This window comes from Cannabis sativa, chromosome 2, assembly GCF_029168945.1.
Source record: "Cannabis sativa cultivar Pink pepper isolate KNU-18-1 chromosome 2, ASM2916894v1, whole genome shotgun sequence".
NCBI lineage: Eukaryota > Viridiplantae > Streptophyta > Magnoliopsida > Rosales > Cannabaceae > Cannabis > Cannabis sativa.
The window spans coordinates 724,941-797,029 of record NC_083602.1 but is presented as its reverse complement, the minus strand read 5'-3'; the positions used below and the strand labels follow the sequence as shown (position 1 = coordinate 797,029).

General features: G+C 31.2%; 7 protein-coding genes across 9 annotated transcripts in view; 3 read left to right on the top strand and 4 right to left on the bottom strand.

Annotated features, from left to right (window-relative positions):
* Nucleotides 1-8,053: 8,053 nt before the first annotated feature.
* On the bottom strand, nucleotides 8,054-10,302 carry LOC115718970 (protein neprosin-like). 2 transcript variants are annotated; one of them, XM_061109744.1, is made up of 8 exons: nucleotides 10,199-10,302; nucleotides 9,884-10,057; nucleotides 9,717-9,809; nucleotides 9,381-9,590; nucleotides 9,131-9,286; nucleotides 8,940-8,993; nucleotides 8,717-8,854; nucleotides 8,054-8,561 (listed from the first exon to the last, which is right to left on the bottom strand). In XM_061109744.1, the coding sequence occupies exons 2-8, from the start codon at nucleotides 10,040-10,042 to the stop codon at nucleotides 8,196-8,198; spliced, it is 1,176 nt and encodes a 391-aa protein (XP_060965727.1). In that variant the 5' UTR covers nucleotides 10,043-10,057; nucleotides 10,199-10,302; the 3' UTR covers nucleotides 8,054-8,195. The 2 variants fall into 2 exon arrangements, with proteins under 2 accessions (XP_060965727.1, XP_060965728.1); XM_061109745.1 differs by lacking the exon at nucleotides 10,199-10,302 and having other exon boundaries at nucleotides 9,884-10,181.
* An 11,058-nt stretch (nucleotides 10,303-21,360) lies between these two features.
* On the top strand, nucleotides 21,361-25,033 carry LOC133033947 (uncharacterized). The gene is made up of 2 exons (XM_061108996.1): nucleotides 21,361-21,920; nucleotides 22,012-25,033. Exons 1-2 carry the CDS (start codon nucleotides 21,361-21,363, stop codon nucleotides 25,031-25,033), a joined length of 3,582 nt encoding a protein of 1,193 aa, XP_060964979.1.
* A 3,780-nt stretch (nucleotides 25,034-28,813) lies between these two features.
* LOC115719106 (protein neprosin-like) lies at nucleotides 28,814-31,213 on the bottom strand. Its single transcript, XM_061108958.1, has 7 exons — nucleotides 31,170-31,213; nucleotides 30,806-30,979; nucleotides 30,639-30,731; nucleotides 30,305-30,514; nucleotides 29,860-29,913; nucleotides 29,637-29,774; nucleotides 28,814-29,481 (listed from the first exon to the last, which is right to left on the bottom strand). Exons 2-7 carry the CDS (start codon nucleotides 30,962-30,964, stop codon nucleotides 29,116-29,118), a joined length of 1,020 nt encoding a protein of 339 aa, XP_060964941.1. The 5' UTR covers nucleotides 30,965-30,979; nucleotides 31,170-31,213; the 3' UTR covers nucleotides 28,814-29,115.
* Nucleotides 31,214-39,758: 8,545 nt separating this feature from the next.
* On the top strand, nucleotides 39,759-40,310 carry LOC133033944 (uncharacterized). Its single transcript, XM_061108994.1, has one exon. The coding sequence runs from the start codon at nucleotides 39,759-39,761 to the stop codon at nucleotides 40,308-40,310; it is 552 nt and encodes a 183-aa protein (XP_060964977.1).
* Nucleotides 40,311-44,408: 4,098 nt separating this feature from the next.
* On the bottom strand, nucleotides 44,409-46,821 carry LOC133034613 (protein neprosin-like). 2 transcript variants are annotated; one of them, XM_061109741.1, is made up of 8 exons: nucleotides 46,762-46,821; nucleotides 46,398-46,571; nucleotides 46,231-46,323; nucleotides 45,897-46,106; nucleotides 45,647-45,802; nucleotides 45,454-45,507; nucleotides 45,231-45,368; nucleotides 44,409-45,075 (listed from the first exon to the last, which is right to left on the bottom strand). In XM_061109741.1, the coding sequence occupies exons 2-8, from the start codon at nucleotides 46,554-46,556 to the stop codon at nucleotides 44,710-44,712; spliced, it is 1,176 nt and encodes a 391-aa protein (XP_060965724.1). In that variant the 5' UTR covers nucleotides 46,557-46,571; nucleotides 46,762-46,821; the 3' UTR covers nucleotides 44,409-44,709. The 2 variants fall into 2 exon arrangements, with proteins under 2 accessions (XP_060965724.1, XP_060965725.1); XM_061109742.1 differs by having other exon boundaries at nucleotides 46,398-46,773.
* A 13,312-nt stretch (nucleotides 46,822-60,133) lies between these two features.
* LOC115719100 (protein neprosin-like) lies at nucleotides 60,134-62,269 on the bottom strand. Its single transcript, XM_061109743.1, has 8 exons — nucleotides 62,223-62,269; nucleotides 61,934-62,113; nucleotides 61,765-61,857; nucleotides 61,456-61,665; nucleotides 61,207-61,362; nucleotides 61,015-61,068; nucleotides 60,785-60,922; nucleotides 60,134-60,633 (listed from the first exon to the last, which is right to left on the bottom strand). Exons 2-8 carry the CDS (start codon nucleotides 62,090-62,092, stop codon nucleotides 60,268-60,270), a joined length of 1,176 nt encoding a protein of 391 aa, XP_060965726.1. The 5' UTR covers nucleotides 62,093-62,113; nucleotides 62,223-62,269; the 3' UTR covers nucleotides 60,134-60,267.
* An 8,624-nt stretch (nucleotides 62,270-70,893) lies between these two features.
* Nucleotides 70,894-72,089, top strand: part of LOC115719099 (uncharacterized mitochondrial protein AtMg00810-like) — a 1,719-nt gene continuing 523 nt past the window's right edge. Inside the window, exon 1 of the mRNA XM_030648012.2 lies at nucleotides 70,894-71,068. Within this exon, the coding sequence (XP_030503872.1) occupies nucleotides 70,894-71,068 (175 nt within the window). The remainder of the gene's footprint in view (nucleotides 71,069-72,089) is intronic.

The window sequence follows — 72,089 nt, the reverse complement described above, 5'->3', positions numbered from 1 at the left end:
GATAGCTTCTCCACTTCGTACACAAATAACGAGATAAATGTTATGCGTGATCGGTGGATTCTTTACGTGAAAGCAAAAGCAGAGTGAAAACTATTATACTCGAAATTCGGTGAGCACATAAGAAGAAAACACGTGTCGAGTTGGAAAGAATGGAGAGCTCAAACACGCAATCATAATTATACTTGACGTGGAATAACTTGTTAACAACATAATTAACAGAGTATGTTTATAACTCGGTTAACTGAACAGTCTAATGCGAGATAAAAATATACTAACTGTTGACTTGTGTCTCGATAATAAACCATGTAACTGCAAGTGTGCAAGACGAGGCATTAACCTCGTCGCGTGGGGAGATATAATGACAATAGAAATACTTAGCGTATAGTACAAGGTATACCAACTAAGTATAAGCAGAAGGGTGAATCAAGGAGATAGATAGCGAGGCGTTCATCTCGTTGTAAGAGGGCATGCACGCGAGAAAGATCATATCAATACCAGAAATTGTAGTTGTCAGAATTAAAGTAAAAGAAATATACACCTCGGGAAGACGTATGACGAGCTCCAGCTCGCCATCAAAGATATAACTCAGCTCCATTCTCAGTGAGGCATCTCAATGGGATAAGGCTTGCCATATATCTTTAATACGCGTTCATTAATAAAAGCGGGATATTCACAGCTGTGTAAAAATTTAAATAAAAACCGCATTTACTTAGCGTGATTTGTAATAAAATCCCATGATTCTAGGAGATGATCGTCGTAAAAAGATTACAGTCAATTTTGTAATTAACTGCTCACTATATGATTATAAATACTGGCAAGTAAGATCAAAAAAGGGGGGACGAAAAAACTCATACAAAAGAGGCCCTGAGAAAACAATCAGAAATCCGAATAAGATTGACTCGTGGACTATGCAGAATTTTAACTGCAAAAACCATGTAAAAACCCTGTGTGTCCATATTTTTTATTTTATATATTTCATTTTTTCTGTGTGAGATTGTCACGGTTAGGCTCAAATTTGGTTAACGAAAATCTGCGTTAACAGTTAGTGCTTTCATTGAGAGCCTCTGTGAAAAAGCTCAGAAAAAACCTCCTGCCATAAAAGTAATGGATGACGCCGAAGAAAATAATCCTCGTGAAGGAATCAATCATTGCCCTAGAAAAGAGCCATTGAGTCCTTAGGGATCTATTGATTCATCACATGAACAGGCTACTAGCTCCAGGAAAACACAGTATTGGGGTCCCAGGCTTGAAGGACCTAGGATAAACAACAGTTGGTCCCTTCCCAACCAGGTTGATGAGGATGGCGCCTACGACCCGACCAGCTACATACCAATCGTTGAGTTAGAAAATCACCATCTAAGGCGTCCATTGGAGGAAGCAAACCAGCGTAATGCTGAGTTAGAACGTGAAATAGCCGCAGTAAGGGCAGCGCAGGAGAATAGTTCCCAAAATCAACCTGACCTTGGAAGCAGAGATTCACGAGGAAAACCGCACAACTCGCATACCAAGGGGTAGGAGACAATCCAGAGGTATTCCCAGAACTCTCAGGAGAGGCAACCTGAGGAAATTGAGGAAAGTCTGGGGACGCAGCCTGGGATATGCGGAACATCAGACGGAGATCGCCAACCCTCTCTCCAAGTTCATAAGAAAGGAGCTCATGCTAACCCCCATAGGGGGAACGAGGTGATTCAAACCTTAAGAGGAAGAGAAGAACGAGAAGAGGCGAGGGGTACCACAAGGCGTACAACATCTCATAATCGATCCATGCGAGGAGGAGAGAACACTCATCGCAGCGATAATTAAAAAGGTATAATGCAACATATAGGAAGATACATCTTACTCTCAGAGTTCTATTCATCCTTTCTGCTAAGCCATTATGTTGTGGATTCTTCACAACAGTGTTACGTATTCTAATTCACTCTTTTATATATTAGACTTTAAACTCATCATAATAGAATACAAGGCCATTGTTTATTCTTAACACTTTGATGCAGTATCCAGTTTGCTTCTCTAGCATTGTTCTCTAATTAATAAAGTTTTGAAATGCATGATACTTGTTCTTGAGAAGAAACACCCAGACTTTTATGGAGTAATCATCTATTATGCCCAGGAAATAATTTGCACCACTTATTGTCTGAATTTTGGAGGGCCCCCATAGATCACAATGAATGTACCCTAACTTTTTTGTTGTGGTGTGTACACCCTTTGGAAATTTTACCTTGCAACATTTTCCATATACACATGATTCACAAAATTCGATTTTTTCTTTAAGACCACCTTTGAACACAACTTGTTTATCAAGTTTTGCTAGTCCTCTTTCACTCACATGACCTAGTCTCAGATGCTAAATCTTTATACTATTTCCAAGTGTTTTGTCTATAACAGGTGTAGCAAATCCAGTTACAATATTTCTATCAAGATAGTAAATACCATTTCTAAGCTCCTCTTTTTTAATGACAAGAGAACTTCTAGCAACTTTGAGAGCACCATCATCTATCTTAACAGTGTAACATTCTTTATCGACCGTCAAGTGCTCGCTGCTGCTGTTGTGTATTCAAAAGCCCCGAGTTGGAAGTTGGCTTCTCTTCTTTCAAAGTTATTTTCTTCTCTGAATTTGCTTTGAGTTTTGGAATGTTGTTTGGATTCCTTGTTCCCGTAATCAGGTGGCTCATTGGATTACCTCTTGGGTGGTTGATGGCCATGTTTCTTACTTTCTTTCTTTCGGGGAGGTTGCACCCCTGTTGCAACTTTGACCTTGTAGTCTTATTTGTGTTTAATGAAGTTTTTAGTTTAGCGAAAAAATAATTATTCGCCATCCTGTGAGTATAATATTAAAACGTACTCATTTTTGGGCTCAACACTATATTTATAATCAAGTCTATCAAAACCACAATTAACAACACATTTATTTTTTTCTCATTAAAAAGGTAGTTTTGGTGGTAATACAATGTAAATAAATCATCTAGGACCAGGGCCACCATATGTCATGAGATGTCCAAAGTCACGACGAAATCCCCAATCTTTAACAAAATAAAAGTCAATATCAATGGAAGAAATTTTTGTGTTTTTAGCATCTTCTCGTATGTGCGCCTCATTTATAATTGTTAATGCTCTACAATATGCATCATAACAAGTATCTTGTTTAAAAGTAAGCCAAACCCCGTTGGAGGACCAATTTGACCAAGTGGACTGTAAGTTTCTCCTCCCCAGTCAATATATGTAGCCAAGTCTTTCAATCCACCACTAAATATGCTTGAGGGCCAATATCCAATATGATCATAATTCTCTCCAAGTTGAAACCACCAATTTCTAGTAGTTGGATCCTATTATATCATGTCAAACAAGTAGAAAATAAATACAACCCAAACTATTGAATATAAGCCATTTTTTTTTTAATTTATTTATTAAAAAAATATTCAACAAACTTGGTAGGAAAAAATATTTAAATGAAATATTTAATTTTATTTACCCGATACATATTAATTGGAAGTTCCCATGTAGGTAAATTACCAGGGTGAGTTTCTCTTAGAGTCATTTCGATCATAGGTTGAGGGTCAACCAAAACAATTAACCCTGGGCACACTGTAATGAAACAAGATAATTCACCAGCCTACCAAAATATTGATACATGAGTTACACATAACTACACAACAAATATGAAAAAAACCTTAAATAATAACATAAAATTAGGGTAACCTGAAAATATATGAAGATCCGAGTTTTATTATCCCCGTATACACTAGGATTTACCTAATGGATAATAGCACAACAAATTAATAAGTAAAAATATATTCTAAAAAATTATAGCTTACCTAAAAAACTTTATTATATATTTTTAACACTAATGAATATTCATGAGAAAAAAAAAACTTACTCCCCACCAGCTTGAATGGTATCAAGTCCATTTTGTAATTTTATTTGACCGAAAGTATATTGTGAGCCAGTAAAAACTTACAAATATACCTCCATTGCATTTCTTGGTTGGATGAGATGTGTAAACAAGTGCATGCTATTATATTCCAATTCAAAATATAATTATATTTCAATTATAGAGTACACCATTTAATTTGTCAAAACAATATGTAAATCTAAAATATGCATACATGAAAAGCAGGAGGAGAATTAATTCTTGAAGCATATGACTTTGTAAATAATTTGGCTCTAATAAGATCTTCCTTCGTACTTCTTCTTATTGGAATAAATCCAATTGGACATTTTTCACCTTTTAACCCACTATTTATCGATACTTGTTTCACATTTTTTGGAGGCTTGTCTTCCCTAACCATCGGGTTGGGATGAGAAGAAGGTCCCATCTATACCACAAAAACTCATGCTTATTTACTATGGTTTTAGAAAACTAAAATATAATGAGCTATTAGATAAGTAATTATTTGAGAAAAACATACCCGAAAATCATATTTGTGATTCTTCAATAAAGGATGATCAAATGCTGGTTGTTCGTAAAAATTAATACAATCACAAATATCTCCATGTTGTGTCTGTACATAACACAGAACAAGTTAGATAAGTAGGAGATAAAGATGAAGATGAAATTATTAATAATAATAAAAGAATAAAAATACTTTTATAGTCTTTATTGATGATTTGTTCAATCGATCGCTCAAGTTGATTCTCTATTTTCAGAAGTTCATCTCTTAATAATTTTGTTGGTTCTTCTTGAGATTCACAATAATATAAAAATAGGAAATTTACAAAAATACTGAAATTTGGGTTAATTTTTACAAAAATACTATCACACGGAAATTTTTTCAAAAATACTGTGTTTTTATAAAACACCAGTAAAACACAAAGCAGAACAACTCAAAACAACAGTAGAACACTAATAAAACACCAGTAGAACATCAGTGAAAACTTAACACAGTATACTGCAGCGTGAAACTTATAAAGAAACACAGTAAAAAAATAAAAAATACCGCCTGACAGTATTTTTGTAAAAAAATAACGAAAGTTAGTATACTATCTAAATTTCCCTATAAAAATTTACACAATACAATAGCAACGATGAAAAATCCTTTTATACTCATATCTATGTTGAAAGATTTTATCTGCAATACAAATATATACATTCAAATTAGCCAAAGAATAAGTAAATCTACCATCAATAAAATAAACAATATTTGCATCTCATATACAAAACAATACATAATAGCTTCTCCAATGTTAAATCTTGTATGAATAACAATATATTTTAATTCTCTCTCTCTCTCTCTCACAAAGTATTCTAAACACTTTTACACAAAAATCCACAAATATATATCTTTTTTTTTTTTTTTTAAAGCTATATATTAATATATCTAATAAGATACTAAAAAGAAATCCTATACCAGCTAAGAGCTCGCTTAATATATTATGAGAGACTTTTCAATACATGAATTGGAGAATGAATTATTATGTAGATGAAATGAAAATTAATTAAAAAGAATAAATATTTAATTAATACTAATAATTTACTTATTTAGTCTTTGGTATACAAATATTTCCTTTTTTTGCTTTTGATAAATCACAAATTTATTTACATTAAAAATGGTGAAATGGAAAAGGTAAAACAATGCATAAAATGGTATGTTGTGAGAGAGTTTCAATATTTGCAATGTTGACTATGATTTTGATATTTTCAATCAAGAATAAAAAAATTTAAATAAATAAAAAAAATATTATTAGCTGTATAATTAAATACAATTTTAAGTTACAAAACTAGAGAATGAAATTTCAATATTTGCAATGTTGAGCTTAATTGATTTTGATATTTTTATTGTGAGATAGAGTGAGTTTATGTGTATAGAAATGAATATTAATTATATACTATTTTCTAAGAATATTATTATAGCTTTACAATTAAATACTATTTAAGTTATAAAGTAATCTTCAGCAATTAGCATGTGCATGTATGACACTTGTTTTTCATTCATTGAAGTAACATTGAAATATTAAAAATTCACTATTAAAATATTCACTAAAATAACACATTTGGAGAAATTTATAGTACAATAAACTTAATAGTATTTTTCAAAAAAAAAAAAAAAAAAAACTTATAGTATTTTGGTATACTTTCTATTTTTTCTAAACTTAAAAACTAACTTTTTAGTGCATTTTTTTGTTTTCATTATTCTGTACGCTATAAATATTTAAAACTACATGTAAATAGGGTCGGCCTTAACAATATATGTTTCTAATGCGAATAAAATTTTAGAACCCTCACATTCGAAGTACTCATGACATTGTATAATATATTATACATCCTAACTAACTAATTAAGCTATGAATATTTATTGTTTACAATACAATAACTTAATTTTACTTAAATAAAAGTCTAATGAAACTTTTTATTTTTTATTTTGGACCCCAACAATTATAGATCCTAAGCACGGATCTAGCCCGTCTATATCGAGAGTCGGTCCTGCTTTTAAAGTTTTAAAAATATTCTGAAATCGTTTAGTACCAAAAATAAGATTCAAATAGGTACTTTTATTGCATGTGTAACTGTTTTTTCATATACGAATAACATGCAACTTTTTATTTACTTATTTTAAAGACGATTATACTTTTTGAGAGATAAAAATGACACTTATTATTACTTTCATCATTTTCATGTATCCTATTAGTGTAATTGGCTAATGATATATGCTTCTCCCCAAGATAGTTTAGACATATAGTTTGACTTAGCTTCTATAAACTATTTTTTAGCTTTTAGAATTAGAAAAGTCCTTCTAAGAGTGCTTGGATAAAAAATATATTTATTTTTTTAAATTAAAAGTTTTTTTGGGAAGAAACTATTGTAACTTCTTCTATAAAGATTTTTGAGAAACTATTTTTTGAGAAACTATTTTTAAAATTAAAATAATTTACATAATTTTTAATTTACTCACAAAGATCTTTTTTTTTTAATGATATCAAACTAATTTGAAAACTACTTTTCATTAAAAAAAATCTTTATATAATAGTTATCAAAACAATAAAAATAAGTCAAAACTTAAACTTATCTTATACAATTTTATTACTTTGATTAAAATATTTTTTTTATGTTACTCAACTAGTCTCCTTCGGTTTGATCTCTTACTTATATGTAACATCCCCGCTTCAAGCCTCCATTGGGTCCTTACACCCACGGAAATAATGGCTCTTATACACGAGTATGTCACTCTGGCTGCATCATGGACTGATGACTGACCCTACAGACCAACACTAGTGTTTCCAGCGTGCTTTGTCCTCACTCGCACGCTTCCTAGGAAAACTTCCCAGGAGGTCACCCATCCTAAAATTACTCCGGGTCAAGCACGCTTAACTGTGGAGTTCTTTCGTGATGGGCTACCGAAAAACAAGATGCACCTTGTTGACATAGGTAGTACCAATCAATCCATTTAAGCCCTCTTCAACTGTGTAGTCCCATACCTACACAGTCTCAGAATCATCCCACTTGACCTTCCCCAGGCGATGTGGGATTGCACAGCTTACCCGGTATTTCCCCTTACGGATCACGGGACTACTGACTGTCACAATCACCCCCACGGGTCCGACGTCCTCGTCGACCACACTTCCGGCTGGGTCAAGGCTCTGATACCATTTGTAACATCCCCGCTTCAAGCCTCCATTGGGTCCTTACACCCACGGAAATAATGGCTCTTATACACGAGTATGTCACTCTGGCTGCATCATGGACTGATGACTGACCCTACAGACCAACACTAGTGTTTCCAGCGTGCTTTGTCCTCACTCGCACGCTTCCTAGGAAAACTTCCCAGGAGGTCACCCATCCTAAAATTACTCCGGGTCAAGCACGCTTAACTGTGGAGTTCTTTCGTGATGGGCTACCGAAAAACAAGATGCACCTTGTTGACATAGGTAGTACCAATCAATCCATTTAAGCCCTCTTCAACTGTGTAGTCCCATACCTACACAGTCTCAGAATCATCCCACTTGACCTTCCCCAGGCGATGTGGGATTGCACAGCTTACCCGGTATTTCCCCTTACGGATCACGGGACTACTGACTGTCACATTATATGAACACATTATTTTCGAGTATCATTCATGCCCTTGAGAGTATAATATTTAAAATGTCCCTATTTTCGGGTTCAACTATATTTATATTCTAGTCTATCAAAAGCACAAATAAAAACACATTTATTTTTTTTCTCATGAAAAAAGATAGTTTGGTGGTAATACAATGTAAATAAGTTATCTAGGACCAGGGCCACCATATGTCATAACATGTCCAAAGTCACGATGAAATCCCCAATCTTTTACTAAATAAAAGTCAATATCAATTGAAGAAATTTTTGTGTTTTTAGCATCTTCTTGTATGTGCCCCTCGTTTATAGTTGTCAATTCCCTACAATATGCATCATAACGAGTATCTTGTTTTAGAAGTAAACCAGACCCCATTGGAGGACCAATTTGACCAAGAGGACTGTAAGTTTCTCCTCCCCAGTCAATATATGTAGCCAAGTCTTTTAATCCACCACTAAATATGCTTGATGGCCAATATCCAATTTGATCATGATCTTTTGTAAGTTGAAGCCACCAATTTCCAGTAACTTGATCCTATTATATCATATCAAATTAACAAGTACAATATTAATACAACCCACAATTTTAAATATATAACACAATTTTGTTCATTTAAAGCAAAAATATTCAACAAAAACTTGGTAGGGAAAAAAGATTAAAATTTAAATAAAATATTTAATTTTATTTACCCGATAAATATAGATTCCAATTTCCCATGTAGGAAAAGTACCAGGGTGAGTTTCTCTTAGAATCCTGTCGATCATAGGTTGAGGGTCAACCAAAACAAATCCTGGACACACTGTATTGAAACATGATAATTCACCAGCCTACAAAAATATTGATACATGAGTTACACATAACTACACAACGAATATGAAGAAATCTTAAATAATAACATAAAATTATGATAACCTGAAAATATATGAAGATCCGAGTTTTATTGTCTCCATATACACTTGGATTTACCTAAGAAATGATAGTATAACAAAATAACAAGTGAACAAAATATTCTAAAAAATTATAATTTATCTAAATATTTAGTTTAATTGTTTTTAACAACAAAGAATATAGTAGAAAGATTATTCAAGAGAAATAAAACTTACTCCCCAGCCAGCTTGAATGATATCAAGTCCATTTTGTAATTTTATTCGACCGAAAGTGTATTGTGAGTCAGTGACATTATATAGTGTGTAAAAACTTGCAATTGTGCCACCTCCATTGTATTTCTTGGTTGAATCAGATGTGTAAACAAGTGCATGCTATGATATTCAAATTCAAATTGTAATTATATTTCAATAATGGAATACGATATTTACTTTATCAAAACAAAATGAAAATGTAAAATATGCTTACATGAGAAGTAGGAGGAGAATTAATTCTTGAGGTATAAGACTTTGTAAATAGTTTGGCTCTGATAAGATCTTCTTTAGTAGTTCTTCTTATGGGAACAAACCCAGTTGGGCATTTTTCACCCTTTAACCCACTATTTATCGATACTTGTCTCACATTCTTTGGAGGCTTATCTTCCCTAACCATCGGGGCCATATGAGAAGAAGGTTTCATCTACACAATAAATATTTATACTCCATATAGATATAAGTGTATTATATTACATATTGGCTATTGTTTTGGAAAAATAAAAAAAAACTAATGAGCTATTAGAGAAATAATTATTCAGGAAGAACGTACTTGAAAATCATATTTGCGATTCTTCAATAAAGGATGATCAAATGCTGGTTGCTCGTAAAAATCAATACAATCATAAATATCTCCATAGTATGTCTGTGCATGACATAAATAAGTTAGATAAATGATTAGATGAAAATAAATTAATAATAATAAAAGAAAAATATTACTTTTATAGTCTTGATTGATGACTTATTCAATCGTTCAAGTTGATCTTCTATTTCCAGAAGTTCATCTCTTGATAATTCTATTAGTTGTTCTTCAGATTCGCAATAACATAAAAGTGTAGACAACATAATTGCAACCATAAAAAATCCCCTCATACCCATATTGAAAGATTTTATCTGCAATAAAAATATACATTCACATTAGCCAAAGAAACAAAGTAAATCTACCAACAGAAAAAAAAAAAAAAATCTTATATGAATTATATCAACAATAACTATTCTAATCTTCTCTCACAATGAAAAACTAAAATCACATACCAGCTAATAGGTAGCTTAATATATTAAGAGAGACTTTTCAATATGGATGAATTTGATAATAGAGTTAATTATATAGAGAATGAATTATTATGTAGGTCCATTGAAAATTAATTAATTAAAAAGAATAAAAATTGAATACTAATAATTTACGTTATTTAGTCTTTGGTAAAATAAATATTTTATTGTCTTTCTTTTCAGTGTAACGTAGATAACTACAAATTTATTTACATTAAAAATTGAGATATAAAAAAAGGTAAAACTATACTTAATTAAAATGGCATATGACTGTAATTTTCATATTTTCAATCAAGAATAAAATGTGATAAAAAATTGAATATTATTAGCTGTATAATTAAATACAATTTTACGTTACAAAACTAGAAAACAATATTTATATAAGTAAAAAGTACAGTTACAAAAATGTTAATATATATTTTTTGAACAGATACATTTTTTTTTTCCATTTTTTATTTTTATTTTTGAAATTTGAACAAATACATTGTTGTAAGAATATTAGTTACAATTGGCACCTTAATTTATTGAAGTAATTAGGCACGACAAAAAAATTTTAAGAACTTTTTTAATTATTTTAAATGACAAAAATTAGTAGAGTAATGACAATACTTTGTTCACAAACCTTTGCTCCTAGTCCTAACACTTGCTGAGGAGGTACAACAAGAGGACGCTGTTGCCTTACTCTCTGGATCTCTTCATCTTGTTAGATAATTCGACCTTGCATCTCCGCAAACCTTTGCTCCTAGTCCCGAGGAACCTATAGCAGATTTTCATAACCACCTCTGTGCAATCTACCACGGCCTTTGCCGCGTCCACAGAGGTGAAGATGATTTTGACCTCCCCGACCGCCTCCTATCTCAACCATATTACCATAGCTTCTCGTATTTCGCCAGGCGTCCATATTATACGACTAGCCTACAAACCCATAATTCACGTAGGTCAGATATCGATCAAATACAATCCAACTACCGCATACATGGAATTTTGAGCAATGCACTATTCATCTAACATATTACTAACATGCTTCTTATCTTGTTTTTCTAATCAAATAAATTACTAAACAAGTAAAGACTTACTAAACTATGAGTCGAGCTTATCTCTGAGTATGATTGTATATATCTTGACAGTCTTCGGTAAACAACCTGGCAGCTCTGATGCCAAATTATAGCGCCCTACTTGCTTAGGCACTCTACAATAATTTCTAATTATTGTGCACGCCTTTGCTAATCAAATTTCTTGAAAAACGTAATAATTAAAACTTTGAAATTAAACTTCAACTTTAATAGATACATAACTTTACATAATTTTTGGGATCCCATTTAAAAGTTTAAAACAATATACAAAATACATTTTTCACATAAGTGTGGCCAAGTAAAAACAAAATAAAAGTTCATGTCGTCCCAAAATTGAACGCTCTAGGCCTAACAATTCCGATATGTACAATCACCTGCAAGCTCTAGACTCGCTACTGCTCAGCCTTCGTCTTTCTCTTACCTACACATGTAACATATCTATCAGTTAACAAACTCAGTAAGAAAAGCATAAAATATAAATATATTACCGACTTGTGTATAGGCTCCCATACACCTATCTACAAGGCTTAACAGATAAATCAAGAAAGTTCTTGCCTTTGGTAAGATTGATCATAATATTAGCCACTACTAGCTCTATGGTCGCGCTGCGAACGCAGCACGATAATTGTACTGCTATGATAGCATCATTCTATACCCAAAAGTACCATTGACCATAATATCACTCTTAACCAGTACTATATACTCGTACTGCTGACCAGGTACTATAGTTTGTACAGCTATGATAACATCAATTAGTACTTTATGGAATTAAATATCAGTCAAAACTAGCAATATACTCGCACTGTCGACCTGGCACTATAGTTTGCATCGCTATGATACCAATTCATATATTCTAGCAACATAAACATGTATATCACGTGCACACATATACATATATACATCTAAATCTATTCTTATCTTTTAAATTCAAGTGTTCCGGTCAACCTGAATAGAAATATGGCTCGCTAAACAAAGACCTTCTGTCACATTTACGTAAAAACGGGTAAATAACTTGCTAAAAACCTTACCGGGGACTTAAATTCAGAACTAAAAATTTTTCTATTAAAAATAGCGTGGTAATACCCTAAATATTAAGAAAATATGAAAAAAAAATAAGACTTTGAAAATTGCCTAAAAAAATAGCAGGTCGTTTCTGTAAAAATAGTAGATTGTTTTTCTGGATTACTGCCAGCAAAAACGGTAGACCGTTTCTAAGATAACAGTCTGCCATTTTTTGCTGCAGTTTTCGAAAACATGTCAAATCTATCCCAAATCTCAAACCAAGATCCGAAACACTTAATTAAGGTCCAACAAACATATTCCAAGTGATAACAACACTTATAACATAAAATTATGAAAACCACCATTGTTGACCTCAAACAAGCTTTAAAAAACTTCATTTCATTTTATTCCAGATATTAACCCAAGACAACCCTAGGTTTGGACATAACTTATTCTTAAAAATTTGCATGTTCTAACTAAACTAAAGCTTTCAAAACTCAAAAAGAAAAGTGTTTAGGATCTTACTTTTTGTTTGCTCTTCCAATACACTTGAATTCTAGCTGAAATCCCTAAAAAATTTGATGAAGAAAACCTTGATTCTTGTTGGTTCTCTTAGGGGCGAACTAGAGAGAGAGAGAAAAGGATAGACGTGATCTTTTTACTTATGTTTATCTAATAAAATACTGTTAATTTCTTTTGTTAATTCTTAGGTAATAAACTCAATTAAAACATTAGAAAGTTCTACCACTTCCACTAAAACCAAAGCCAACCTTGTAGGCAAAATGATTAATTTGTCCCTTGCTTCTCACTTAAGTAAGCTTAAGGCCTAAGGGTAAAATAGTCTATTACCATAACTCCACCTAGTCCTTCTAATATCAAATAAATATATCCAGCAAAAAGAAAGGTTCTAAACCATATCTGTGTGACTCTAATGATTTAACTGTCGCATTTCCATTGTTATTAAACAAAAATTATAAAAATATTAAATTACACATATATCAGATATAATACACTTAGAGTTTAATAAAATCTTCAAAATTAAAAAATTATAACCCTAATACCTATTTCTTAAAAATAGAGCCCACCATATATAATATATAAAATTGTCACATTTAGTCATATAATATAGCTATTTAGTGCTAATTACCTTACTAATCCTTATTCGAAGTATGCGGTTATTACAATCATCAATCTATTTTATCGAGACAAGTGACCTCTGGGGTCTGTCTTGCCTTTGTATAAGTCCATTTAGGGCATGCAGAAGCGTGCAGGCAGCAGCGCTTCTAAAATCCTTTTGATGCATGGCTCCAGGTCCTCATCATCAGAGTCAGACACAGTGCTACTTTCCTTACGGACCAGTTGGTCCATGATCTTTGTTAAGACAAAAATTTGATCCTTCAACCTTCTGGTGTTATCATCGAGGATTTCACGTCCCCGTATTCTGTCATTGATATTATTTTTGAGATCTCCTTCATGAGACCTGACTTTTTCACATCTTACTTTTTCCCTTTTTGCATACAAACGGTCCCTGAGGTCCATTTTTGACATGCTATCTTCGAGATTTAAGTCTTCTACTTCGATGGTTTGGTTAGAAAAATTATTGGGGAAATTTTTCCTTCCACAAATGTTAGGCTTCAGTACTTGAGCACGATGCCTATCGTTCTGATCAACTCTACTCAACAGATAAATAGGATGGTCTAGCCCTGGGGCTTGAGCGGTCCTCTCTTTCCGCAAGAGGGGGTCGACCATATTTATGTTGTTCCTAGGAGCATTTTACGTGGGTCTTGATGGATAGCTCTTCTTCAGGGGTTTAGCCGATTTGGCCTTCCTCTTGTCATTTGCTGGATTAAAGGGTCCAACTCCAAGATAGTTAAACTTTCCCACTAGTGGGTTTTCAGCATCAAGGTTCCCTTTTGCTACCATGTTTTACGGCTGTAGGAAGGTTTCTTATATCTAGCATGTAGCTTCTTCTTGCTCCGCCGATTTCCTTTGTCAGTTCGTTAATTACCACTTGTCTTAACCTCACCACCTCGGGGTCTTCCTCATAATATTACCCCTACTAGTAGTCGTCCTTCTCATTCTCGTCAAGGCCCTCTCGGTCATCCTTGGTAGGGGAAGTTTTGTCAAAGTTTTTTTCTAGTTGAGGACCTTCGCGAGGCGGGTGACTACGCAATTCTAATGCTTCGTTGTATCCCACAACGTCCGCCTAAACGTCTGCTAGGGGACGTCAGTTCACGTCATCAGCAACAACATCTTCATGTTGGTTGCGAGCGAGTGGCTTCCCGATCACCTCATCACGTTGGGCCCATGCATGTCTAGGTGCTCAGTCACCGCACGACCATGAGCCACATCATCTCGAGACGTCATCACCTCGTCCACTCCACCACGACACCACTCTACTTTGTTTGTGGCCTACCTGCTCCATCACACTAAGACGCTTTATCTCATTCATGGTTGAGGGGCTTCGTCATGGCGTCAACCACATCACCTCAACACCACATGACATGAGCTAAGCCACTTTACGCAAACCACCTCATCCAATCACCTTGACCGCTGTCTGGTCGCATCCCGTCAGTCCCCCATCCATGTCGAGGTGCGTCGTCATCGTGTTAAAAATAAATAATAAATATGAAAATAAATTCAATTCACTTGATAATTTTTTTAGGCTAAATTAATTAAATTAAATTGAATAAAAACTAATTTAATTGCATATATTAGATAAAAACTATATTTGATTAAATCAAATTGGAAAAATCTAATTTTATTAAATTAAATTAGGAAAAATCTAATTTGATTAACTAGCTAAATTAATTTTATTGAAGAGAATATTTTATATTTTATTATTTAAAGGATTTATTTTCAAGAAAAAGGAATATCAAAGTTTTCTTATTAAGAATGTTGAGAATTTCTAATTATTTATGGAAAAGGGGTAAGTTTCAAAGGTTTTTTAAGAAAGATATTATATATTGGTAAAATAGAAAGAGCATATGTGACTAAGTGTCACATGGTCCATGAGTATGTTGAGTTTGAGAAAGACCAAGGTAACTAGGGATCAAAGTGCCTCAAATTCCATCAGTTTCCAAGCCTATATGCACGAGGCTTGAGGAGCTCTAAGAGGCCCGAGCCTCATGCTCATGGAGGCCCCAACAACTGCTTGTATGCACTTAGTCTTTAAGAGAGACTAAGGCGCCCAACTCCTAAACCTCGCCAGCTACCAAGGCCTTATGGTCTCCCATATCGCCTGACCTGCTCAGGCGCTTGCTCCTCTCTAGCTACTGAGCCACTATGGTGCTGGAGCCTCACATGCTCCCCGATCGAGCTTCATGAGCATGCCGGCCTGCTCCACGCGTCAACCTCCAGAGGGCCCAAGGCCCCTTGACCTCCAACACCAACCGATCTGCTCAGCTCCATGCCCACAACCAAGCGTCAAGACCCGATCGGGTTCACCCAAAAAAAGAGGAAGAAAAAGGCATGGTTTGATTTAAAGATTCAGAAATTGAAGATTAAAGTGAGAAATTTCAAGAATTTCTCATCATATTTTCTCCAAATTTATGATGTCAAAATTGAAGAAAGTATTCTAAGTCTCTAAGTCCATTTTGCAAATCTCAAAAGAAGATTAAAAGTAATACTTGTTTACTTGCAAGCATACTTTTGAGGGACAGATCGATGCTATACTTTGATTTCGCAAAAAGAATATTCAATCATATTTTTAAAGAAGAGGATGTGAGGCACACTTCCGACAAGTAGCCATCAATACACGGATAGTTATATATGCATGCAGGGCCAACCCTAGCTATGTTAATTTGGGCTCAGTAAAAAAGTGGGGTTGTTGGGATTTGAACTTTGAATCTCTTAGTTGTTAAGCTAATCAAATTACCACTAGGCTCCAATACATATTTAGTATTAAGAGTATTGTTATTTATTTTATTGCTAATTATATATATATATTTTTCAAAATGGAGGCTCTGAGCGGTGAGAGGGCTAAGGCGCCTGCCTCCTTCGTCTCACCTCAGGGTCGGCCATGTATATGCATGGATGATTAATATATATTGAAAGTTAAAATGTTACTTTCATTAAAATGGATCACTCAAGTCATGTACTATATGGTTAAATATGTTTATGTGACTATTTGTCTCTAAGTCAAACAAAGTGCATGCATGTAATGCTAAAAGTGTTAGAGCACATGGATCATGTACATGAACCACCTTGGCACCGCACCACACCACACCACCTTGGCACCACCTTGGCACCACCACGTCGGTCCCTGACCAAAGCTACTTTGTCACTGCTTCAACGTGACCAATATGACCAACCTAACATGACCAATATGATCAAAACGTAATTAACATGATCCACCAATATGACCAACGTGACCAATACGATCAACTTGTAGGGGCTATCCCTGAAGACCTAGTGACTCATACTACGTAAAGAAGTACTTTTGTGCTAGTCACGTGCCCTCAAAGCTATCCAAGAATATCTACAACAACTATCATTTTTTTTAAGATATATTTTTTAAAATATTATTTTATATTTTAAAACTAATAACTCAATTATAGTTAGGAAAGGAAGTATATCGAGTTAATAAATTTTAAACCCTACAATGTAAATCTACATAAAAGTGGTGAAAAGTCACTTGTAAATAGATTCTTCTCGGACTCTCACTTTCTCACATTCTAAAATCTCACTTGAGGATTGAACTCTTAGAGAATATAACTTTAGAGAAGTCTCATCAAGCATTGAGATTAATAATACTTTAAGTGGACTAGTCTATTATAGCACAAAGAGAGTGAACCACTATAAAAATTCGTTGTTCATCTTGCTCGTTTACAATTTTTTTAGATCTGTTGATAAAAAACCGCGTCAACAATTTAAACGAAACTATCATTATTTTTAGATATTTGGTTTGAAATATTATTTTATTATTATTTTGTATTTTAAAATTATTTGTATGTATATATTTTTATACACAAAAACAACATAAATAGACTATAGCTACATTTAAACAACACACGTAATATTCACTCAATTAACATATTTGAGATTATTATATATATATCTATTCTATATAAAGTGTGCTTATATAACCGAATTCTTGTTTTATGAGAAATTCATAGGTGACTTCTTATTTATATTAAAAATAAAATGGTTTATGAAAAATTCATGGATCACTTTTTATTTATATATAATAAAATAAATCTCATTAAATCAAAAAAAAAAAAATAAACATCATTAATAAAAATAAAAAAATGACTCAACATCAAATCTTCAATTACACGATACATGTAATTACTCAAACATCACATCTTTCAATTATAAAAAAAAAATGACTTTTTACGGGGGAAAATATATATGATTGTCTAATAGAGCTAAAACAATATGTTTTCAGTGTGATGAAAAATTAAAGCAACAATTTTGTTAATATCAAAAACTTTAATTCAATTAATCTTATAATCTTAATTTTACTCTTTCTAGAATCAATATATGAACAATAATTTAAATTAATCTTATAATCTTAATTTTTTAATTCAATTAATAATTATTTATCACGTAAATATTAAGTCTTTTCCCTTTAATTTTCCTTTTGTTGATGATGCTAATTTATTCATATTTTGATTTCTACAATTTTTGTGTTCAGACCATTAAGGTAGTGTTCTACTAGGGGACCTAACGAGTTTTCCCTCTTCGCTAATGGCATCTAAGAGTTCAAATTCCAGTATTGTATAAATCTTCAATTTGTTCTATTTCTTATATTAACTGAAATTTTGCTACTTTTTTTTTTAATTTACAACTTTATTGTTTATATCTTATTAGGGACATTCATGGAAATTGGAGTTTCTTTGAAATATACAATTAATGAGCATTACTTTTTGATCATAGTGTGTTTTCCATGGCTGAAAACCTCAATAATCTCTATCATTTGATATCAAATAAAATAAAATTATCATGATGTATACATTAGTGTGTTAAAATTGTCAAGCTGATATTTAGAATTGTTTATAATTAAATTGTTTCTTTGTCAAAATTAATATTAAGTATATTTATATGTTTATAGGTTTATCTATTTTCTCTTAGATCAATCATGCTCATATAGCAAAAAAATCATACTCATATAGACATGTTATTTTCATTTTGTAATTTAGATCTTTTTAGTCATTATTTAGTTCACTTAAACCTTTTCCGATTATGGTAACTGAAGTTTTGTTTCTTTTAGGTACTCCATTACAAAGATCTGTATTACATGTATTATTTATTTTTGACTATGAGGAGGCAGATTTTTTTATTGGGAAACATATAGCGTGACAAATTATTGTTCATATATTGAATAATTATTTTTGAATAATGGGATTCATATATATAACTGTGTATATTGAATTCTTTATTCAAATAATTATTTTTGATTTTTACGTGATTATTTATTGTTCATATATCTAGAACCTTATTTGATTAAAGTTAAGATTATAAGATTAATTAATTTGTGATTTCTTCCTATACACATAATAATAATCTCACCTAATAACTAATAATAGTTTTTTCTTTAATTTTTAATTATATAACTTTCAAATAACATAGAAAAAAACTAGCATAAAATTTAGTATACGTGCCTCGCACGTAGTTTTTTGCTAGTATATATATATATATATTTTCGTTGAGATCAGATTATTATTATTTTATATCAATTAATATCATTTTCAGCTGCTTATTATCTATGTAATATATATTTTTTTATTTATCAATATAACAATGTTCTACTTTATATATAGTTTATAATTTTAACTAATAATAACAATAAAAAAAATATCACTATAAAAAATCTTACTTTTAGTCACAATAAAATTTGTGACTAAAAGTAAAAAAATTATGAGTAATTATAAAATATCATTTTTTTATGTTGTGACTAAAAAGTCTGTGGCTAAAGGTATTAGTCACAAAAATTATAATTTGTTGTAATTAAATGTGTTTTTAGTTACAATATTTGTTGTGACTAAAATTAAATTAGTAACAATTTGTAACTAAATGCTATATTTTAATTACAAGTTACATTTTGTTGTGACTAAAAGTCACATTTAGTCACAATTTTTTTTTTTATTGTGACTAAAAAATTGTCACTAAAAATAACTGTTTTTTGTAGTGTATATTAAAAAGCATTTGGTACTCTTCTTCTTCCTATTATCATCCACTAATTATTTTTCTTTTACTTTTGTTTTTTGTTGGTTAATGTGACAGTCAGTAGTCTCGTGATCCGTAAGGGGATACGGGTGAGCTGTACAATCGCACACTGCCTGGGGAAGGTTAAGTGGGATGATTCTGAGACTGTGTAGGTATGTGACTACACAGTTGCAGAGAGCTTAAATGGATTGATTGATACTACCTATATCAACAAGGTGCATCTTGTTTTTCGGTAGCCCATCATGAAAGAACTCCACAGTTAAGCGTGCTTGACTTGGGACAATTTCAGGATGGGTGACCTCCTGGAAAGTTTTCCTAGGAAGCGTGTGAGTGAGGACAAAGTATGCTGGAAACACTCGTGTTGGTATGTAGGGTCAGTCATCAATCCAGGAAGCAGCCAGAGTGGCGTACTCGTGTATAATAGCCATTATTCCGTGGGTGTAAGGGCCCAATAGAAGCTTGAAGCGGGAACGTTACAGTTAATTTGAGAATTAGCAACAAATTAATGAAGTTACTTTTTTTTTACTTAATATTAACAAAAACACCTACAAAGTATAAATTTTTCTTAAGAATAAACAATAAAAATTTATATGTTTGCTATGATACAAATAATATATATTTATCACCCACTAAATAAAATTTGTTAGTCGTGACTATATATAATTAATGAACATAGCTAGGTCTAAGCTTGTGGGAATGATACTCTTTCGTTTATTATATAAAATAAGCTTATATAATTTCCTTTTATAAAGCTATATTATATAGATAGCTATATGAAATTGAGTATTTTTAGATAAATGAATGTATAATTTTGTAATCAATTCTAAATGTGAATGTTTTAGTGGGTTGTGTTGAGTTCTCCATTAATTCAAAAATGGTAATTGATTAATTAATGTGATAATAAAAACAAAGGAATTGATGGCGTCAAATATAAGAATGAACACATTTTTGGATAAATATTAATTAATCATGTTTACTGGTCTATCAATTAAATTAATTAATATGCGCAAATGAGTAAGTAATTAGGTGTCTATACATTCATTTTGTAACCAATTCTAAATCCATTTGTTGAATTATCTAGGTTTTAATAAAATCTTAATATTTATATATATATCTTCATTTGCATCAATTAACAAATAAATTACACTCTGAACTCCTAAAGGCTCCTAATAATAATATTCTAACACCATTTCTTGCCTATATACCTCTTCACCAAATTACCACCTGGTACGTACCCATTGAATAATATATATATATACACACATATACACAATTACAAAGGATATTTAAGCTACTGCATGCATGTGCTTCTGTGCTTTAATTTGGGTTTGTAATTTGTTTCTGATTTTTCTCATAATATTATGAAATTTAATTATAACTACTGCATGCATGCCTTATATAAATATATATATATATATATATATTTATATGTACATGCACAAACAACATAAATAAATTATATATATTATATATACATTTAATAAGCACACATAATATTCACGTATATAATATATTGGGTTAATTCACATCAGATTATTATTATTATTACTTGATATCAATTAATACCATTTTCAGCTAAGCAAGCTGCTTAATATATATCTATTTAATTATTTATTTTTTTTGTGATCATCAAGGAATAAGTGAGGTTTTTTGTAAAACTCTTCTGAAAATAATAATCTAACAAATACTTCAAGAACCCAATTCTTTGTTATATATATTTATATCTTAGCTAGAGAAATATTAATGGAGTTAGAAACTAAATAATTCATTAATATATATTTACTCAAAAAATGAGAAAATAAATGTCATTTACTTACTTTAATTTTATTTTATTTTGTCTTATTTACTTACTTTAATATGTTATAGTAATTATTATTAATTTTTTAAATTGATTTTGCAGAAATGGCTCTAGTTTATTACTTCACCATCTGCTTGGTAGTATTACTTCCAACTGTCTTAGCCCAAAGTCAGAAAGATGATGGTAACCATCATAAGTATTTGAGTTCAAAAACTGAAATTTTTCTCATGGTGCTTTTAATCGGGGCATTTTTCTTAATTTCTATTATTAAATGTATACATATATTATATCACGATAACTTTCACGGTGATGAAGAAAATCCATCTGTGCAATTATCTGTGCAAAATGCATCTGAAGATAATGCACCAGCCGTGAATTTACCTGTACAAAATGCATCTGAAGATAATGCACCAGCCGTGAATTTACCTGCACAAAATGCACCTGGAGAAATTGTACCCGTGCTTACTATAGATGCATTTCCCGAAGACAAGTATCCGTATGGAGATGATACAATATTTGAAGGAGAAGAATGTCCAATATGCTTAGAAGAATACGAAGAGGGAGCGACCGTAAGAAAATTTCCTTGCGGTCATGTATTTCACCCTGAGTGTATGCAAAATATATTAAACAGTAGACTTAAGAAGTGTCCTAATTGTAGATTTATGTTTGCTTAGTACTTATCTTATATAAGTTTTAAAATAAATGTAATTTGGTTCAAATTAATAATATAATAGTGTATTTTTTTTCTCAAATAGTATAATTTGGTTCTTCCACGCCAAAGCTACCGCTCGAAGACGGCACAATTCTATTCAGAAGCTGAAGGATGATACGGGAAAATGGGTTGGTTGGGAGGATGATCTTCCTAATGTGGTAACTTCCTATTTTTCTCATCTTTTTGGTGCTGAAAATGTGGTTTATGGGGCTGTTACTGCTTGTGTTCAGCCGCGTATAACTGATGTACAAAATGCCCAGCTCACAAGTGACGTTACAACTGAAGAGATCAAAAAAGCTTTGTTCCAAATGCACCCCGAAAAGTCTCCTGGACCAGACGGAATGACCCCGGGGTTTTATCAAAAGTTCTGGCATATTGTTGGCGATGATATTGTGGCCATGGTACGATCTTTTTTCTCTAATGGAGTTATTTCTAGTGATTTAAATAAGACAAATATTGTTTTAATCCCTAAGAAAAAACTTCCTGAACATATGAGTGATCTTAGGCCAATCTCATTGTGTAATGTTCTGTATAAGATCATTTCTAAAGTTCTAGCCAATAGATTGAAAGAAGCCTTACCTAATGTTATTTCCAACACACAAAGTGCTTTCTTGCCGGGGCGGTTGATATCAGATAATATTATGGTGTCATTTGAAATCATGCATTACTTGAAGAGGAAAAGAATGGGCAAAGAAGGGTTTATGGCTCTTAAATTGGACATGAGTAAGGCGTATGACAGAGTTGGGTGGAACTTCTTAGAAGCCATGTTACTTCGTATGGGGTTTGGTTCTCATTTTGTTGCTCTGATTATGTCTTGTGTCTCAACAGTGTCTTACAATGTCACATATGGGGGGCGAGTTATGGGTCCTATATATCCAGGCAGAGGTATTCGACAAGGTGATCCACTTTCACCGTATCTTTTTCTGGTGTGTGCTGAGGGTCTGTCTGCTCTGCTGAAACATTATGAACAGCAACGTTGGCTAACTGGATGTCAAGTTGCTAGGGGAGCGCCTCGTGTGTCACATATGCTTTTTGCTGATGATAGCTATGTGTATTGCAAGGCTAACGATGAGGAGTCTGAAAGAGTGTTGCAGTTGTTCAATGTGTATCAAAGAGCCTCGGGTCAGCAAATTAATCGAGCCAAGTCATCCATCTTCTTCAGTAAGAATATTAATGAAGGAACTCGGGCTAGATTGTGTAGTATTCTGGGTATGAATGCAGCTATGGAGAATAGCATGTACTTGGGCTTACCTTGTACAATGGGTCGGAATAAGAATGCTATACTTGGATTTCTTAAGGATAAAATGCAGAAGAAAATTTTCTCTTGGGAGACAAGATTTTTGTCTAAAGCGGGAAAAGAAGTGCTTTTGAAATCAGTTGCTCAAGCCTTGCCTTGTTATGCTATGAGTGTATTCTTACTCACTCAGGAAATTTGCTCTAATCTTGAAGGTATGATGTCTAAATTCTGGTGGAAATCTCAGTCTAATTCTTCTAGTAAGGGAGTGAGTTGGATGAGTTGGAAGAAGCTTTGTCGTCACAAGAATGAGGGTGGTATTGGCTTTCGAGACCTTCGTAACTACAATCTTTCTTTTCTTGGAAAGCAAGGTTGGAGATTATTAACCAATGAGAATTCTTTGGTTAGTAGGATTTACAAAGCAAGATACTATCCTAATGGTTCTTATCTCACGGCTGAGATTGGTTCGAATCCTAGCTTTATCTGGAGAAGCATTTTAGAAGCCAAAGATTTGGTTTCGGCTGGTGCAAGAAGATCAATTGGAGGGGGGACTTCTGTCAGCATTCTTCGTGATCCATGGTTGCCTCACACTTTGAATCCTTTTGTTCTTTCTAGTCACCCTGCTCTGGTAGGAAAAATGGTGTGCAACTTGTTTTTGGTTGGACAGAGATGTTGGGATTTAGAGGTGCTAGAAGACCTGTTTGAAGAGAGGGACAAAGATTTAATTGTTTCTATACAACTTAGTGAGTCAGTGGACGAAGATGGCTGGGTCTGGAACAAGTCATCTTCGGGTTTTTATACAATCAAGAGTGCCTACTCTTATCTGCAGCAGAACACAGCCACGGTAGACTTGGTTCAGAACTCAGATGGGTTCAAAAAACTCTGGCAGCTTGATATTCCTCAGAAGGTTCAACACTTTTTATGGCGTGCAACATCGGGATGTCTCCCAACTAAAGTACAGCTGAATACAAAGCATGTGAATATCGAAATGGTGTGTCCCTTCTGCAATTTCTCTGCTGAAACGATATGTCACATTCTCTTGGGCTGTAGCTTTAGTCGTTCATGCTGGTCTCTCTCGGCAGTGCACGTTACTGGTGCACACGGTGAAGATTTCAGCGACTGGTTTTTTGCTTTAATGGCCTCTAATCCTCCTGAAGTGGTTCGGGAAGCAGCTATGATTAGCTGGAAAATATGGGCGGTCCGTAATGATCTTGTGTGGAATGACAAGACTTGTTCAGCGTATGAAGTGGTTCGATCGGCTAGAGTCGTCCTTGACCAATGGTTAAGTGCTCAATCACAAAAACATGGGGCATTATTAATAGATGATATTAATAATGTTACTGAGCACTGGAAGAAACCAATGTTAAATAAGGTTAAGGTCAATGTTGATGGTGCCATTTTTCAAGCGGAGAACAAGTTCGGTTTTGGATGTATAGCAAGAGATCACAATGGACAGCTTATTGAAGCTATCTCAGGGAGCCGAGTTGGATTGGTTCAGCCTGAAGTTGCTGAAGTATTTGGGGTCAAAGAAGCCTTAAGTTGGATAAAAAGAAAGAAGTGGGCAAGTGTGGTGATCGAGACCGATGCGTTACTGGTGGTTCAGGCAATTCAAAGTTCTATTTGCATGCCATCACAGTTTGGTCTAATTGTTCGAGATTGTCGAGAGCTTCTTTCTAATTTAAATGACGTTTCTTTAAGTTTTGTAAAACGATCTGCAAACGAGGCTGCTCATTGCATAGCAAGAGGGTCTAGTTTAAAGTCAGATTGTATTTTCAGTGGGATTACCGCTCCTTTTCAATTAATGTCTATTGTAACTACTGAAAGTTATTGAAAAAATTCCATCCTTTATTCAAAAAAAATGAATATTCATGAGAAAAAAAAAACTTACTCCCCAACCAGCTTGAATGGTATGAAGTCCATTTTGTAATTTTATTCGACCGAAAGTATATTTTGAGCCAGTAACATTATATAGTGTGTAAAAACTTACAAATGTTCCACGTACCTCCATTGTATTTCTTGGTTGGATCAGATGTGTAAACAAGTGCATGCTATTATATTCAAATTCAAAATATAATTATATTTCAATTATTGAGTACACCATTTAATTTGTCAAAACAATATTTAAATCTAAAATATGCTTACATGAAAAGTAGGAGGAGAATTAATTCTTGAAGCATATGACTTTGTAAATAATTTGGCTCTAATAAGATCTTCCTTGGTACTTCTTCTTATTGGAATAAATCTAATTGGACATTTTTCACCTTTTAACCCACTATTTATCGATACTTGTTTCACATTTTTTGGAGGCTTGTCTTCCCTAACCATCGGGTTGGGATGAGAAGAAGGTCCCATCTATACCACAAAAACTCATGCTTATTTACTATGGTTTTAGAAAATTAAAATATAATGAGCTATTAGAGAAGTAATTATTTGAGAAAAACATACCCGAAAATCATATTTGTGATTCTTCAATAAAGGATGATCAAATGCTGGTTGTTCGTAAAAATTAATACAATCACAAATATCTCCATGTTGTGTCTGTACATAACACAGAACAAGTTAGATAAGTAGGAGATAAAGATGAAGATGAAATTATTATTAATAATAAAAGAATAAAAATACTTTTATAGTCTTTATTGATGATTTGTTCAATCTCTCAAGTTGATTCTCTATTTTCAGAAGTTCATCTCTTAATAATTTTGTTGGTTCTTCTTGAGATTCACAATAATATAAAAATAGGAAATTTACAAAAATACTGAAATTTGAGTTAACTTTTACAAAAATACTATCACACGGAAATTTTTTCAAAAATACTGTGTTTCTATAAAACACCAGTAAAACACAAAACAGAACAACTCAAAACAACAGTAGAACACTAGTAAAACACCAGTAGAACATCAGTGAAAACTTAACACAGTATACTGCAGTATGAAACTTATAAAAAAACACAGTAAAAAAGTAAAAAATACCGCCTGACAGTATTTTTGTAAAAAAATAACGAAAGTTAGTATACTATGTAAATTTCCCTATAAAAATTTACACAATACAATAGCAACGATAAAAAATCCTTTTATACTCATATCTATGTTGAAAGATTTTATCTGCAATACAAATATATACATTCAAATTAGCCAAAGAATAAGTAAATCTACCATCAATAAAATAAACAATATTTGCATCTCATATACAAAACAATACATAATAGCTTCTCCAATGTTAAATCTTGTATGAATAACAATATATTTTAATTCTCTCTCTCTCTCACAAAGTATTCTAAACACTTTGACACAAAAATCCACAAATATATATCTTTTTTTTTTTTTTTTAAAGCTATATATTTATATATGATACTAAAAAGAAATCATATACCAGCTAAGAGCTAGCTTAATATATTATGAGAGACTTTTCAATACATGAATTAGAGAATGAATTATTATGTAGATGAAATGAAAATTAATTAAAAAGAATAAATATTTAATTAATACTAATAATATATTTACTTATTTAGTCTTTGGTATACAAATATTTCCTTTTTTTGCTTTTGATAAATCACAAATTTATTTACATTAAAAATGGTGAAATGGAAAAGGTAAAACAATGCATAAAATGGTATGTTGTGAGAGAGTTTCAATATTTACAATGTTGACTATGATTTTGATATTTTCAATCAAGAATGAAATATTTAAATAAATAAAAATAAATAAATATTATTAGCTGTATAATTAAATACAATTTTAAGTTACAAAACTAGAGAATGAAATTTCAATATTTGCAATGTTGAGCTTAATTGATTTTGATATTTTTATTGTGAGAGTGAGTTTATGTGTATAGAAATGAATATTTGTTTTTTTTTTTTGACGTTACGAGTCATTTAAATATTAATTATATACTATTTTCTAAGAATATTATTATAGCTTTACAATTAAATACTATTTACGTTATAAAGTAATCTTCAGCAATTAGCATGTGCATGTATGACACTTGTTTTTCATTCATTGAAGTAACATTGAAATATTAAAATATTCACTAAAATAACACATTTGGAGAAATTTATAGTACAATAAACTTATGGTATTTTGGTATACTTTCTATTTTTTCTAAATCTAAAAACTAACTTTTTAGTGCATTTCTTTTCATTATCCTGTACGCTATAAATATTTAAAATTACATGTAAATAGGGTCGGCTTGAGAATATATGTTTCTAATGCGAATAAAATTTTAGAACCCTCACATTCGAAGTACTCATGACATTGTATAATATATTATACATCCTAACTAATTAATTAAGCTATGAATATTTATTGTTTACAATACAATTAAATTAATTTTACTTAAATAAAAGTCTAATGAAACTTTTTATTTTTTATTTTGGACCCCCAAAAAATATAGATCCTAAGCACGGATCTAGCCCGTCTATGTCGAGAGTCGGCCCTGCTTTTAAAGTTTTAAAAATATTCTGAGAATATGTTTAGTACCAAAAATAAGATTCAAATACGTGCTTTTATTGCATGTGTAACTGTTTTTTCATATACGAATAACATGCAACTTTTTATTTACTTATTTTAAAGATGATTATACTTTTTGAGAGATAAAAATGACACTTATTATTTACTTTCATCATTTTCATGTATCCTATTAGTGTAATTGGCTAATGATATATGCTTCTCCCCAAGATAGTTTAGACATATAGTTTGACTTAGCTTCTATAAACTATTTTTAGCTTTTAGAATTAGAAAAGCCCTTCTAAGTAGGGGTAGGCATTATCCAATCCAATCCAATTGAACCGAACCGATCCAATTCAATCAAATTACAAAAAAGTTATCCAATTACAATTAGATTGGATTGGATGCTAAAAGTTGGATTCTAATTGGATTGGATCGGTTATTGGATGTCAATCTTAATATCCAATTAAAAACCGATCCAATCCAATTATATTTATATATATTAAAAAATTACTTATATAATAAAAAATATTAAAAAATATAATAAATATTTATTATATTTTTACTAGATTTTTTTTGTATGTTGAATTTGTAACACTTAATTGCTTAGTATATTTATTTTCATAATGTTTTGTTCTATTTTATTACTTAAAAATGTTGTTGTTTTAATTATTTAAAACTTTTAGCTACAATACATTTGTAAGAATAGTATGTTTATGAAATATTAAACTTAAATAAAAAGTGATACTTAGTTTTTTACGTATTTTTCTTTATATTTAAGTTAATATTAAAATTTAGGTGTGTAATTGGATATCCAATTAAAAAACCAATCCAATCCAATTAGTAATTGGATTGGATTTTGAGGTCTAATTAGATTGGATCGGATGATGATTTTTCAAATCCAATTACTAATTAGATTGGATCGGATGAGAAAAAAAAGGTTGAATTGGATCGGATGCCCACCCCTACTTCTAAGCGTAATTGGATAAAAAATAATTTTTTTTTTTTTAAATTAAAAGTTTTTTTGGGAAGAAACTATTGTACTTCTATAAAGATTTTTGAGAAAGTATTTTTAAAGTTAAAATATAATTTACATAATTTCTAATTTACTCACAAAGATCTTTTTCTTAATGATATCAAACTAATTTGAAAACTACTTTTCATTAAAAAAAATCTTTATATAATAGTTATCAAAACAATAAAAATAAGTCAAAACTTAAACTTATCTTATACAAATTTATTACTTTGATTAAAATATTTTTTTTATGTTACTCAACTAGTCTCCTTCGGTTTGATCTCTTACTTATATGAACACATTATTTTCGAGTATCATTCATGCACTTGAGAGTATAACATTTAAAATGTCCCTATTTTCGAGTTCAACTATATTTATATCAAAAGCACAAATAAAAACACATTTATTTTTTTTCTCATGAAAAAGATAGTTTGGTGGTAATACAATGTAAATAAGTTATCTAGGACCAGGGCCACCATATGTCATAACATGTCCAAAGTCACGATGAAATCCCCAATCTTTTACTAAATAAAAGTCAATATCAATTGAAGAAATTTTTGTGTTTTTAGCATCTTCTTGTATGTGCCCCTCGTTTATAGTTGTCAATTCCCTACAATATGCATCATAACGAGTATCTTGTTTTAGAAGTAAACCAGACCCCATTGGAGGACCAATTTGACCAAGAGGACTGTAAGTTTCTCCTCCCCAGTCAATATATGTAGCCAAGTCTTTTAATCCACCACTAAATATGCTTGATGGCCAATATCCAATTTGATCATGATCTTTTGTAAGTTGAAGCCACCAATTTCCAGTAACTTGATCCTATTATATCATATCAAATTAACAAGTACAATATTAATACAACCCACAATTTTAAATATATAATACAATTTTGTTCATTTAAAGCAAAAATATTCAACAAAAACTTGGTAGGGAAAAAAGATTAAAATTTAAATAAAATATTTAATTTTATTTACCCGATAAATATAGATTCCAATTTCCCATGTAGGAAAAGTACCAGGGTGAGTTTCTCTTAGAATCCTGTCGATCATAGGTTGAGGGTCAACCAAAACAAATCCTGGACACACTGTATTGAAACATGATAATTCACCAGCCTACAAAAATATTGATACATGAGTTACACATAACTACACAACGAATATGAAGAAATCTTAAATAATAACATAAAATTATGATAACCTGAAAATATATGAAGATCCGAGTTTTATTGTCTCCATATACACTTGGATTTACCTAAGAAATGATAGTATAACAAAATAACAAGTGAACAAAATATTCTAAAAAATTATAATTTATCTAAAAATATTTAGTTTAATTGTTTTTAACAACAAAGAATATAGTAGAAAGATTATTCAAGAGAAATAAAACTTACTCCCCAAACAAATTTTGAATGATATCAAGTCCATTTTGTAATTTTATTCGACCGAAAGTGTATTGTGAGTCAGTGACATTATATAGTGTGTAAAAACTTGCAATTGTGCCACCTCCATTGTATTTCTTGGTTGAATCAGATGTGTAAACAAGTGCATGCTATGATATTCAAATTCAAATTGTAATTATATTTCAATAATGGAATACGATATTTACTTTATCAAAACAAAATGAAAATGTAAAATATGCTTACATGAGAAGTAGGAGGAGAATTAATTCTTGAGGTATAAGACTTTGTAAATAGTTTGGCTCTGATAAGATCTTCTTTAGTAGTTCTTCTTATGGGAACAAACCCAATTGGGCATTTTTCACCCTTTAACCCACTATTTATCGATACTTGTCTCACATTCTTTGGAGGCTTATCTTCCCTAACCATCGGGGCCATATGAGAAGAAGGTTTCATCTACACAATAAATATTTATACTCCATATAGATATAAGTGTATTATATTACATATTGGCTATTGTTTTGGAAAAATAAAAAAACTAATGAGCTATTAGAGAAATAATTATTCAGGAAGAACGTACTTGAAAGTCATATTTGTGATTCTTCAATAAAGGATGATCAAATGCTGGTTGTTCGTAAAAATCAATACAATCATAAATATCTCCATAGTGTGTCTGTGCATGACATAAATAAGTTAGATAAATGATTAGATGAAAATAAATTAATAATAATAAAAGAAAAATATTACTTTTATAGTCTTGATTGATGACTTGTTCAATCGCTCAAGTTGATTTTCTATTTCCAGAAGTTCATCTCTTGATAATTCTATTAGTTGTTCTTCAGATTCGCAATAACATAAAAGTGTAGACAACATAATTGCAACCATAAAAAATCCCCTCATACCCATATCGAAAGATTTTATCTGCAATAAAAATATACATTCACATTAGCCAAAGAAACAAAGTAAATCTACCAACAGAAAAAAATATCTTATATGAATTATATCAACAATAACTATTCTAATCCTCTCTCACAAAATATTCTCATGAAAAAATTTATACAAATCGACCATAATATATATTTATATATACTGAAAAACTAAAATCACATACCAGCTAATAGGTAGCTTAATATATTAAGAGAGACTTTTCAATATGGATGAATTTGATAATAGAGTTAATTATATAGAGAATGAATTATTATGTAGGTCCATTGAAAATTAATTAATTAAAAAGAATAAATATTTAATACTAATAATTTACGTTATTTAGTCTTTGGTAAAATAAATATTTTATTGTCTTTCTTTTCAGTGTAACGTAAATAACTACAAATTTATTTACATTGAAAATTGAGATATAAAAAAGGTAAAACTATACTTAAAATGGCATATGACTGTAATTTTCATATTTTCAATCAAGAATAAAATGTGATAAAAAAATTGAATATTATTAGCTGTATAATTAAATATAATTTTACGTTACAAAACTAGAAAACAATATTTATATAAGTAAAAAAAAAATACAGTTACAAAAATGTTAATATATATATATTTTTTGAACAGATACATTTTTTTTTTTTAATTTTTGAAATTTGAACAAATGCATTGTTGTAAGAATATTAGTAACAATTGGCACCTTAATTTATTGAAGTAATTAGGCACGACATAAAAATTTTAAGAGCTTTTTTTCTTATTTTAAATGACAAAAAAAAAAAATAAAAACTATAATACTTTAGTCACAAACCTTTGCTCCTAGTCTTGACACTTGCCTTAATCTCTGGATCTCTTCATCTTGTTGGATAATTCGGGCTTGCATCTCTGCAAAGCTTTGCTTCCAGTCCTGAGGAACTTGTAACGGATTTTCATAACCACCTCTATTTAATCTACCACAACCTCTGCCACATTCACAGAGATGAGGATGATTTTGACCTCCCTGACCGCCTTCTATCTCAACCATATTACCAAGACGTATCATGTTTCGTCAGGTGTCTATATTATAGGACTAGCCTGTGAACCTATAAGTCAGGTAGGTCAGATAATGATCAAATACAATCCAACTACCGCATACATAGAATTTTAGGCAATGCACTATTCATCTAGCATATTACTAACATGCTTCTTATCTTGCTTTTCTAATCAAATAAATTACTAAACAAGTAAAGACTTACTGAACTATGAGTCGAGCTTATCTCTGAGGATGATTGTATATATCTTGACAGTCTTCGGTAAACAACCTGGCAGCTCTGATGCCAAATTATAACGCCATACTTGCTTAGGCACTATACAATGATTTTTTTTTAATTATTGTGCACGCCTTTGCTAATCAAATTTCTTGAAAAATGCAATAATTAAAACTTTAAAATTAAACTTTAACTTTAATAGATACATAACTTTACATAATTTTTGGGATCCCATTTAAAAATTTAAAACAATATACAAAATACGTTTTCACAAAAGTGTGGCCAAGTAAAAACAAAATAAAAGTTCATGTCGTCCCAAAACTGAACACTCTAGGCCTAACAATTCTGATATGTACAATCACCTGCAAGCTCTAGACTCGCTACTTTGCTCGGCCTTTGCCTTTCTCTTACCTACACATGTAAACATATCTATCGCTTAACAAACTCAGTAAGAAAAGCATAAAACATATAAATATATTACCGACTTGTGTCTAGGCGCCCATACACCTATCTACAAAGACTTAACAGATAAATCAAGAACGTTCTTGCCTTTGGTAAGATTGATCATAATATTAGCCACTACTAGCATGGTTGCGCTGCAAACCCAGCACGATAATTGTACTTCTATGATAGCATCGTTCTATACCTAAAAGTACCATTGACCATAATATCACTCTTAACCAGTACTATACTCGTACTGTTGACTGTGTACTATAGTTTGTACAAGCCTATGACAACATCAATTAGTACTTTATGGAATTAAATATTAGTCAAAACTAGCAATATACTCGCACTGCTGACCCGACACTATAGTTTGCACCGCTATGATACCAATTCATATATTCTAGCAACATAAATATGTATATCACGTTCACACATATACATATATACATCTTAATCTATTCTTACCTCGTTTTTGAATTCAAGTGTTCCGGTCAACCTGAATAGAAATATCACTCGCTAAACAAAGACCTTATGTCACATTTACGTAAAAACAGGTAAATAACTTGCTAAAAACCTTATCAAGGACCTAATTACATGACCAATATGACCAACATAATTAACATGGTCGACAAATATGATCAACGTGACCAATATGACCAACTTGTAGGGGCTATTCCTGAAGACTAGGTGACTCATACGAATTTGAGCCTACGTAAAGAAGTACTTTGTGTTAGCCATGTGCCCTCAAAGCCATACAAGAATATCTACAACAACTATCATTTTTTTAAAATATATTTTTTAGAATCTTATTTTATATTTTAAAACTAACTCAATTATAGTTAGGAAAGGAAGTATATCGAGTTAATAAATTTTAAACCCTACAATGTAAATCTACATAAAAGTGGTGAAGTCACTTGTAAATAGATTCTTCTCGGACTCTTACTTTCTCACATTCTAAAATCTCACTTGAGGAATATTGAACTCTTAGAGAATATAACTTTGGAGAAGTCTCATCAAGCATTGAGATTAATAATACTTCAAGTGAACTAGTCTATTATAGCACAAAGAGGGTGAACCACTATAAAAATTCGTTGTTCATCTTGCTCGTTTACAATTTTTTTAGATCTGTTGACAAAAAACCGCATCAACAATTTAAACAAAACTATCATTATTTTTAGATATTTGGTTTGAAATATTATTTTATTATTATTTTGTATTTTAAAATTATTTGTATGTATATATATTTTTATACACAAAAACAACATAAATACTATAGCTACATTTAACAAACGTACGTAATATTCACTCAATTAACATATTTGAGATTATTATATATATGGGTGAACTTTTAATGGGTACTACCCATGAATGGGTAAAATTATAAAATTTTGAGTTTTTATACTTAATTTTTCTATCTAATTAAAAAAATCTTCTATTTTTATATCATATGGGCTGAGAATGTTCCATCAGTAAAAAAAAAATTAAAAAAAAAGTTTTTTAGCAAGAAAAATAAGAAAAGAAAAAGTTGAGTTTGAGTTAAATATTTTTGTATGAACATATTTTTGATATAGTGTAAAAAGAGATATTTTTTGATTTTTTTTTTTTAATTAAGTAGTTAAATTAAACATAAAAATTCAAATTTGTGATTTCATTATTCGTTATTAGATCAAAATTCGATGGTTTGATATTTTTAAAATTAATATTTATACTTAAATTTATTTAGTAACTATTCATGGGTAATACCCATTAAAAAGTGTTCTATATATATATATATATTCGTTGAGATCAGATTATTATTATTATTACATTATATCAATTAATATCATTTTCAGCTGCTTATTATGTATGTAATATATATTTGTTTATTTATCAATATAACAATGTTCTACTTTACATATAGTTTATAATAAAAAAAATATCACTATAAAAAATCTTACTTTTAGTCACAACAAAATTTGAGACTAAAAGTAAAAAAATTGCGAGTAATTATAAAATATCATTAATTCTTATGTTGTGACTAAAATGTCCGTAGCTAAATGTATTAGTCACAAAAATTATAATTTATTATAATTAAATGTGTTTTTAGTTGCAATATTTGTTGTGGCTAAAATTAAATTAGTAACAACTTGTAACTAAATGCTATATTTTAGTTACAAGTAACATTTTGTTGTGACTAAAAGTTACATTTAGTCACAATTTTCTTTTTATTGTGACTAAAAAATTGTCACTAAAAATAACTGTTTTTTGTAGTGGATATTAAAAAGCTTTTGGTACTCTTCTTCTTCCTATTATCATCCACAAATTATTTTTCTTTTACTTTTGTTTTTTGTTGGTTAATGTGACAGTCAATAGTCCCGTGATCCGTAAGGGGAAATACGGGTAAGCTGTACAATCTCACTCCGCCTGGGGAAGGTCAAGTGGGATGATTCTGAGACTGTGTAGGTATGGGAGTACACAGTTAAAGAGAGCTTAAATGGATTGATTGGTATTACCTATATTAACAAGGTGCATCTTGTTTTTCGGTAGCCCATCACGAAAGAACTCCACAGTTAAGCGTGCTTGACTTGGGGCAATTTCAGGATTAGTGATCTCCTGGAAAATTTTCCTAAGAAGCGTGCGAGTGAGGACAATGCTGGAAACACTTGTGTTGGTATATGTAGGGTCAGTCATCAATCCAGGAAGCATTCAGAGTGGCTTACTCGTGTATAAGAGCCATTATTCTGTAGATGTAATGGCCTAATGAAAGGTTGAAGCGGGGACGTTACAGTTAATTTGAGAATTAGCAACATATTAATGAAGTTACTGTTTTTTTTTTTTTTTTTTTACTTAATATTAACAAAAACGCCCTACAAAGTATAAATTTTCTCTTAAATATAACTAATAAAAATTTATATGTTTGCTAATACAAATAATATATATTTATCACCCACTAAATAAAATTTGTTAGTCGTGACTATTTATAATTAATGAATATAGCTAGGTCTAAGCTTGTGGGAATGATATTCTTTCTTTTTATATCTATAAAATATTTATAAATTAAGCTATATATATATAGCTATGAAATTGAGTATTTTTAGATAAATGAATGTATAATTTGGTAATCAATTCTAAATGTGAATGTTTTAGTGGGTTGTGTTGAGTTCTCCATTAATTCAAAAATGGTAATTGATTAATTAATGTGATAATAAAAACAAAGGAATTGATGGCGTCAAATATAAGAATGAACACATTTTTGGATAAATATTAATTAATTAATCATGTTTAATATTGGACTATCACTTAAGTTAATTAATATGCGCAAATGAGTAAGTAATTAGGTGTCTATACATTCATTTTGTAACCAATTCTAAATCCATTTGTTGAATTATCTAGGTTTTAATAAAATCTTAATATATATATATATAGTATATATATATATCTTCATTTGCATCAATTAACAAATAAATCACACTCTGAACTCCTAAAGGCTCCCAATAATAATATTCTCCTCGATTGATCCATGCCAACACCATTTCTTGCCTATATACCTCTTCACCAAATTACCACCTGGTACGTACCCATTGAATAATATATATATATATATATATAATATATATATATATACACATATACACAATTACAAAGGATATCTAAAACTACTGCATGCATGTGCTTCTGTGCTTTAATTTGGGTTTGTAATTTGTTTCTGATTTTTCTCATAATATTATGAAATTTAATTATAACTACTGCATGCATGCCTTATTTATATATATATATATATATATATTTATATGTACATGCACAAACAACATAAATAAATTATATATATTATATATACATTTAATAAGCACATATAATATTCACGTATATATACTTAATATTGGGTTAATTCACATCAGATTATTATTATTATTACTTGATATCAATTAATACCATTTTCAGCTAAGCAAGCTGCTTAATATATATCTATTTAATTATTTATTTTTTTTGTGATCATCAAGGAATAAGTGAGGTTTTTTGTAAAACTCTTCTGAAAATAATAATCTAACAAATACTTCAAGAACCCAATTCTTTGTTATATATATTTATATCTTAGCTAGAGAAATATTAATGGAGTTAGAAACTAAATAATTCATTAATATATATTTACTCAAAAAATGAGAAAATAAATGTCATTTACTTACTTTAATTTTATTTTATTTTGTCTTATTTACTTACTTTAATATGTTATAGTAATTATTATTAATTTTTTAAATTGATTTTGCAGAAATGGCTCTAGTTTATTACTTCACCATCTGCTTGGTAGTATTACTTCCAACTGTCTTAGCCCAAAGTCAGAAAGATGATGGTAACCATCATAAGTATTTGAGTTCAAAAACTGAAATTTTTCTCATGGTGCTTTTAATCGGGGCATTTTTCTTAATTTCTATTATTAAATGTATACATATATTATATCACGATAACTTTCACGGTGATGAAGAAAATCCATCTGTGCAATTATCTGTGCAAAATGCATCTGAAGATAATGCACCAGCCGTGAATTTACCTGTACAAAATGCATCTGAAGATAATGCACCAGCCGTGAATTTACCTGCACAAAATGCACCTGGAGAAATTGTACCCGTGCTTACTATAGATGCATTTCCCGAAGACAAGTATCCGTATGGAGATGATACAATATTTGAAGGAGAAGAATGTCCAATATGCTTAGAAGAATACGAAGAGGGAGCGACCGTAAGAAAATTTCCTTGCGGTCATGTATTTCACCCTGAGTGTATGCAAAATATATTAAACAGTAGACTTAAGAAGTGTCCTAATTGTAGATTTATGTTTGCTTAGTACTTATCTTATATAAGTTTTAAAATAAATGTAATTTGGTTCAAATTAATAATATAATAGTGTATTTTTTTTCTCAAATAGTATAATTTGGTTCTTCCACGCCAAAGCTACCGCTCGAAGACGGCACAATTCTATTCAGAAGCTGAAGGATGATACGGGAAAATGGGTTGGTTGGGAGGATGATCTTCCTAATGTGGTAACTTCCTATTTTTCTCATCTTTTTGGTGCTGAAAATGTGGTTTATGGGGGTTATCTTGCTTGTGTTCAGCCGCGTATAACTGATGTACAAAATGCCCAGCTCACAAGTGACGTTACAACTGAAGAGATCAAAAAAGCTTTGTTCCAAATGCACCCCGAAAAGTCTCCCCGGACTGACGGAATGACCCCGGGGTTTTATCAAAAGTTCTGGCATATTGTTGGCGATGATATTGTGGCCATGGTACGATCTTTTTTCTCTAATGGAGTTATTTCTAGTGATTTAAATAAGACAAATATTGTTTTAATCCCTAAGAAAAAACTTCCTGAACATATGAGTGATCTTAGGCCAATCTCATTGTGTAATGTTCTGTATAAGATCATTTCTAAAGTTCTAGCCAATAGATTGAAAGAAGCCTTACCTAATGTTATTTCCAACACACAAAGTGCTTTCTTGCCGGGGCGGTTGATATCAGATAATATTATGGTGTCATTTGAAATCATGCATTACTTGAAGAGGAAAAGAATGGGCAAAGAAGGGTTTATGGCTCTTAAATTGGACATGAGTAAGGCGTATGACAGAGTTGGGTGGAACTTCTTAGAAGCCATGTTACTTCGTATGGGGTTTGGTTCTCATTTTGTTGCTCTGATTATGTCTTGTGTCTCAACAGTGTCTTACAATGTCACATATGGGGGGCGAGTTATGGGTCCTATATATCCAGGCAGAGGTATTCGACAAGGTGATCCACTTTCCCCGTATCTTTTTCTGGTGTGTGCTGAGGGTCTATCTGCTCTGCTGAAACATTATGAACAGCAACGTTGGCTAACTGGATGTCAAGTTGCTAGGGGAGCGCCTCGTGTGTCACATATGCTTTTTGCTGATGATAGCTATGTGTATTGCAAGGCTAACGATGAGGAGTCTGAAAGAGTGTTGCAGTTGTTCAATGTGTATCAAAGAGCCTCGGGTCAGCAAATTAATCGAGCCAAGTCATCCATCTTCTTCAGTAAGAATATTAATGAAGGAACTCGGGCTAGATTGTGTAGTATTCTGGGTATGAATGCAGCTATGGAGAATAGCATGTACTTGGGCTTACCTTGTACAATGGGTCGGAATAAGAATGCTATACTTGGATTTCTTAAGGATAAAATGCAGAAGAAAATTTTCTCTTGGGAGACAAGATTTTTGTCTAAAGCGGGAAAAGAAGTGCTTTTGAAATCAGTTGCTCAAGCCTTGCCTTGTTATGCTATGAGTGTATTCTTACTCACTCAGGAAATTTGCTCTAATCTTGAAGGTATGATGTCTAAATTCTGGTGGAAATCTCAGTCTAATTCTTCTAGTAAGGGAGTGAGTTGGATGAGTTGGAAGAAGCTTTGTCGTCACAAGAATGAGGGTGGTATTGGCTTTCGAGACCTTCGTAACTACAATCTTTCTTTTCTTGGAAAGCAAGGTTGGAGATTATTAACCAATGAGAATTCTTTGGTTAGTAGGATTTACAAAGCAAGATACTATCCTAATGGTTCTTATCTCACGGCTGAGATTGGTTCGAATCCTAGCTTTATTTGGAGAAGCATTTTAGAAGCCAAAGATTTGGTTTCGGCTGGTGCAAGAAGATCAATTGGAGGGGGTGCTTCTGTCAGCATTCTTCGTGATCCATGGTTGCCTCACAACTTGAATCCTTTTGTTCTTTCTAGTCACCCTGCTCTGGTAGGAAAAATGGTGTTCAACTTGTTTTTGGATGGACAGAGATGTTGGGATTTAGAGGTGCTAGAAGACCTGTGTGAAGAGAGGGACAAAGATTTAATTGTTTCTATACAACTTAGTGAGTCGAGTGGACGAAGATGGCTGGGTACGGAACAAGTCATCTTCGGGTTTTTATACAATCAAGAGTGCCTACTCTTATCTGCAGCAGAACACAGCCACGGTAGACTTGGTTCAGAACTCAGATGGGTTCAAAAAACTCTGGCAGCTTGATATTCCTCAGAAGGTTCAACACTTTTTATGGCGTGCAACATCGGGATGTCTCCCAACTAAAGTACAGCTGAATACAAAGCATGTGAATATCGAAATGGTGTGTCCCTTCGCAATTTCTCTCGCCGAAACGATATGTCACATTCTCTTGGGCTGTAGCTTTAGTCGTTCATGCTGGTCTCTCTCGGCAGTGCACGTTACTGGTGCACACGGTGAAGATTTCAGCGACTGGTTTTTTGCTTTAATGGCCTCTAATCCTCCTGAAGTGGTTCGGGAAGCAGCTATGATTAGCTGGAAAATATGGGCGGTCCGTAATGATCTTGTGTGGAATGACAAGACTTGTTCAGCGTATGAAGTGGTTCGATCGGCTAGAGTCGTCCTTGACCAATGGTTAAGTGCTCAATCACAAAAACATGGGGCATTATTAATAGATGATATTAATAATGTTACTGAGCACTGGAAGAAACCAATGTTAAATAAGGTTAAGGTCAATGTTGATGGTGCCATTTTTCAAGCGGAGAACAAGTTCGGTTTTGGATGTATAGCAAGAGATCACAATGGACAGCTTATTGAAGCTATCTCAGGGAGCCGAGTTGGATTGGTTCAGCCTTTGAAGTTCTTGAAGTATTTGGGGTCAAAGAAGCCTTAAGTTGGATAAAAAGAAAGAAGTGGGCAAGTGTGGTGATCGAGACCGATGCGTTACTGGTGGTTCAGGCAATTCAAAGTTCTATTTGCATGCCATCACAGTTTGGTCTAATTGTTCGAGATTGTCGAGAGCTTCTTTCTAATTTAAATGACGTTTCTTTAAGTTTTGTAAAACGATCTGCAAACGAGGCTGCTCATTGCATAGCAAGAGGGTCTAGTTTAAAGTCAGATTGTATTTTCAGTGGGATTACCGCTCCTTTTCAATTAATGTCTATTGTAACTACTGAAAGTTATTGAAAAAATTCCATCCTTTATTCAAAAAAAATGAATATTCATGAGAAAAAAAAAACTTACTCCCCAACCAGCTTGAATGGTATGAAGTCCATTTTGTAATTTTATTCGACCGAAAGTATATTTTGAGCCAGTAACATTATATAGTGTGTAAAAACTTACAAATGTTCCACGTACCTCCATTGTATTTCTTGGTTGGATCAGATGTGTAAACAAGTGCATGCTATTATATTCAAATTCAAAATATAATTATATTTCAATTATTGAGTACACCATTTAATTTGTCAAAACAATATTTAAATCTAAAATATGCTTACATGAAAAGTAGGAGGAGAATTAATTCTTGAAGCATATGACTTTGTAAATAATTTGGCTCTAATAAGATCTTCCTTGGTACTTCTTCTTATTGGAATAAATCTAATTGGACATTTTTCACCTTTTAACCCACTATTTATCGATACTTGTTTCACATTTTTTGGAGGCTTGTCTTCCCTAACCATCGGGTTGGGATGAGAAGAAGGTCCCATCTATACCACAAAAACTCATGCTTATTTACTATGGTTTTAGAAAATTAAAATATAATGAGCTATTAGAGAAGTAATTATTTGAGAAAAACATACCCGAAAATCATATTTGTGATTCTTCAATAAAGGATGATCAAATGCTGGTTGTTCGTAAAAATTAATACAATCACAAATATCTCCATGTTGTGTCTGTACATAACACAGAACAAGTTAGATAAGTAGGAGATAAAGATGAAGATGAAATTATTATTAATAATAAAAGAATAAAAATACTTTTATAGTCTTTATTGATGATTTGTTCAATCTCTCAAGTTGATTCTCTATTTTCAGAAGTTCATCTCTTAATAATTTTGTTGGTTCTTCTTGAGATTCACAATAATATAAAAATAGGAAATTTACAAAAATACTGAAATTTGAGTTAACTTTTACAAAAATACTATCACACGGAAATTTTTTCAAAAATACTGTGTTTCTATAAAACACCAGTAAAACACAAAACAGAACAACTCAAAACAACAGTAGAACACTAGTAAAACACCAGTAGAACATCAGTGAAAACTTAACACAGTATACTGCAGTATGAAACTTATAAAAAAACACAGTAAAAAAGTAAAAAATACCGCCTGACAGTATTTTTGTAAAAAAATAACGAAAGTTAGTATACTATGTAAATTTCCCTATAAAAATTTACACAATACAATAGCAACGATAAAAAATCCTTTTATACTCATATCTATGTTGAAAGATTTTATCTGCAATACAAATATATACATTCAAATTAGCCAAAGAATAAGTAAATCTACCATCAATAAAATAAACAATATTTGCATCTCATATACAAAACAATACATAATAGCTTCTCCAATGTTAAATCTTGTATGAATAACAATATATTTTAATTCTCTCTCTCTCTCTCTCTCACAAAGTATTCTAAACACTTTTACACAAAAATCCACCAATATATATCTTTTTTTTTTAAAGCTATATATTTATATATCTAATAAGATACTAAAAAGAAATCATATACCAGCTAAGAGCTAGCTTAATATATTATGAGAGACTTTTCAATACATGAATTAGAGAATGAATTATTATGTAGATGAAATGAAAATTAATTAAAAAGAATAAATATTTAATTAATACTAATAATATATTTACTTATTTAGTCTTTGGTATACAAATATTTCCTTTTTTTGCTTTTGATAAATCACAAATTTATTTACATTAAAAATGGTGAAATGGAAAAGGTAAAACAATGCATAAAATGGTATGTTGTGAGAGAGTTTCAATATTTACAATGTTGACTATGATTTTGATATTTTCAATCAAGAATGAAATATTTAAATAAATAAAAATAAATAAATATTATTAGCTGTATAATTAAATGCAATTTTAAGTTACAAAACTAGAGAATGAAATTTCAATATTTGCAATGTTGAGCTTAATTGATTTTGTTATTTTTATTGTGAGAGTGAGTTTATGTGTATAGAAATGAATATTTGTTTTTTTTTGACGTTACGAGTCATTTAAATATTAATTATACTATTTTCTAAGAATATTTTTATAGCTTTACAATTAATTATACTCATTCAAAAAAAATTAAATACTATTTACGTTATAAAGTAATCTTTAGCAATTAGCATGTGCATGTATGACACTTGTTTTTCATTCATTGAAGTAACATTGAAATATTAAAATATTCACTAAAATAACACATTTGGAGAAATTTATAGTACAATAAACTTATAGTATTTTGGTATACTTTCTATTTTTTCTAAATCTAAAAACTAACTTTTTAGTGCATTTCTTTTCATTATCCTGTACGCTATAAATATTTAAAATTACATGTAAATAGGGTCGGCTTGAGAATATATGTTTCTAATGCGAATAAAATTTTAGAACCCTCACATTCGAAGTACTCATGACATTGTATAATATATTATACATCCTAACTAATTAATTAAGCTATGAATATTTATTGTTTACAATACAATATAAATTAATTTTACTTAAATAAAAGTCTAATAAAATTTTTTATTTTTTATTTTAGACCCCCAAAAAATATAAATCCTAAGCACGGATCTAGCCCGCCTATGTCGAGAGTCGGCCCTGCTTTTAAAGTTTTAAAAATATTCTCAATATGTTTAGTACCAAAAATAAGATTCAAATACGTGCTTTTATTGCATGTGTAACTGTTTTTTCATATACGAATAACATGCAACTTTTTATTTACTTATTTTAAAGATGATTATACTTTTTGAGAGATAAAAATGACACTTATTATTTACTTTCATCATTTTCATGTATCCTATTAGTGTAATTGGCTAATGATATATGCTTCTCCCCAAGATAGTTTAGACATATAGTTTGACTTAGCTTCTATAAACTATTTTTAGCTTTTAGAATTAGAAAAGCCCTTCTAAGTAGGGGTAGGCATTATCCAATCCAATCCAATTGAACCGAACCGATCCAATTCAATCAAATTACAAAAAAGTTATCCAATTACAATTAGATTGGATTGGATGCTAAAAGTTGGATTCTAATTGGATTGGATCGGTTATTGGATGTCAATCTTAATATCCAATTAAAAACCGATCCAATCCAATTACATTTATATATATTAAAAAATTACTTATATAATAAAAAATATTAAAAAATATAATAAATATTTATTATATTTTTACTAGATTTTTTTTGTATGTTGAATTTGTAACACTTAATTGCTTAGTATATTTATTTTCATAATGTTTTGTTCTATTTTATTACTTAAAAATGTTGTTGTTTTAATTATTTAAAACTTTTAGCTACAATACATTTGTAAGAATAGTATGTTTATGAAATATTAAACTTAAATAAAAAGTGATACTTAGTTTTTTACGTATTTTTCTTTATATTTAAGTTAATATTAAAATTTAGGTGTGTAATTGGATATCCAATTAAAAAACCAATCCAATCCAATTAGTAATTGGATTGGATTTTGAGGTCTAATTAGATTGGATCGGATGATGATTTTTCAAATCCAATTACTAATTAGATTGGATCGGATGAGAAAAAAAAGGTTGAATTGGATCGGATGCCCACCCCTACTTCTAAGCGTAATTGGATAAAAAATAATTTTTTTTTTTTAAATTAAAAGTTTTTTTGGGAAGAAACTATTGTACTTCTATAAAGATTTTTGAGAAAGTATTTTTAAAGTTAAAATATAATTTACATAATTTCTAATTTACTCACAAAGATCTTTTTCTTAATGATATCAAACTAATTTGAAAACTACTTTTCATTAAAAAAAATCTTTATATAATAGTTATCAAAACAATAAAAATAAGTCAAAACTTAAACTTATCTTATACAAATTTATTACTTTGATTAAAATATTTTTTTTATGTTACTCAACTAGTCTCCTTCGGTTTGATCTCTTACTTATATGAACACATTATTTTCGAGTATCATTCATGCACTTGAGAGTATAACATTTAAAATGTCCCTATTTTCGAGTTCAACTATATTTATATCAAAAGCACAAATAAAAACACATTTATTTTTTTTCTCATGAAAAAGATAGTTTGGTGGTAATACAATGTAAATAAGTTATCTAGGACCAGGGCCACCATATGTCATAACATGTCCAAAGTCACGATGAAATCCCCAATCTTTTACTAAATAAAAGTCAATATCAATTGAAGAAATTTTTGTGTTTTTAGCATCTTCTTGTATGTGCCCCTCGTTTATAGTTGTCAATTCCCTACAATATGCATCATAACGAGTATCTTGTTTTAGAAGTAAACCAGACCCCATTGGAGGACCAATTTGACCAAGAGGACTGTAAGTTTCTCCTCCCCAGTCAATATATGTAGCCAAGTCTTTTAATCCACCACTAAATATGCTTGATGGCCAATATCCAATTTGATCATGATCTTTTGTAAGTTGAAGCCACCAATTTCCAGTAACTTGATCCTATTATATCATATCAAATTAACAAGTACAATATTAATACAACCCACAATTTTAAATATATAATACAATTTTGTTCATTTAAAGCAAAAATATTCAACAAAAACTTGGTAGGGAAAAAAGATTAAAATTTAAATAAAATATTTAATTTTATTTACCCGATAAATATAGATTCCAATTTCCCATGTAGGAAAAGTACCAGGGTGAGTTTCTCTTAGAATCCTGTCGATCATAGGTTGAGGGTCAACCAAAACAAATCCTGGACACACTGTATTGAAACATGATAATTCACCAGCCTACAAAAATATTGATACATGAGTTACACATAACTACACAACGAATATGAAGAAATCTTAAATAATAACATAAAATTATGATAACCTGAAAATATATGAAGATCCGAGTTTTATTGTCTCCATATACACTTGGATTTACCTAAGAAATGATAGTATAACAAAATAACAAGTGAACAAAATATTCTAAAAAATTATAATTTATCTAAAAATATTTAGTTTAATTGTTTTTAACAACAAAGAATATAGTAGAAAGATTATTCAAGAGAAATAAAACTTACTCCCCAGCCAGCTTGAATGATATCAAGTCCATTTTGTAATTTTATTCGACCGAAAGTGTATTGTGAGTCAGTGACATTATATAGTGTGTAAAAACTTGCAATTGTGCCACCTCCATTGTATTTCTTGGTTGAATCAGATGTGTAAACAAGTGCATGCTATGATATTCAAATTCAAATTGTAATTATATTTCAATAATGGAATACGATATTTACTTTATCAAAACAAAATGAAAATGTAAAATATGCTTACATGAGAAGTAGGAGGAGAATTAATTCTTGAGGTATAAGACTTTGTAAATAGTTTGGCTCTGATAAGATCTTCTTTAGTAGTTCTTCTTATGGGAACAAACCCAATTGGGCATTTTTCACCCTTTAACCCACTATTTATCGATACTTGTCTCACATTCTTTGGAGGCTTATCTTCCCTAACCATCGGGGCCATATGAGAAGAAGGTTTCATCTACACAATAAATATTTATACTCCATATAGATATAAGTGTATTATATTACATATTGGCTATTGTTTTGGAAAAATAAAAAAACTAATGAGCTATTAGAGAAATAATTATTCAGGAAGAACGTACTTGAAAGTCATATTTGTGATTCTTCAATAAAGGATGATCAAATGCTGGTTGTTCGTAAAAATCAATACAATCATAAATATCTCCATAGTGTGTCTGTGCATGACATAAATAAGTTAGATAAATGATTAGATGAAAATAAATTAATAATAATAAAAGAAAAATATTACTTTTATAGTCTTGATTGATGACTTGTTCAATCGCTCAAGTTGATTTTCTATTTCCAGAAGTTCATCTCTTGATAATTCTATTAGTTGTTCTTCAGATTCGCAATAACATAAAAGTGTAGACAACATAATTGCAACCATAAAAAATCCCCTCATACCCATATCGAAAGATTTTATCTGCAATAAAAATATACATTCACATTAGCCAAAGAAACAAAGTAAATCTACCAACAGAAAAAAATATCTTATATGAATTATATCAACAATAACTATTCTAATCCTCTCTCACAAAATATTCTCATGAAAAAATTTATACAAATCGACCATAATATATATTTATATATACTGAAAAACTAAAATCACATACCAGCTAATAGGTAGCTTAATATATTAAGAGAGACTTTTCAATATGGATGAATTTGATAATAGAGTTAATTATATAGAGAATGAATTATTATGTAGGTCCATTGAAAATTAATTAATTAAAAAGAATAAATATTTAATACTAATAATTTACGTTATTTAGTCTTTGGTAAAATAAATATTTTATTGTCTTTCTTTTCAGTGTAACGTAAATAACTACAAATTTATTTACATTGAAAATTGAGATATAAAAAAGGTAAAACTATACTTAAAATGGCATATGACTGTAATTTTCATATTTTCAATCAAGAATAAAATGTGATAAAAAAATTGAATATTATTAGCTGTATAATTAAATATAATTTTACGTTACAAAACTAGAAAACAATATTTATATAAGTAAAAAAAAAATACAGTTACAAAAATGTTAATATATATATATTTTTTGAACAGATACATTTTTTTTTTTAATTTTTGAAATTTGAACAAATGCATTGTTGTAAGAATATTAGTAACAATTGGCACCTTAATTTATTGAAGTAATTAGGCACGACATAAAAATTTTAAGAGCTTTTTTCTTATTTTAAATGACAAAAAAAAAAAAAAACTATAATACTTTAGTCACAAACCTTTGCTCCTAGTCTTGACACTTGCCTTAATCTCTGGATCTCTTCATCTTGTTGGATAATTCGGGCTTGCATCTCTGCAAAGCTTTGCTTCCAGTCCTGAGGAACTTGTAACGGATTTTCATAACCACCTCTATTTAATCTACCACAACCTCTGCCACATTCACAGAGATGAGGATGATTTTGACCTCCCTGACCGCCTTCTATCTCAACCATATTACCAAGACGTATCATGTTTCGTCAGGTGTCTATATTATAGGACTAGCCTGTGAACCTATAAGTCAGGTAGGTCAGATAATGATCAAATACAATCCAACTACCGCATACATAGAATTTTAGGCAATGCACTATTCATCTAGCATATTACTAACATGCTTCTTATCTTGCTTTTCTAATCAAATAAATTACTAAACAAGTAAAGACTTACTGAACTATGAGTCGAGCTTATCTCTGAGGATGATTGTATATATCTTGACAGTCTTCGGTAAACAACCTGGCAGCTCTGATGCCAAATTATAACGCCATACTTGCTTAGGCACTATACAATGATTTTTTTTTAATTATTGTGCACGCCTTTGCTAATCAAATTTCTTGAAAAATGCAATAATTAAAACTTTAAAATTAAACTTTAACTTTAATAGATACATAACTTTACATAATTTTTGGGATCCCATTTAAAAATTTAAAACAATATACAAAATACGTTTTCACAAAAGTGTGGCCAAGTAAAAACAAAATAAAAGTTCATGTCGTCCCAAAACTGAACACTCTAGGCCTAACAATTCTGATATGTACAATCACCTGCAAGCTCTAGACTCGCTACTGCTCAGCCTTTGCCTTTCTCTTACCTACACATGTAAACATATCTATCAGTTAACAAACTCAGTAAGAAAAGCATAAAACATATAAATATATTACCGACTTGTGTCTAGGCGCCCATACACCTATCTACAAAGACTTAACAGATAAATCAAGAACGTTCTTGCCTTTGGTAAGATTGATCATAATATTAGCCACTACTAGCATGGTTGCGCTGCAAACCCAGCACGATAATTGTACTTCTATGATAGCATCGTTCTATACCTAAAAGTACCATTGACCATAATATCACTCTTAACCAGTACTATACTCGTACTGTTGACCAGGTACTATAGTTTGTACAGCTATGACAACATCAATTAGTACTTTATGGAATTAAATATTAGTCAAAACTAGCAATATACTCGCACTGCTGACCCGACACTATAGTTTGCACCGCTATGATACCAATTCATATATTCTAGCAACATAAATATGTATATCACGTTCACACATATACATATATACATCTTAATCTATTCTTACCTCGTTTTTGAATTCAAGTGTTCCGGTCAACCTGAATAGAAATATCACTCGCTAAACAAAGACCTTATGTCACATTTACGTAAAAACAGGTAAATAACTTGCTAAAAACCTTATCAAGGACCTAATTACATGACCAATATGACCAACATAATTAACATGGTCGACAAATATGATCAACGTGACCAATATGACCAACTTGTAGGGGCTATTCCTGAAGACTAGGTGACTCATACGAATTTGAGCCTACGTAAAGAAGTACTTTGTGTTAGCCATGTGCCCTCAAAGCCATACAAGAATATCTACAACAACTATCATTTTTTTAAAATATATTTTTTAGAATCTTATTTTATATTTTAAAACTAACTCAATTATAGTTAGGAAAGGAAGTATATCGAGTTAATAAATTTTAAACCCTACAATGTAAATCTACATAAAAGTGGTGAAGTCACTTGTAAATAGATTCTTCTCGGACTCTTACTTTCTCACATTCTAAAATCTCACTTGAGGAATATTGAACTCTTAGAGAATATAACTTTGGAGAAGTCTCATCAAGCATTGAGATTAATAATACTTCAAGTGAACTAGTCTATTATAGCACAAAGAGGGTGAACCACTATAAAAATTCGTTGTTCATCTTGCTCGTTTACAATTTTTTTAGATCTGTTGACAAAAAACCGCATCAACAATTTAAACAAAACTATCATTATTTTTAGATATTTGGTTTGAAATATTATTTTATTATTATTTTGTATTTTAAAATTATTTGTATGTATATATATTTTTATACACAAAAACAACATAAATACTATAGCTACATTTAACAAACGTACGTAATATTCACTCAATTAACATATTTGAGATTATTATATATATGGGTGAACTTTTAATGGGTACTACCCATGAATGGGTAAAATTATAAAATTTTGAGTTTTTATACTTAATTTTTCTATCTAATTAAAAAAATCTTCTATTTTTATATCATATGGGCTGAGAATGTTCCATCAGTAAAAAAAAAATTAAAAAAAAAGTTTTTTAGCAAGAAAAATAAGAAAAGAAAAAGTTGAGTTTGAGTTAAATATTTTTGTATGAACATATTTTTGATATAGTGTAAAAAGAGATATTTTTTGATTTTTTTTTTTTAATTAAGTAGTTAAATTAAACATAAAAATTCAAATTTGTGATTTCATTATTCGTTATTAGATCAAAATTCGATGGTTTGATATTTTTAAAATTAATATTTATACTTAAATTTATTTAGTAACTATTCATGGGTAATACCCATTAAAAAGTGTTCTATATATATATATATATTCGTTGAGATCAGATTATTATTATTATTACATTATATCAATTAATATCATTTTCAGCTGCTTATTATGTATGTAATATATATTTGTTTATTTATCAATATAACAATGTTCTACTTTACATATAGTTTATAATAAAAAAAATATCACTATAAAAAATCTTACTTTTAGTCACAACAAAATTTGAGACTAAAAGTAAAAAAATTGCGAGTAATTATAAAATATCATTAATTCTTATGTTGTGACTAAAATGTCCGTAGCTAAATGTATTAGTCACAAAAATTATAATTTATTATAATTAAATGTGTTTTTAGTTGCAATATTTGTTGTGGCTAAAATTAAATTAGTAACAACTTGTAACTAAATGCTATATTTTAGTTACAAGTAACATTTTGTTGTGACTAAAAGTTACATTTAGTCACAATTTTCTTTTTATTGTGACTAAAAAATTGTCACTAAAAATAACTGTTTTTTGTAGTGGATATTAAAAAGCTTTTGGTACTCTTCTTCTTCCTATTATCATCCACAAATTATTTTTCTTTTACTTTTGTTTTTTGTTGGTTAATGTGACAGTCAGTAGTCCCGTGATCCGTAAGGGGAAATACGGGTAAGCTGTACAATCTCACTCACTTTGGGGAAGGTCAAGTGGGATGATTCTGAGACTGTGTAGGTATGGGAGTACACAGTTAAAGAGAGCTTAAATGGATTGATTGGTATTACCTATATTAACAAGGTGCATCTTGTTTTTCGGTAGCCCATCACGAAAGAACTCCACAGTTAAGCGTGCTTGACTTGGGGCAATTTCAGGATTAGTGATCTCCTGGAAAATTTTCCTAAGAAGCGTGCGAGTGAGGACAATGCTGGAAACACTTGTGTTGGTATATGTAGGGTCAGTCATCAATCCAGGAAGCATTCAGAGTGGCTTACTCGTGTATAAGAGCCATTATTCTGTAGATGTAATGGCCTAATGAAAGGTTGAAGCGGGGACGTTACAGTTAATTTGAGAATTAGCAACATATTAATGAAGTTACTGTTTTTTTTTTTTTTTTTTTACTTAATATTAACAAAAACGCCCTACAAAGTATAAATTTTCTCTTAAATATAACTAATAAAAATTTATATGTTTGCTAATACAAATAATATATATTTATCACCCACTAAATAAAATTTGTTAGTCGTGACTATTTATAATTAATGAATATAGCTAGGTCTAAGCTTGTGGGAATGATATTCTTTCTTTTTATATCTATAAAATATTTATAAATTAAGCTATATATATATAGCTATGAAATTGAGTATTTTTAGATAAATGAATGTATAATTTGGTAATCAATTCTAAATGTGAATGTTTTAGTGGGTTGTGTTGAGTTCTCCATTAATTCAAAAATGGTAATTGATTAATTAATGTGATAATAAAAACAAAGGAATTGATGGCGTCAAATATAAGAATGAACACATTTTTGGATAAATATTAATTAATTAATCATGTTTAATATTGGACTATCACTTAAGTTAATTAATATGGGCAAATGAGTAAGTAATTAGGTGTCTATACATTCATTTTGTATCCAATTCTAAATCCATTTGTTGAATTAGCTAGGTTTTAATAAAATCTTAATATTTATATATATATATATATATATCTTCATTTGCATCAATTAACAAATAAATCACACTCTGAACTCCTAAAGGCTCCCAATAATAATATTCTCCTCGATTGATCCATGCCAACACCATTTCTTGCCTATATACCTCTTCACCAAATTACCACCTGGTACGTACCCATTGAATAATATATATATATACAATATATATATATACACACATATACACAATTACAAAGGATATTTAAGCTACTGCATGCATGTGCTTCTGTGCTTTAATTTGGGTTTGTAATTTGTTTCTGATTTTTCTCATAATATTATGAAATTTAATTATAACTACTGCATGCATGCCTTATATAAATATATATATATATATATATTTATATGTACATGCACAAACAACATAAATAAATTATATATATTATATATACATTTAATAAGCACATATAATATTCACGTATATATACTTAATATTGGGTTAATTCACATCAGATTATTATTATTATTACTTGATATCAATTAATACCATTTTCAGCTAAGCAAGCTGCTTAATATATATCTATTTAATTATTTATTTTTTTTGTGATCATCAAGGAATAAGTGAGGTTTTTTGTAAAACTCTTCTGAAAATAATAATCTAACAAATACTTCAAGAACCCAATTCTTTGTTATATATATTTATATCTTAGCTAGAGAAATATTAATGGAGTTAGAAACTAAATAATTCATTAATATATATTTACTCAAAAAATGAGAAAATAAATGTCATTTACTTACTTTAATTTTATTTTATTTTGTCTTATTTACTTACTTTAATATGTTATAGTAATTATTATTAATTTTTTAAATTGATTTTGCAGAAATGGCTCTAGTTTATTACTTCACCATCAGCTTGGTTGTATTACTTCCAACTGTCTTAGCCCAAAGTCAGAAAGATGATGGTAACCATCATAATAGTATTTGAGTTCAAAAACTGAAATTTTTGCTCATGATGCTTTTAATCGGGGCATTTTTCTTAATTTCTATTATTAAATGTATACATATATTATATCACGATAACTTTCACGGTGATGAAGAAAATCCATCTGTGCAATTATCTGTGCAAAATGCATCTGAAGATAATGCACCGACCGTGAATTTACCTGCACAAAATGCACCTGAAGATAATGCACCAGCAGTGAATTTACCTGCACAAAATGCACCTGAAGAAATTGTACCCGTGCTTACTATAGATGCATTTCCCGAAGACAAGTATCCGTATGGAGATGATACAATATCTGAAGGAGAAGAATGTCCAATATGCTTAGAAGAATACGAAGAGGGAGCGACCGTAAGAAAATTTCCTTGCGGTCATGTATTTCACCCTGAGTGTATGCAAAATATATTAAACAGTAGACTTAAGAAGTGTCCTAATTGTAGATTTATGTTTGCTTAGTACTTATCTTATATAAGTTTTAAAATAAATGTAATTTGGTTCAAATTAATAATATAATAGTGTATTTTTTTTCTCAAATAGTATAATTAAAGCATACAACTTATCTCTTTAGACTTTCATTTTCTTTATTTATTTATTTTGAGCAAATAATAATAATAAATTATGTAAACAACTTATTGATCATTTTGTCTTATTTAAATGTTGTTATTTTTTCTAATTAATTAATTAATAAATAACATATAATGTACAAGGATAAATAAAATTTCAAATATATATAGTCTTCTTTTGTGGTTATAATTATTAATCTATCTATATATAAGTACAAACATATATTTGTCACCTTTGTAGTTGTATATATATATGGAAGGAAATAATACTAATTAATTTTGCCTAAATAACTTTAATATAAATATATATATAAACATATATTTGTCACCTTGTATAGCTGTATATATGTATATATATTCGATAGAAGAAAAGGATAAGAGGAAATATTTGTAGCATATATATACTTGAGCAAAATTCATTTTTATTTTAATTCTACCATGAGATCGATATTCAACGAGTCATTACAGGAAACCCTACGACTTACTATCGCAAGCAACTTATCATTGAATGTCTGAAAATAGGGGACATTCCTAAGACTGTTGCACTAAACAAGGTTGACATGTGGGTTCAAATCCATGATCTTCAATCACGATTCAAGACTAAACATGTCGTTCATGAGGCTAGCAATTATATATATAGATGCTTATATTGATTCATGTGTGAATAATTTCACCATTATTTGTTAGGAATACCTAAGAGTGTGTGTGCATATTGATATTGATGTTCCCCTTAAGAGATGAATGAAGTTTTGATGTTGAGGAAGTGAAGCTTCTTATGCTAATTTCAAATATGAAAAAGTTTCCACATTTTGCTTATTTGTGGTATTATATGGGTCATTTCCAACGATTCTGTGGGAATTGATACGATGGATTATGTGCTATGATTTTATCTCTGCCCACAGAAGTATAAAAATGTACAATGAAAACTCCATGAGCTAATAGGAACATCTTGCATGATAGGGTGACTTACCTCTGTTGATACAATCCCCCAAATCTTGCATGATACCAATCTAATTAAGAAGAAATGGTTGTGAAAGGGCATTCGTAGTCGCTCAAGGTCATGGAACTCGAGCCACATGACACTCAATTTACGTGATCTCGAGAAATCAAGCGACTCGTCCTCTATGTCAGACCACATAAAGACTCACAACAGAAAGGAAATCACATTGTTTTCCCAATGTCCACTACTCTAACATCCTCGATCTCTCCAAACCAATGCACACACACACACACCTATCTCTGTCAACAGTGTGTCCATCTACGGATAATGGTTACCAAGACACGGGGCCTCACCTAACTAGTCCAATAGTAAATATTTAATTATATTTACCCCATAAGTGAGCTTATTTTATATGCAAAAATCCTAATAGATACGGGTCAACCAGATCCATTAGTCAGAAAGCCTATAAATAAGGCTCTACCCCTCCATAGCCAAGAGCTTAATAATATTGACTCGTGAACTAAGACTTATTAACGCCTTAATCATGTAAAAATCTCTTCTTATTCATTTTTTAAATACGTTTTCTTTAGCTTAATCTTCTTTTAATTCAGTTTATGAAAAACTCGATAAATAAAAGCATTTGCAAGAATGAGAGATTTTAGCACCCCTCCAGCTAAATCGCCCCCGGTTTGCCCCTTTAGCAGTTCTTCATTCTCTTATTCAGAATCGGAGAACCCAATCATCATAATCTGTGTAGGTTTGGCCAAGGATTTTTTTTAGAATTGGGTCATCCGACGAAGGACCCAATTTCTTCGAAGCGCTAGCTTGCTTCCCCACTACAAAAAATCTTACTTTTAGTGACAATAAAATTTGTGACTAAAAGTTAAAAAGTTTTGACTAATTATAAATTATCATTCTTATGTTGTGACTAAAATTTTCGTGACTAAAAATATTTGTCACAAAAATCACAATTTGTTGTGACTAAATGTGTTATAAGTCATAATAGTTCACCTAACAGTGCATTTAGTGAAAGAGGAGAAGTTGTGTGGACCTATGTATTCGAGATGGATGTACACATTTAAACGATACATGAAAATCTTGAAGTGCTATGTGAGAAGTAGAAGTATTTAATCATACATGAGTCGAGCTGATCGTGACAAAGCGCATCTGCTTTTTTTGTAAAATATTGACGAGGTCCAACCGTACATTGAGTGAGCTTTAGTTAACTTTTCATACTTAGCATTACAAAATATTCAATTGAAACTGAAATGTTAATGCTTTACTGGATGTTAATTGAATCAAGACCACTAATCCGACTAAGTCAAGGAATAAAAAATGGGTACAAGATGAACATTATCGAAATTTCAGTACATGGTTACAAAAAAAGGTTGTATGCATTTATTATTTTGTTACGTATCATATTGATACACTTGTACTCACTAATTCATCACTTGGGCATGTAAGGTACATGTGAAAATGTGTGAAACTCCAAGAAATATATTGAACACACTACTTTGTATATTATGAGGTCCTTCGTGTGATGTACTCAAATACCAATTGTTCTATATTAATAGTACTCAATTTTGTACTCAAGACCGTGATAAATCTAAAAAAACACAAAATAACTATGTTATGATAGTTGCTAAGACTTTTCAAATATCTAGTTTAAAAAATAAAAATCCTATTGAATGTGATATGTCCTTTTACGGTATAATTCAAAAAATTTGAGAATTAGATTACAGTAGTTTTTGAATCCCTATTTTTCTTTGTGATTGGGTTAGGAGTGATAACAAGGTTAAAGATGATGAATTTAGATTCAAATTAGTGGACTTTAATCAAATAGGCCATAAGTCTGATAGGTTTATAATGGCGTCACAAGCCACTCAAATATTTTACATGAGCGATCCATTAGATGCACTCTGGTCAGTTTTCCTCACAACTCAAGCAAAATATTATGCTAACCAAGAGTCTAGTGGCGATGATCTCATGCTCAGTAACCAAATTCATCAAATTATTCCACCACCTATTGATGTCACTGTTGGAGATGATATCATATCATCTCGTGATGATAAAAAGGATTGTGGGTGAATAAAACTACCAACTCATAATCCATGAGTTATCAGACACGTATTAGTATTTACTTTTTTGACATATTTAATTTTATTTATCAATTTGTATATATTTTTTTTATAATTTAATATATGTTTTCCATATTTGTGTAGGACTATTCATTATGGAGCCAACACTAGACAAGGATTATGATGATTGGGGCTAATTCATTGTCGATTATCATGATGCACCATCCGAGCCAAAAGAACCTCATAGAGAATCAGAAGAACCTCCACAAGCAATACCATAGTAGAAAAATACTAGACAGAGAAGCAAAAGAGTAGATCTTACTAAAATGAAGAGCGCGGGGAAGCAGATGGAGGTTGAGACTTGAGTGTGAGTTAACGAACGATTACTTTCACTACCCGACTTGAGACTTGGGTGCGAGTTAATATTCCACCACAAGATATCAGTGGGCCTAAGGTGGATGTTGTACTTAAAGAAAAATGTTTAAATGAAATAAAGGTAACATTAAGTACCTTAAATTTATTTCTCACTATTAATTATGATTTGTACTTATATATAACAATAATTGTCATTTTTTGAAGAGTTTTTTCGAGTTGTTTGAGGAGAACAAGAAAACCACCATTTCAAGAGATGGAGAGATTGGAAAACATTCCTAATAGAAGGTATTTATGAATTCAAAGATGTGGCTTTCCACCTTCTAAGCCACCTAAACTTTATGAAGAATTAATTGATGGGAATGATTGGAAGGAATTTGTGGTATCTAGATTGACTCCTGAGTGGGCGACAAAGAGAAAAAGTGCCTAGAGTAAAAAATATTTACAAGCACCGCTTTGGACGAGGTGGTGTGAGGAAAGTGGAAGAAGAAATGGAGAAAGAGTTAGGCGACCAACTCATCGACATTGATAGATTTGAAGTGTAGAAAAGACTTCACGCGAATAAGAAAGGCGAGGTGGAGGGCCCAACTGTGGATATCGCTAAACAAATTGTAAGTTTTAAATATAAAATTGCATTTATATTTATATTTTTCATAATTTATTTCTAATTCAATTTATTATGTTTGTACGATGATTTTCGAAAGCAAGTGGAAGAGGGAAGGATATGTATGGAAGGGAAGAATGACATTTTGACCATGGCCCTCATGACAAATGAGCATGGTGGTCGGGTCCGAGCCATGAGTTATGGAGTGACACAAACCTAATTTTTCCACACTCAATGCCCTAAAAGGAAAAAGAAGGATGAGGCCAACGATCGCTTGTGAGAGATAGAGAGGCGACTCCGTGAGGTGGAGGAAAGTAATAGATAAATACGAGAGCAATTGGCTAATGATGCTTCTCCCCAAGATAGTTTAGACATATATCACAAAGGTAAAATTTTATTACTTTGATTAAAATAGTTTCTTTTTTATGTTACTCAACTCTCTTTTGGGTTTGACCTCTTACTTATATGAACACATTATTTTTGAGTATCATTCATGCACTTGAGAGTATAATATTTAAAATATCCCTATTTTTAGGTTCAACTATATTTATATTCAAGTCTATCAAAAGCACAAATAAAGACACATTTATTTTTTGTATCCTGAAAAAGATAGTTTGGTGGTAGTACAAAGTAAAGAAATTATCTAGGACCAGGGCCACCATATATCATAACAAGTCACGATGAAATCCCTAATATTTAACTAAATAAAAGTCAATATGCATCATAACGAGTATCTTGTTTTAGAAGTAAAGCAGACCCTATTGGAAGACCAATTTGACCAAGTGGACTGTAAATTTTTCCTCCCCAATCAATATATGTAGCCAAGTCTTTCAATCCACCACTAAATATGCTTGATGGCCAATATCCAATTTGATCACGATCTTTTCCAAGTTGAAGCAACCATGTTTAAATAAAATATACTTATAAACAAGTTCCATGAGTCGTGTCGTGTCAACTCGTTTATAAGCGAGTTGTGTTCAAATTTCATTTTGACACGATTATTAAAAGGGTTGTGTTGGGTTGAGAATATACCTATGGGTCTCGGAACGACACAAATACGACTCGCGAACACGAATTGCCACCCCTACCTCAGACCTTGACCTAGACCTCGATCCCCAACCCGGACTGCAGACCCGCACCTTGATCCAAACAAGACCCAGACCTAGACCCAGACCCCGGCCTAGACTCAGACCTAACACCCAGACCCGTACCCCGAACCCTGAACCCCGACCCAGGACTCGGGACCGGACCCGAACTCGTACTCCAACTTAAAAACGGACTCCAACCCAAACCCGACCCGGACCCAAATCCCGACCCTGACTCGGTCCGAGACCCAGACTTGGATCCCGATCCCGATCCCAGACCTGGACCCAGTCCCAAACCCAAACCTCGACTCCGACCTGAACTCTGACCCCAGAACCCATATTGTCTAGGACCCCGATCTCGACCCCGAACCCCAATCTCGACTTAAACTCCGACCTCGGGTCCTAGACCCCAACCCGAACGGAAATCGAAGTTGGGGTCGAGTTTAGGGTAAAGATAATATAATTTTACACAAGCTATTAATACAAGTCAATAGCATATATAGTATTGTATTAAATAATACTAATTACAAAAATAACTACTTTTAGTGACAAATTTTTAGTCACAACATAATTTTTTTGTGACTAAATGTGACTTTTAGTCACAACAAAATGTTACGAATGACTAAAATATAGTCTTTAGGTACAAATTGTCATTAATTTAGTTTTAGTCACAACAAGTTTTGTGACTTAAAATACATTTAGTCACAACAAATTATAATTTTTGTGATTAATTATTTTGTCACGGATCTTTTAGTCACAATATATAGAAATAATGATTTATAATTAATTACAACTTTTTCACTTTTAGTCACATGTTTTGTTGTGAGTAAAATAAATTTTTTTGTAGGGACAATTCAATCCAACACAATACTATATATTATACAATACAGTACAATACACTATAGCAAATGAGTTAAAATGGTATGTTTTGATAGAGTTTCAATATTTATAATGTTGACTATGATTTATTATTATCAATGAATGGATAAAATTTTATATATAAAAAAAATGATATTTTTAGTTGCATAATTATGCAATTTTACATTACAAGAGAATTAAGTTTCATTATTTGTAATAATGTTGACTGTTGAGCTTAATTGATTTTGATATTTTCAAGTGTGAATGAATTTTATTTATATGAACATACGTTACAACTCAATTTTCTATATTTGTTTCTTGGATGTTGCAAGTCAATTAAATATTAATTATATAATTTTGCAAAAAAACAAATATATATTAATTATATTCTATTTTCTAAGAATATTATTAGCTGTGCAATTAATTACTATTTTACGATACAAAGTTGTCTTTATAATTGGAAGTTTTTTCAAACAATATTTAACTAGTACATCATATCTATGACACTTTTATATATTTTCATAATTTTCCATTGACATTAGATCAGTAACCATGAAATATTAGAAATTAAAGTTACTATTAGGATATTTTCCAAAAACAATTCTTTAGAGAAATTTATTGTACAATACACCTCTTAACAAAAAAAGAAAGTGTTTCGATAGACTCACTATCTTTTTTGACTTTCAAAATATTTTAATCCTTCTTTTTTAATTCTTGTGTTGTGAATATTTACAAAATTTCAGAAAATTTTAAATAATTTACCGTGACAAATTTAAATTCAAATATTTAATTACGGCTGATTTTTTATACGAATGATGTGCTACTTTATTTATTTATTTTGTATTTTTTTTCAATGAGAGTTAAATGATACTTATTATTTACTTCATAGTCTTCACTTCTCGTATTAACAATTTTGTAATGATGGTTCTTCCTAAGATAGTTTAGACATATATCACAAAGGTAAAATTTTATTACTTTGGTTAAAACAACTTCTTTCTTATGTTACTCAGTCATGCTGAGTATAATATTTAAAATGTACCCATTTTTTGGTTCAACTTTTTTTTACAATCAAGTCTATCAAAAGTAAAAATAATGACATTTATTTTTTCTCATGAAAAAGATAATTTGGTGGTAATACAATATAAAGAAATCATCTAGGACCAGGACCACCATATATCATGATATGTCCAAAGTCACCATGAAATCCCAAATCTTTAACTAAATAAAAGTCAATATCAATAGAAGAAATTTTTGTATTTTTAGCAACTTCTTGTATGTGTGCCTCATTTATAGTTGTTAATTGTCTACAATATGCATCATAACGAGTATCTTGTTTTAGAAGTAAACCAGAACCCATTGGAGGACCAATTTGACCAAGTGGACTGTAAGTTTCTCCTCCCCAATCAATATATGTAGCCAAGTCTTTCAATCCACCACTAAATATGCTTGATGGCCAATATCCGATTTGATCATAATTCGTTCCAAGGTTAACCCACCAATTTCCAGTAATTGGATCCTATTATATCATGTCAAACAAGTATAAAATAAATACAAACCACCAATGTTAAATTTGAGACACATTTTTTTTTTCGTTTAAAACAAAAATATTAGGATAAACTTGAATGAAGAAAAAAGAAAATTAAAGGAAAATATTTAATTTTATTTACCCGATAAATACTAATTTCCATTTCCCATATAGGTAAAGTACCAGGATGAGTTTCTCTCAGAGTCATTTCGATCATAGGTTTAGGATTAACCAGAACAAATCCTGGACATACTGTATTGAAACAAGATAATTCACCAGCCTACAAAAATATTGCATGATTCATAAATTACACATAAGTACTACACAAACAATATGAAGAAATCTTAAATAATAACATAAAATTAGGGTAACCTGAAAATATATGAAGATTCGAGTTCGATTATCCCCATATACACTAGGATTTACCTAATAAATGACATTATAGACATTATAACAAATTAATAAGTGAATAAATATTCTAAAACATTGCAGTTTATCTAAAAAGCTTGAGTTGAGTTATTTTTAACAAATAATTAGTAGAAAAGATAAGAAAATAGAACTTACTCCCCAACCAACTTTAATGATATCAAGTCCATTTTGTAGTTTCATTCGTCCGAAAGTATATTGCGAGTCAGCGACATTATATAAGGTGTAAAAACTTGCATTTGTTCCACCTCCATTGTATTTCTTAGTTGGATCAGAAGTGTAAACAAGCGCTTGCTATTATATTCAAATTCAAATTGTAATTATATTCCCATGATAGAATATGTTATTTAATTTGTCAAAACTAAAAAAAATGTAAAATATACTTACATGAAAAGTAGGAGGGGAATTAATTCTTGAGTTATAAGATTTTGTAAATAATTTGGCTCTAATAAGATCTTCTTTAGTAGTTCTTCTTATTGGAACATACCCAATTGGACATTTTTCACTATTTAACCCACTATTTATCGATACCTGCTCCACATTCTTTGGAGCATTGCCTTCCCTAACAATCGACTTGGGACGAGAAGAAGGTCTCATCTACACCATAAATACATATAAGTATGTTATAATACAAATTCACCATGGTTTCGAAAAAATAAAGAACTATTAGAGAAATACTTATTTGAGAAAATGTACCTGAAAATCATATTTGTGATTCTTTAGTAAAGGATGATCAAATGCTGGTTGTTCGTAAAAATTAACACAGTCATAAATATCTCCAAATTGTGTCTGTACATAACACAAAACAAGTTAGATAAGTGAGAAATGAAGATGAAAGTAATAATAATAAAAGAAAAAAAAATACTTTTATAGCCTTGATTGATGACTTATTCAATCGCTCAAGTTGATTCTCTATTTCAAGAATTTCATCTCTTGATAATATTGCTGGTTGTTTTCTAGATTCACAATAACACAAAAGTGTACACAATACGATAGCAACCATGAAAAATTCCCTCATACCCATATCTATATCAAAAGATTTTATCTGCAATACAAATATACATTCAGATTAGCCAAACAATCAAAATAAATAGGTGAATAAAAAATTATTAATTAAAAAAAATAAATATTTAGATAACTACAAATTTATTTACATTAAAAATGGAGAAATACGAAAAAGGTAAAAACTACAAAATGGTATGTTGTGAGAGAGTTTCAATATTTGTAATGTTGACTGTTATTTTGATATTTTCAATGAATAATAAAATATTATATAAAAAAATGAATATTATTAGCTGTATAATTAAATACAATTTTACGTTACAAAATTAAAGAATGAGATTTATATACAGTATAACTCAATATTTCGTAATATATTTATTTTTTTTTGGATGTTACAATTCAATTAAATATTAATTATATATACTATTTTTTAAGAATATTATTAGTTGTACAATTAAAAATATTTTAGGATTTTGAAAATAAAAATAATAATATTTTAAGTTACAAAGTTATTTTTAATTGGGATAAGTGTTTAAACTAGTCTTTTTTTTTCTTAAAATATTAGAAATTAAGCAGCAGTTTCAAAAGGTTTACATTAAAATATTTTGTGAAAATGAGAAATCTATTAAGGCTGAATATCAAGTGCGTTATGGGTTTCTAGTACACGGGGTTTTGGGTTCGTGAGTTTCAAACTAAAAAAAAAAAACACCAGCACCCACCCATGTAATGACCCAAGTTGGTGGGTTAGCAGGTTGCGGGTGACCGACTCCAGTGGGTTCTCCGGCCAAATAGCTCCATGCATTAGAACACATTTGTCTCTCACTCACGGTAGGAAAGGCTCCGATGAACAACATGGTGATGTCCCAACTTTTAGTGATTGACGTCCATTCTGCTTTCAATGTCATGATAGGCCTGTTGAGATTTTGTGCCCTAAACAAATATCTAATTTAATGTAATCGTATTTAATTTCAATAAAGATCAAGAATCATTTTGTCATATACTTTGTTCTCATGTTTATATGTTTTTAATATATAAGTTTTATTAAATCCGAAACATATAGTTACTCACAATTACAGTGATGTCATCACAGTGAAAGTAATTGTGATTATATGCTTCAAATTATTTAGTCTTACGATTTATCAGTGTACTGGATTTACAATGACGTGATAATCAACTATAAGGTTTATTTACACTTGGGTGAGTGGAATATCTTTTCCAAGGCATTAGTAAAGTAAACTAGGATCAGATGTATCAACTATACATCAGACTGGACCGATATTAACAGTAGAAAACATATCATAAACTTACCATTGTATCTTTTCTAAGTTATTACACTTAGTTGATCATAGATCATTTGATCTCAATCCTAAGATGGTTAAGCTCTAGCTTAAATGTATTTCACGAGTTCTTTGACTTGTTCCTTACCAGTTTACATGCGGAACTAGTCCCATACTTACATCTTGGGAACTCAGTAGTGCAATTGAGTGGGGATTAATCATAGATATGGAATCTATAGCTTCTATAACTATTTAGAAATGAAACGATGATTTCTTTGGAGCTTGACTTAATGTGATAAATGATAGAGCACTCATTTTGGTAATTATATTAGTTTCCTAAAATATCATTTTCAAGTAGCTAAGTGTTTTGTGGATAAAATACATTGAAGGGTAAAACGATAATTTTTCCCTTACTCAATGTAAACCATCTATAGAGGATCAATGATTGTTGTGATTGAAACAATGGATAATTCATAGTATATCTATATTTGGTATATAGAGCATTCTATGTAATCAAGAGTACAATTCTGAATCTATAGTGGAGTCAGGATGAATTAATAAGATAGGAAATTTACTCGATAAATTTTGGATCTACTTATTATGAGTGGTCTCCATATTGTCTGGGATAATATCATCTTTTAGACTCAACTAGTTGGTTTAATAACTCAATTAGAATTCAAAAATAGACTATATCTTATTTGAGAATTTTCACCAAGTTTGGACAATTTTGAGAAAAAACGAGAAATATAGGTTTATTTGTTAATTAGTACACTTTGTGGGTCTAATTAATAGTGTTGTTTATTTCAGTCCTTAATAAAACCAATTAAGTAAAAGGAATGATGACATGGCAAGTGAGGACTTGACACATCAGCATGTGTTAGTTTAGTTAGGTTTTTTCAGTTATTCTTGTAATGGCAAAACCTGATGTGGTGCTGCCTATATATAGTTCTGTTCTTTTCTATTTTAGAAATGTAGCAGATAAGATAGATAGAGAGAGAGAGAGAGAATTATGTATGGTGAGGAAGATTACTTGTTCTTAGAGAGGGAAACTTATGGAGCATTGAAGAACTAAAGGGTTAGAAACCAAGGGAAGCAAGTTAAAGCTTCAGGTGGTTTCAAGGAGTTCAAGCTTCAGGATTAAAGCTAAGACAAAGGGAATATCTCATCATTTCTGTGTTCTGTAATTTGTACAACTAAACATAGTGTAATCTTGCCATTTGATTCATAATAAAGACTAATCCTAAGGGAGTTCAAAGAGGACTAGGCTCTTCACTTTGTGAAGGAAGTTCGAACCTCTATAATCTTGATTGTGTTCTTTAAATTCTGTTATTATATTTTTCTGCAATTCATTAATTCATTTCTGGTGTATTGATTAATGTTTGTTTGCTGGCTGAGGTTGTTGTCTAACACAACAAATGGTATCAGAGCTAGGATTCAACAGAAGGATCGGCTAAGCAACAATCAAGAAACCTGCAGAATTTGACAGAGAAGAAAAAGTGTTTTGATTACTGTTTTGAATTACAGCAGCAAGAACCTCAAGATTCAGATTGAAAGTGACCAAGAAAGATGTCTACAACAAAGATAGACATTGAGAAGTTCAATGGCAAGAATGACTTCTATTTGTGGAGAGAAAAGATGAAAGCTCATCTTGGAAACATGGGATTAGATGAAGCTCTCAAGGGAGAAGACAAAATGTCTGAAACATTGGAGAAATCCAAGAAGGAAGAGATCCTGAAAAAGGCAAGAAACACTATAGTGTTGAGCCTTGAAGATGAGATTTTGAGAAAAGTGGTTAGAGAGAAGACAGCTGCTGCAATGTGGGAAAAGCTTGAACAAACCTACATGACAAAAACTCTACCCAGCAGGGTTTATTTGAAACAAAAATTCTATGGTTTTAAAATGGATGAAGGTAAATTTATTGATGATAATCTTAATAAATTCACTAAACTTCTTTCTGATCTTTGCAGTTTAAATGTGGAAATTGAGGAGGAGGATCAAGCAATTTATCTTCTCAATTCACTACCTCAGCAATATGAACAATTCAGAGATACAATTTTATATGCAGAGGACACCTTGGTGATGGATGAAATTGTTGGTGCCATATATTCAAAGGAAATATCTTTGAAGAACAATGGGAAACTATCAAGATTGAATGGTGAAGTGAATTTCACAAGAGGAAGACAACCACAAAGATCTTACAATCAGAATAAGAACAACAATCATTCAAGAAACCATGGAAGATCAAACTCAAGGGATTCTAGCAAAGACTCAAACAAGGATGTAAAGGGGTGCTATACATGTGAAAAGTTGGGACATTACAAAAGAGACTGTTATTTTAACAAGAACAGATCGTCAGAATCATAAGAACAAAAAGAACTATCATCATAGCTCCAACAACAAATTTGAATCCCAAGATTCAGCAAACTATTGTGATGGATATGATTCTGGAGAAGTTTTGCTAGCTGCTTCTCACATCCAAAATGAAAATTGGATCTTAGATTCTGGATGCACATTCCACATGACATACAACAAGCAACTACTTAGAAATTTCAAGGAAACAAGTGGTGGAAAAGTAGTTCTTGGAGACAGCAATACATGTAGTTTAGAAGGCATAGGAAATGCTCATTTTAAGATGTTTGATGGAGCAATTCGAATTCTCAAAGATGTGAGGTATGTGCCTAATCTAACTAAAAATCTAATCTCTGTTGGAACCCTTGATGATGCAGGTTATACAAACAAGATTGAATCTGGCATAATGAAGATAAGCAAAGGTTCAATGGTGGTTATAAAAGGAGAAAAGAGATATGGACTATACTACCTAATTGGTAATACAGTGACTGGAGATGCATCTGTAGCTACAAGCGATGAAGATTCTAATGCCATATTTTGGCATAGAAGGCTTGGGCATATTAGTGAGAAGAGACTCAAAGTAATCCATGATCAAGGCCTGCTTGGGAAGGACAAAATCAGCAAGGTTGATTTCTGTGAAAGCTGCATTTTGGGAAAACAACACAGGTTGAGTTTTAGTGTTGGCAAGCATTGTTCCAAAGGAATTTTGGATTACATCCATGCAGATTTGTGGGGGCCAGAAAAAGTGTCTACACATGGGGGTAACTCTTACTTTCTCTCTATTGTTGATGATTTCTCTAGAAAAGTTTGGGTGTTTTTATTGAAAACCAAAAATCAAGCTTTAGAAAAGTTTAAACAATGGAAACTGCTAATTGAAAACCTAACAGAAAAAAAAAATTAAGACCTTAAGAGCTGACAATGGTCTTGAGTTTTGTAGTGGAGAGTTTGATGATTTTTGTAGGAACCATGGTATACAAAGACACAGAACTGTAAGGATCACTCCTCAACAAAATGGGGTAGCTGAGAGAATGAATAGAACATTGCTGAACAAGGTGAGATGCATGATGTTCGGCTCAGGTCTTCCAAAAACATTTTGGGGAGAAGCCTTGATGACAGCAGCCTATTTGATTAATAGAAGTCCTTCAACAGCTATCAACCTCATGACACCTGAGCATAAATGGATAGGTAAACCTCCTGATTTATCTAATTTGAGAGTATTTGGATGCATGGCTTATGTGCACCAAAGTGAGGGTAAGTTAGAACCTAGATCAATAAAAACTGTATTCCTAGGTTATCCTCAAGGTGTTAAAGGTTATAGAGTTTGGCTCAACAATGAAAAAGGTTTCAAAACCATAAATAGTAGGGATGTTATATTTAAAGAAGATGTATTTCCTTGCTTGAAAACTACTAATCATGACAATGCAGGAAATAAGACTAACCCTGCAGGTAGCATTGAAAATCAGATACAAATCATTGAAGAAGAAATGAGAGAAACTGGAAATGATCAAGGCACTGATCAGGTGGAAGTTACAAACACTGAGGGACAAATTGGAAATATAGATCAGGTGGAACCTGATCAGGAAGATGTAACAGATCCTCAAGACTACCAATTGGTTAGAGATAGAGATAGGAGGGTTTCAAAACCTACTCAAAGATATGGATTTTCTGCTTTCACAGATATGCTGGCATATGCTTTTGTCACAGCTACAGAACTTGTAAAAACTGAGCCAAAGACCTATTTAGAAGCCATTTCAAGTAAAGAAGAAAAGCATTGGAACAAGGCTATGGATAATGAGATGATCATTGAAAAAGAACAAGACTTGGATAGTGGTTCCAAGACCAAAAGAAAAAAGGGTGATCAGTTGCAAGTGGATTTTCAAGCACAAACCAGGTTTTAGAGATGATGAAATGCCAAGGTTTAAGGCTAGACTCGTGGCAAAAGGTTTTAGTCAAAAAGAAGGAATTGATTTTAATGAAATCTTTGCACCAGTTGTGAAATACAAGACAATAAGGATAATGTTGGCCTTGGTTACTCAGTTTGATTTAGAATTGGAGCAAATGGATGTAACCACTTCATTCTTGCATGGAGACTTAGAAGAGACTATCTACATGGAACAACCTGAAGGTTACAAAGAAAAAGGCAAAAATGATCATGTGTTTCTCTTGAAGAAATCCTTGTATGGGTTAAAACAAGCTCCAAGACAATGGAATAAAAGATTCAATAGCTTCATTACACAACATGGATTCACAAGGAGCATGCATGATACATGCTTGTACTACAAAGGCACTGAAATATTACAAGCTGAATACCTTCTACTCTATGTAGATGATATGCTACTGATTAGCAAAGAAAAGAAAAAGGTTGAAGGAATGAAGGAAATTCTGAAATCTGAGTTTGACATGAAAGATTTAGGGGCTGCAAGTAAAATTCTGGGAATTAACATCAAGAGAGATAGGAGCAAAAATCTGTTATTTCTCAGTCAAAAGGATTATTTGGAAAAGGTAATTGAAAAATTCCAAATGAATGGTTCTAAGAAGGCAACAATGCCACTGTCAAGTCAGTTTCAACTATCTAATAAACAGTCTCCTAATACTGATAAAGAAAGGCAAGAGATGGAAGAAATACCATACTCAAATGCTATGGGATCTGTGATGTATGCTATGGTCTGTACAAGACCAGACCTAGCATATGCAGCAAGTGTGCTGAGCAAATACATGGGAAATCCTGGGAAACTCCATTGGGCTGCAATGAAATGGATGCTCAGGTACATCAACATCACTACCAAGGTTGGTTTATGCTTCAAGAAAAACCAAGACAAAATTCAGGTGGAAGGCTTTGTGGATGCAGATTTTGCAGGGGATAAAGACTCAAGGAAGTCTACTACAGCTTACACATTTCTCATTTCAGGCAATTGTGTAAGTTGGAAATCTCAGATTCAACCTGTGGTAGCTTTATCTTCCACTGAATCTGAGTATATAGCTGCAACAGAGGCAATTAAGGAAGGGTTATGGATACAAGGTTTGCTAGAAGAGATGAATTTGTTCAAAGGAAAAGCTACTGTCTATACAGATAGCCAAAGTGCATTATACTTGTGTAAGAACCCAGTATTTCATGATAGAACAAAACATATTGAAGTAAGGTACCATTTCATAAGGGAGAAAGTTACTCAAGAACAGATCAACATTGAAAAGGTACCAAGTGAAGAAAATCCTGCTGACATGGGTACTAAACCAGTTACACTTAGCAAATTCCAACATTGTTTGGAATTGCTAGGCATAGAAGAGGGTTAAGTCAGTAGGTGGACTGAACAATGATCTTAGGAGAAGTTTTCTTTAGATTTGTTTTATTAAGTACTGAGGTGGAATTTGTTGTTTATTTCAGTCCTTAATAAAACACATTAAGTAAAAGGAATGATGACATGGCAAGTGAAGACTTGACACATCAGCATGTGTTAGTTTAGTTAGGTTTTTTCAGTTATTCTTGTAATGGCAAAACCTGATGTGGTGCTGCCTATATATAGTTCTGTTCTTTTCTATTTTAGAAATGTAGCAGATAAGATAGATAGAGAGAGAGAGAATTATGTATGGTGAGGAAGATTACTTGTTCTTAGAGAGGGAAAATTATGGAGCATTGAAGAACTAAAGGGTTAGAAACCAAGGGAAGCAAGTTAAAGCTTCAGGTGGTTTCAAGGAGTTCAAGCTTCAGGATTAAAGCTAAGACAAAGGGAATATCTCATCATTTCTGTGTTCTGTAATTTGTACAACTAAACATAGTGTAATCTTGCCATTTGATTCATAATAAAGACTAATCCTAAGGGAGTTCAAAGAGGACTAGGCTCTTCACTTTGTGAAGGAAGTTCGAACCTCTATAATCTTGATTGTGTTCTTTAAATTCTGTTATTATATTTTTCTGCAATTCATTAATTCATTTCTGGTGTATTGATTAATGTTTGTTTGCTGGCTGAGGTTGTTGTCTAACACAACAAATAGATATATTTAAATTGTGTTTTTTTTGATAGCTAGTTATTTATAATTATTAAAATAAATTTGGTATTTAAATAATTAGATGAGATAAGTTAGAAAAGGGGGTTCTCGATATTATATTTTCTTTATTGATGACCACACTCGTTTTTGTTGGATTTTTCTTTTAAAACATCGTTATGACTTTTATAGTATTTATGATCGTTTTTGAGCTTATGTCAAAACTCAATATGGTGATGTTACTAAATGTTTTAGATGTGACCAAGGTGGTGAGTATACTTTGAATAAATTTGTCGATTCACTCGCCTTAGATGGCACTATGTATCAAACTTCTTGTACTGATACACCTGAACAAAATAGTGTGGTTGAAAGAAAGCATAGACACATTGTTAAAACTGCTCGTTATCTTTTGTTGTCATCTTCTGCTCCTAGTTTGTTTTGGGGGGAGGCAGTTCTAACTGCAATTCACCTAATTAAATGATTCTGTCTTTTGTCATTTTGGGTTTGTCTCCTTTTGAGAAACTATATAGTTGTATTTCTGACTATTCTTCTTTAAGAGTCTTTGGTTCTACTGGTTTTGTGCTTCTTTCTAGTGTAGGGCGTACAAAGTTGTCGTCAAGCTCTGCTCTTTGTATGTTTCTCGGTTATGGGGAAGGGAAAAAGGGTAACCGTTGTTTTGATCCAGTTTCTAAAAAATTGTATGTATCTCGTCATGTAGTTTTTCTTGAGGGTTACCTTTCTTTTCTATTCCTAGTAATCCTCATAATTTGATAAAATCAGATCTTATTCACATTGACCCATTCTCTGAGTCTGAGTCTGAATCATCCACTAATTCTATAGTTCTTTTTCCTCTTCATTACTCTCGCATGTGTCCTGTTGATAGGTCTCAAGAATTAAATATTAGTACTTCGCAACCTCAAATTGCTCCTCCATTAGATACTAGCACTTTGCAACTTGAAATTTATCCTCCATTAGATATTGGTTCTTCACAACCTGAAAACGCTCCCCCCCCTCCACCTGCAGCTATTCCCGATCCTCCTGAGATTGTGGACCCTTCTCACCACTATCGTCAATGCATTCTGAAGTCTACTCGCTAACCAAATTTTACATACTCTTCTTATTCTGCTACTTTTACTTTGTTTTTGGCATTTATTCATTGTCATTCTGAGCCTTTGTCCTATAGAGAGGTAGTTATTAACCCCTTTCGCAACGTGCTATGAATGAGAAACTCTATGCTTTGCAAAGGACTTATACTTGGGATTTGATACTTTTCTCTTTTGGTAAACATGCTATTGGTTCTCGTTGGGTGTATAAACTCAAGATCAAGTCTAATGGGTCCATTGAACGGTACAAGGCTCGATTAGTGGCTAAAGGATTTTCACAACAGTATGGTATGGACTTTGAGTAGACTTTTACTCCAGTTGCAAAAATAACTACCATTCCCACTCTTATAGCAGTGACATACAATCGCACTACAAGAAAAACTGTTTTTGCCGGGGCATTTTTGCGTTGGAGAAAGTACACTAAATGCGTTGGCAAAGCTTTGCCAGTGCAATACTACGCCGGCAAAAGATGTCAGCAAATCTTAGTCGGTAAAGGACTTTTTACCGGCGCATAAGTGAAATGCGCTGACAAAAGTTAAACGTCGGTGTAAAAGGATACCCTTATCCGCTCTGAACCTACTTTGATATTTTTTTGCCGGTGCAATAATTAATGCGCCGGTAAAAAGGTTCGCACTATTTCTCAGATTGGTGCGAAAAGTTTCGCTGGCACTATAGTTGCACCGGCAAAACTATTCACGCCAATTTGAGAAATGGCGCGAACCTTTTAATGTTAAGTTTTGCTGCGCCGGCGAAACTAATTTTTTTTTTTAAAAAATAAATTAATTAATTATAAATAATTAATTATATTATATTTTATATTATAAACCCTAAATTAATTATATTATATTTTATATTAAGAAAAAAACAAACATAATTTACATTAAAAGATAAACAAACATTAACTATATTATGTTGTACTAAAATTAGTATATAAACAAAACATTAAAAGATGTTCGAATCGGAAAAAAAAGTGAAGTTCTAATTGGTATATAAAATATCTAATGATCTATAAGCGAGTAATGTCATCGTCGTTGTTTCTCTAAGTCTTGGGAGGATGCGATGACGATCTAGCACCAGGAGTAGGCGACTTACATGAGCAGGTCTACATGGTTCCTCCTCCTGGTGCTCCTCATAAGCAAAGAGTGGTTTGCAAGCTAGAAAATGCTTTGTATGGTCTTAAAAAGGCCCCCAAGCATAGTTTTAAAAGTTCTCTACTGTTATTTTTGTTTCTTGGTTTTGTGTCAAGTTATTATGATTCAACTTTATTTGTAAAGTTCACATCTGCAAGTCATATTCAGCTTTCTTTCTA

Coding starts and splice junctions, on each gene's coding strand:
- LOC115718970 (XM_061109744.1), bottom strand. CDS start 10,042: ATGGGTATGAGGGGATTTTTTATGGTTGCAATTATGTTGTCTACACTT. Junction 9,591..9,716: donor ATCGCAAATATGATTTTCAA/GTACGTTCTTCC, acceptor TTTATTGTGTAG/ATGAAACCTTCTTCTCATAT. Junction 8,994..9,130: donor TCATTCAAGCTGGCTGGGGA/GTAAGTTTTATT, acceptor ATCATTTCTTAG/GTAAATCCAAGTGTATATGG.
- LOC115719106 (XM_061108958.1), bottom strand. CDS start 30,964: ATGGGTATGAGGGGATTTTTTATGGTTGCAATTATGTTGTCTACACTT. Junction 30,515..30,638: donor ATCACAAATATGACTTTCAA/GTACGTTCTTCC, acceptor TTTATTGTGTAG/ATGAAACCTTCTTCTCATAT. Junction 29,914..30,304: donor ATTCTCCTCCTACTTCTCAT/GTAAGCATATTT, acceptor ATCATTTCTTAG/GTAAATCCAAGTGTATATGG.
- LOC115719100 (XM_061109743.1), bottom strand. CDS start 62,092: ATGGGTATGAGGGAATTTTTCATGGTTGCTATCGTATTGTGTACACTT. Junction 61,858..61,933: donor CATCAATCAAGGCTATAAAA/GTATTTTTTTTT, acceptor TGTTATGTACAG/ACACAATTTGGAGATATTTA. Junction 61,363..61,455: donor ATTCCCCTCCTACTTTTCAT/GTAAGTATATTT, acceptor TGAATATAATAG/CAAGCGCTTGTTTACACTTC.
- LOC133033947 (XM_061108996.1), top strand. CDS start 21,361: ATGGCTCTAGTTTATTACTTCACCATCTGCTTGGTAGTATTACTTCCA. Junction 21,921..22,011: donor TGTCCTAATTGTAGATTTAT/GTTTGCTTAGTA, acceptor TTTCTCAAATAG/TATAATTTGGTTCTTCCACG.
- LOC133034613 (XM_061109741.1), bottom strand. CDS start 46,556: ATGGGTATGAGGGGATTTTTTATGGTTGCAATTATGTTGTCTACACTT. Junction 45,803..45,896: donor ATTCTCCTCCTACTTCTCAT/GTAAGCATATTT, acceptor TGAATATCATAG/CATGCACTTGTTTACACATC. Junction 45,369..45,453: donor GGATCTTCATATATTTTCAG/GTTATCATAATT, acceptor ATATTTTTGTAG/GCTGGTGAATTATCATGTTT.
- LOC133033944 (XM_061108994.1), top strand. CDS start 39,759: ATGGTGTGTCCCTTCGCAATTTCTCTCGCCGAAACGATATGTCACATT.